The 60,948-nt window shown below is 36.2% G+C and overlaps 4 protein-coding genes across 4 annotated transcripts; 1 reads left to right on the top strand and 3 right to left on the bottom strand.

Moving 5' to 3' along the window:
- The first annotated feature begins 2,341 nt into the window (after positions 1-2,341).
- On the top strand, positions 2,342-5,284 carry LOC128239293 (uncharacterized). The gene is made up of 2 exons (XM_052955880.1): positions 2,342-2,993; positions 3,308-5,284. Exons 1-2 carry the CDS (start codon positions 2,451-2,453, stop codon positions 4,709-4,711), a joined length of 1,947 nt encoding a protein of 648 aa, XP_052811840.1. The 5' UTR covers positions 2,342-2,450; the 3' UTR covers positions 4,712-5,284.
- Positions 5,285-20,965: 15,681 nt separating this feature from the next.
- LOC128237968 (mucin-22-like) lies at positions 20,966-22,704 on the bottom strand. The gene is made up of 2 exons (XM_052953543.1): positions 22,660-22,704; positions 20,966-22,348 (listed from the first exon to the last, which is right to left on the bottom strand). The coding sequence occupies exons 1-2, from the start codon at positions 22,702-22,704 to the stop codon at positions 20,966-20,968; spliced, it is 1,428 nt and encodes a 475-aa protein (XP_052809503.1).
- LOC128236768 (uncharacterized) lies at positions 22,526-30,904 on the bottom strand. Its single transcript, XM_052951879.1, has 3 exons — positions 30,690-30,904; positions 25,857-26,118; positions 22,526-25,269 (listed from the first exon to the last, which is right to left on the bottom strand). The coding sequence occupies exons 1-3, from the start codon at positions 30,777-30,779 to the stop codon at positions 24,971-24,973; spliced, it is 651 nt and encodes a 216-aa protein (XP_052807839.1). The 5' UTR covers positions 30,780-30,904; the 3' UTR covers positions 22,526-24,970.
- Positions 30,905-38,102: 7,198 nt separating this feature from the next.
- Positions 38,103-43,349, bottom strand: LOC128237967 (uncharacterized). The gene has a single exon (XM_052953541.1). The coding sequence runs from the start codon at positions 43,347-43,349 to the stop codon at positions 38,103-38,105; it is 5,247 nt and encodes a 1,748-aa protein (XP_052809501.1).
- Positions 43,350-60,948: the final 17,599 nt, after the last annotated feature.

Here is a 60,948-nt window from a genome sequence, read left to right as displayed (position 1 = left end):
TGAATAAGAGTGCCACTTTAAAATAAACGATTGTAACCGTTGTGTAAAATGTCAATTACATATATAAGATTGCTGTCAAAATGGGCCAAAAAGGTAAGATTCTGACAAAACTTTTTTCCCGAAACCTTTCAGTATGGACTTTGTTCTGATAATAAAATCATGTAAAACAATTATTGCTCGATTGTTATCCAACATTTTGTATCAATTGTTATTTCATATGTGTTTGATATTGACGAATTCCTGAATGTGGAAAGAAAATTATAGATTTGAAAGTCTCCCTCGATCATGTCCAATTTCCAAGTTTACAAGCATCAATTATGAAGACGTATATTATAGCATTTTGAAACATTTGTATTGCATTCAAATTGTTGCTTAATAATCGCTGATCGATATTTTTAGAAAGTTTATTCATCAAAAAAGTAACGTAATGCATTGAAAATAAATAAAATTAATCAGAATTGTGCAGATTTATGTTTTTTTAAGTATTGCGTATTAAGCTGTAAGTATGGCTAATAAATGTCTAAGTATGGCTACTAAAGGCTTAAGTATGGCTACTAAAGGCTTAAGAATGACTAATAAAGGCTTAAGTATGGCTACTAAAGGCATAAGAATGACTAATAAAGGCTTAAGTATGGCTACTAAATATTAAAGAATGACTACTAAATGTTTAATTATGGCTATTAAAAGTTTAGGTATGGCTACTAAAGATTTAGGTATGGAATTAAAGGTTTAAGTATGGTTATTTCAGTTTAAGTATGGTTACTTAACGTTTAAGTATGGCTACTTGACGTTAGGTATGGTTACTTCAGGTTAAGTATGGCTACTAAACGTTTAGGTATGGCTACTTAACGTTAGGTATGGCTACTTCAGGTTAAGTATGGCTACTAAACGTTTAAGTATGGCTACTTAACGTTTAAGTATGGCTACTTTAGGCTAAGTATGGCTACTAAACGTTTAAGTATGGCTACTTAACGTTTGGTATGGCTACTTCAGGTTAAATGTGGCTACTAAACGTTTAAGTATGGCTACTTAACGTTAGGTATGGCTACTTCAGGTTAAGTATGGCTACTAAACATTTAAGTATGGCTACTAAACATTTAAGTATGGCTACTAAACGTTTAAGTATGGCTACTTCAGGTTAAGTATGGCTACTAAACATTTAAGTATGGCTACTTAACGTTTAAGTATGGCTACTTAACGTTTAGGTATGGCTACTTAACGTTAGGTATGGCTACTTCAGGTTAAGTATGGCTACTAAACATTTAAGTATGGCTACTAAACATTTAAGTATGGCTACTAAACGTTTAAGTATGGCTACTTCAGGTTAAGTATGGCTACTAAACATTTAAGTATGGCTACTTAACGTTTAAGTATGGCTACTAAACGTTTAGGTATGGCTACTTAACGTTAGGTATGGCTACTTCAGGTTAAGTATGGCTACTAAACGTTTAAGTATGGCTACTTAACGTTAGGTATGGCTACTTCAGGTTAAGTATGGCTACTAAACGTTTAAGTATGGCTACTTAACGTTAGGTATGGCTACTTCAGGTTAAGTATGGCTACTAAACATTTAAGTATGGCTACTTAACGTTTAAGTATGGCTACTTTAGGCTAAGTATGGCTACTAAACGTTTAAGTATGGCTACTTAACGTTAGGTATGGCTACTTCAGGTTAAGTATGGCTACTAAACATTTAAGTATGGCTACTTAACGTTTAAGTATGGCTACTTAAGGCTAAGTATGGCTACTAAACGTTTAAGTATGGCTACTTAAGGTTAAGGTATGGCAATTAAAGGGTTAATGGATCAATTTTTTTTTTATTTAAAACCGGCAATTTTAAGATTCATGAAATGTGCAACAGTTTGATGATATTTAATTACAAATAAGGATGTTCTTGAATGATAGGTACTCTAAAATACACCTATATTGCCGCAACAAGGATAAAAGCGAATTTAACTAAAAATGGAAAATTCAATTTTAACCGTTGGAATATTGTGCACTGAAAAATAGTCAGATTCATGTAAAATGTCACCGAGATACTGTGCTATAAAATATTATAAAATCGATAATGAATAAACGATATAAATAAGTTTTAACTCAACAAGACTTCTGAATGAAAATTTGAGTTGAATATTGGAACTACTCTCTTATTTCCATTTTTAATCTGTACCCCTAAACTTTAAAAATGTTTTGTAATGTGAAATGTAATACCGCTGAGATAAAAACTGCTAGTCGAGCGCAACGCGATTCTTTTGTCTTTGATATCAATCGTTTTCAATTTTGACAAATACTCAATCTATGCATTTGAATTCGAAAATATATGTGAAAAGATTTAACCAGCTTGAAAGTATACAGGAGCATATGGATTAGACCAACGACAATTTGTGTCTGCAGTAATAAAACAACGCTCATTAAACATAAAGTTTTGGAATGAAATCTTAACAATAAAAATGAGTGAGAAAATTAACGTACACCCTGTTCCTGGCGACATGAATCAGATTGAAATTAATAACACAGATAAGGAAGCAGTTACTGAACGGGACACAGATGCAGACGGTGTCCTAACTGTAAGCGATGGACAGGACCACAATGAGAAGAACGGAGGACATGAGAAACAAGGACCAAAGAAATGGCGCGGACCACCGAAGAACTCGAACCGCTACGGCATTAGGCATTCATTGGAGAAAATGGCAGTAAAGTACATTCCGCCGAAGATTGAAGGACCCAAGACACCACAAAATCCATGTGACCCGTGCTTACGAGAGAAACACTGCGTGGAAGCAACAAATTACTGTCCAGAGTGTAAGGAGAGGCTGTGTGCAATGTGCACCAGTCAACACAAGAAGTTCCAGATTCTCAAGACTCATAAGGTGTTAGGAGTTGAAGATGCACCAAGACCTGAGGTGCCGAAGAGCGAGAAGATCAAATGTTCGGAAACGTGCAAGAAACATGCCAACAAAATGCTCGATCTATATTGTCGAGCACATGATGAGGTAAACCTTTCAACAATTAAACTTGTTTGTGATGTATTCAAGCTTACATACTTACTATGGAAATATTAGCGAGGTACAAATTGTTGTATTGAAAAGACTAATTTTATAATTGCTTCTTTTTGCGCATCAAAATATAACTTGAACGATGATGAGCCGGCACATGCAAGAAAAATATAAGGACCATTGAACATTATTTTACCCATATGTGTATGATAAAAAATCAAGGCAGCAACACACAGACACATAACTCATATGCGGTTGGCGAATGCTTGGTTTATGTATCCATATATTGCTAATGACCTTCTGATTTTCAGGTCGGCTGTTCTGCATGTATGGCCGTGAACCACAAGGAATGTCCAGAACCGGAATACATCGTCAACGCAGCCCCTGTGATCTTGAAGTCTGGTCTTGCCAAAGACTTCAAAGAAGAAATCTGTCGTGTAAAACAGGAAGTAATTACGTTGAAAATGAGAAGGTCGGGGGATAAAAACAGAATAACTAAGGAGAAGACTCAAATTCTTGAAGGTATCGAAGGGCTAAGGAAGAAGATTATGGAAATTTTGTATTCACTTGAAGAATCGGCTAAAGAAAAACTTATGACTTATTATGAAAAGCTATCTAATGGAATAAGCAATGACATGCACGATTGTGAATCTGCTCTGGCATTTCTTGATCGCAGTATGGAGAAGATTAAAGCTGACTCCGATGCACAGTTATTCATAGATATTAAGAAAGACGGGAAAGCAAGCTTGAGACAAGGTGAACATGTTATTGCATCTGTAACAGAAAAACTAGGCCAAGAGGAGATCAAATTTACTGAAGATGAAAGCATTGCTGAATGGATCAGTAAGTTAATAGCCCTTGGTAAATTCGATCATGAAGTGAGTGTGTTCTCGGGAACATTCTTTGGAAAGTATGATTTGGATGAGAAAAGCGATACAGAGAAAGAAAACTACGCTTTTAACAGCCTGCTTAATCTACCAAATGGGTTTACCATTGTTAGTGATTGGAATAATAAACGATTGAAAATTATTGATACAAACTACAACCTGCGCAGCCACTGTGACACACCCGGTATGCCATATTCACTTTGCCTGATAAATCAGGAACTAATTGCAGTTTCAGTCAGAGACGAGAAAATCATACAGTTTGTTTCAATTTTAGAACAAACGAAAATGAAGCTGGATAGAAAATTCAAGATTGATGAGTACTGTCGGGGTATGGCTTACAAGGACAATAAGTTGTTTGTAACCTGTGGAGGCGGGGAAGGTGAGATAAATGGTCAACTCCGGGTCTACTCTCTACACGGGGCTCTCGTTCGAGTATTCGAAGAAGACGTTCAAAGTAAACCGTTCTTCGCCCAACCGAAAGACGTAATAGTAAATGACGAAGGCACGCGTTTTCACGTTCTGGATTTGAAACGGGGAGTAGTAACACTTTCAAACGACGGTCGATTAGTTTCAGTCTTCCGTGACCCCGGGTTGCAGACGCCGTTAGGAATTTGTATGGACGGGAAAGGCAATCTCTTTGCGAGCGGGAGTGACTCGAATAACGTTTTGCAATTCAACGTTGAAGGGAAGAAATTGTCTGAAGTCCTGAAAGAATCAGACGGACTGACGAAACCATTAGCAATATGTTGCCATGAAGGTGTGAATCCTCGACTTATCGTCACATTTGAGGGAACGTGTACCGTCAAGGTTTTCACACTCCAGGAATGACTGTGAACGGATGAAACTTAAAAAGAGTTTCGAATGTGAACGGATGAAACTTAAAAAGAGTTTCGAATGTTTTGTGTTTGTTCAGCCTTAAATTTTTGGCGATTATTTTACTACAACTTTGTTGACACTTGTGTTCTATTTCTTGAATGTGCCTGCCAGTTTATCAACAATGTGTACACACCAAGGGAGATAAGAACGTGTTACAATATTGTCATTCAATTTGAGAGTTTTCGTCTGGCGTTACTTGTATCCAATATGGCGTCACTCGTGTTAGCTCTTTATTTCACAAATATTATCAAGTATCTTATTGGTTATTCTATTTATAATGTACCTTTATTGAATGTGCTATTTACTCAGAAACAGTGTATTTTGATTATCAAACATTTACATCGATACTGTTAAAGCAGTGTAACTGTATGAATTTAATATACGCAAAAAATGCAGACATAGTATAATTGCGGGCATATAATTATACCATGTCACAACTCAGGAGACTTTGTTCGATTATTCATTATCGTTTCCAAGAACGAAATCTTGCTTCTTTGGTCAAGTAACTTGTTATTGGAACCTGTACAAGAAGATTCAATTAGCGCTGTTCGCACGTGGAGTGTAGATGATACTGTTCGCTGTTTTTCTCAGAAATAGTGTTGCATAATGCTGTTGAACTAATAATATGTTATAAATAAGTAAGAACTTGTCATTGCTTAATATATATATATATATATATATATATATATATATATATATATATATATATATATATATATATATATATATATATATATATATATATATATATATATATATATATATATATATATATATATATAGGCAATGGAATACTGACTGTCGATTAAACAGAATATGAAATATAACTATACGGTTTTAGAACGAAATTAGATTTCGCACCCCATCCCCCACATGCTTGAATCATTCTGTTCTATGGCATCTGACGTTGGAAGACGTAGAGCTGAGTGTGGGTGTTTTGTCAAAAAGGTACCTAAGTTGTATGACTTTTAAATATGACTAAAACCTTTGACCTTAAACCGCAATAGTGACCTTGAGCCGGCGCGCCTATAATGTGAGGTCTGCATGGCGTCATGATGTAGAGGACATTTGGCCCGAGTTTCATGAAAATCCTTCAAGGGGTTAAAGAGATAAGGAGCAAACAAGAAATATATCGGTAGGACAATTTCGGGAAAAAGGATCGAGGTGACAGGTTTGGACATGAAATTAGTTTTATAAACATAATTATTTAAAGTTAAAGAAGAAAGACAAAAGAAGCAGAAAAAATAACCTTCCGACAGTAAAATTAAAATCCGGGTTCACCGGGTCTGCAGTCAAGAAACAGGAGCAAGACACCACGATAGAGTTACTCTGAGATACTTTTATATAAGATATAAGGACAACTAAAAAATACTTAACATTGAAACGAACGTTTGTATCCATATGGTTTACCTAAATAAAAAGCTTAAATACCTTAAAATAAGTTATTTTGTCAGCAGTTTCTGCTACATGATAGTTGGGTAATGAGAAGTTGTAAGAGGCCTATTCAGCGAGTTATTCACTTCTTTATTTAATTACTAAATCCATTCAAATGAACGAAAACCGAATGAAAGTATACTGTTTTACTCTTACTGCTGAACATGGTAGCATGCGTTGTATTGTTATATATCCTAAAATATGCTTATTTCGATAAGTTTGAAATAGCATAACATATTTTATTGGGCATGACATGTAACCACATTCATAGCCATATGATATACAAAACACATGGTCTTGGAAATGTTTAAAATGCGTATATAATTTCATATATATGAAGCTACAAAATTAGCTTTAATCTCATGAGATCGTAAAAAAAGGAATTCATGTACTCCTTTTTCTAGAATCTAATGAAATGAATAAAAGTTAATATCTGCTGTGATGTTATATCAACCTGCAACTGTACATTCATTTTTGAGCATGCGCTATTTATTCGTTTTTTTTTTCATATGACCTCTCCTTTGTCCAGACAGCCATCGACGAAGAAAAATATATATCATATTCACTGGCGTTTTATCAAAAATCCTGATCTAAATATTTAGTGTCCTTCTATTAAAGAATTCAACGGTTTGATTCCTAGAATTCTCTTCATATTCTTATTGTTTTGCGAATAAAACGGGAACCATTTAATTTAAGTTTTTTCCGGTTATATTTGTAGTTTTTGTCATCAACATTTTGTTTGTTCGCTAATATAAACGGGAACCAATCTATTGAAATTTCCGGAATCAAAATTCAGACGAGAATGTGATCAATGTAAATTAAAATAGATTTGGCATACTTTCAGAAATTGAAAAACATGACAGAGAAACAGTGAACACAAAGAAAGCGACTGGCATCTTACAAAGTAAATTGTCAAAATGTGTCTTATAATAAACATTTGTTTATAAACCAAAACAAATATTATTATTGGCTCCTATTAAATTGTCATACAATAAAACACTAGTTGCGCCTTGGTCAATATGACTTTACAGCAATTACAACCAATTACATTCATTTTTACTACCAGCAATACATTTGCACAACCCCGACCTACAATTCTATCGGAAAAATTAGCGCGTATAACATGTTAGTGGGACACCAAGTTATTGACTTATGTTTATTGGCATAAGCGTCCATGGTTATATTGTAAGAGTGAAAACATATACCTAGGATTTAAAAGTGAAAAGTCTAGCTAGAAGATGCACATAAGCAACGTATTTATTTTAATGCATTTTTATGTTAACTAATTTGCCTTTTTATAATCAAACAGAAAAAAGTGTGATTTGTGTAAAGATAAATAAATGAGCGATATTTTGGCGTTTTATTAAGTGGGTCATTTGTGGCCACGTAGCTATTAATTCAAGCCCCCATTTATTTAGGCTGCTATTCTTCTCCGTCTACAAATCATATGTTTTTTATGCGATCATTAAAGATAATTGAATTAAACCTAATGAGACATTCAAATTAATGCGCTTCTTTTGTGCATCTTACCTTCATAAAAGCTATTATGGAAGATCTGACCAAATTGACCCGTGTTAGATCAGAGTTAAAAGCTTCGCCAGCATCCGTGGTGAACATTCTATGAACAAAAGTAAACGCTTGATATCAGTTCAGTAAAGCGTTTTTCCGGCATCCATGGTGAATATTACATGAACTCTAGAACAGTTTTATGAAACTGAGAATTATTTGGTTCCAGAGACTTTCGACGATGGATGTTATATGGTTTAGAACACTGTTGACAGTTGTGTTAAGCATTTTAAGCATTTACCCAGAACACAAAGCCGTGTATGTGCAGCCAAAAAGTAAGTGCATTATGACAATTGATTTAGTTTAAAGTTATTTATTTTACAACGATTTTTGAAACTAATTATTACAATATTATATCAACCCCCTCGTTGGCACGATGCTTCGTGGGATTTTGATATTGTGATGTTCGGGAACCAATTAGTCAAGAACTTTTTTGTTTAAGCATTTTTTAGATATGATTTGCGTATGAAGTTTTCAAAAGTATTCCGTCTATAACGTTAGGTTTGATCAATGGCCATATTGACTTTATTTAGTAAACATTCTTCTTCTTCTACTTAACTTTAAATTGACGATTTATCAAGAGAGGGTTCCTGAAATCTTAAGTTGACGATTTCTCAAGACTGGGTTCCTAAACTCTTAAGTTGGCAATTTCTCAAGAGAGGGTTCCTTAAATCTTAAGTTGACGATTTTCCTTAAATTTTAAGTTGACGATTTAACAAGAGAGGGTTCCTAAAATCTTAAGTTGACGATTTAACAAAAGAGGGTTCCTTAAATTTTAAGTTGACGATTTAACAAAAGAGGGTTCCTTAAATCTTAAGTTGACGATTTAACAAAAGAGGGTTCCTTAAATCTTAAGTTGATGATTTCCTTAAATTTTAAGTTGACGATTTAACAAGAGAGGGTTCTATAAATCTTGAGTTGACGATTTAACAAGAGACGTTCCTTAAATGTTAAGGTGACGATTTATTAAGAGAGGGTTCCTGCAATCTTAAAGCGACGACTTATCAAGAGAGGGCTCCTTAAATCTTAAGTGAACAATTTAACAATAAAGGGTTCCGTAAATCTTAAGTTGACGATTTAACAAGAGAGGGTTATTAAAATCTTAAGTTGACGATTTTCCTTAAATCTTAAGTTGACGATTTAACAAGAGAGTGTTCTATAAATCTTGAGTTGACGATTTTCCTTAAATCTTAAGTTGACGATTTAACAAAAGAGGGTTCCTTAAATCTTAAGTTGACGATTTAACAAGAGAGGGTTCCTGTAATCTTTAGTTGACGATTTAACAAGAGAGGGTTCCGTAAATCTTAAGTTGACGATTTAACAAGAGAGGATTATTAAAATCTTAAGTTGACGATTTTCCTTAAATGTTAAGTTGACGATTTAACGAGAGAGGGTTCTATAAATCTTGAGGTGACGATTTTCCTTAAATCTTAAGTTGACGATTTAACAAGAGAGGGTTCTATAAATCTTGAGTTGACGATTTTCCTTAAATCTTAAGTTGACGATTTAACAAAAGAGGGTTCCTTAAATCTTAAGTTGACGATTTAACAAGAGAGGGTTCCTGTAATCTTTAGTTGACGATTTAACAAGAGAGGGTTCGTTAAATCTTAAGTTGACGCTTTATCAAGAGAGGGTTCATTAAATCTAAGTTGACGATTTTTCAAGAGAGGGTTCCTGTAATCTTTAGTTGACGATTTATCAAGAAAGGGTTCCTTAAATCTTAAGTTGACAATTTAACAAGAGAGGTTTCCTTTTGTTGACGATTGAAAAAGAGAAGGTTCTTTAAATCATAAGTTGATGATTTCCTTAAACATTAGCTGGCGATTTAACAATAGAGGTTCCTTAAATCTTAAGTTGACGATTTATCAAGGGAGGTTTCCTTGAATCTTAAGTTGACGATTTAACAAGCGAGGGTTCCTTAAATCTTAAGCTGACATTTAACAAGAAAGGGTTCTTAAAATTGATGATTTGACAAAAGAAGTTGCCTGAAATTCGAAATATAACAATAAAATGATATTATTGACGATTTAATAAGAGAGGGTATGGTGTCTTGAAACTATTACGGTTTTATGAGCACTGACTTTTGAAGGTCATTGTTTAAAAGGAAAATACGTTTCGTATAATGGAGTTCTATTCTATTTATGCGCATGCAAAAATGACCATAGCATAACCTTTTATTCAAACATGATTACGAGGGCCGTTTATAGCCCAACCCAATTATATATCAGTATAATGGTGAGTGTTGCAATATTAAATCTTATACATATGCAATAAAACGTGATATACTTTAAAATAAAATAATAATATCTCCAGTCGGCCTGTTGTCATGCATGGGCGAGACCGCGTCCCTGGAGATAAAGAACGTCACTTCCGGCGGGCTGCTGTACATACGGACGGACACGTACTACATGGTCCAGGACACGACCGACGGTACCATGTACTTGAAGTGTGCCTTTGCTGACTGTAACATCAAATGGGTAAGAATTCATTAATATGTTCACTCATAATTAAACGGTCAGTGACACCCAGTGGGTAAGACAGCAGTTCAATTATATGTTCACTCATGCATAGACGGTCAGTGACACCCAGTGGGTAAGACAGCAGTTCAATTATATGTTCACTCATACATAGACGGTCAGTGACACCCAGTGGGTAAGACAGCAGTTCAATTATATGTTCACTCATACATAGACGGTCAGTGACACCCAGTGGGTAAGACAGCAGTTCAATTATATGTTCACTCATACATAGACGGTCAGTGACACCCAGTGGGTAAGACAGCAGTTCAATTATATGTTCACTCATGCATAGACGGTCAGTGACACCCAGTGGGTAAGACAGCAGTTCAATTATATGTTCACTCATACATAGACGGTCAGTGACACCCAGTGGGTAAGACAGCAGTTCAATTATATGTTCTCTAATAAAAAGACGGTCAGTGACACCCAGTGGGTAAGACAGCAGTTCAATTATATGTTCACTCATACCTAGACGGTCAGTGACACCCAGTGGGTAAGACAGCAGTTCAATTATATGTTCTCTAATAAAAAGACGGTCAGTGACACCCAGTGGGTAAGACAGCAGTTCAATTATATGTTCCCTCATACATAGACGGTCAGTGACACCCAGTGGGTAAGACAGCAGTTCAATTATATGTTCTCTAATAAAAAGACGGTCAGTGACACCCAGTGGGTAAGACAGCAGTTCAATTATATGTTCACTCATACATAGAAGGTCAGTGACACCCAGTGGGTAAGACAGCAGTTCAATTATATGTTCAGTCATACCTAGACGGTCAGTGACACCCAGTGGGTAAGACAGCAGTTCAATTATATGTTCATTCATACATAGAAGGCCAGTGACACCCAGTTGGTAAGACAGCAGTTCAATTATATGTTCTCTAATAAAAAGACGGTCAGTGACACCCAGTGGGTAAGACAGCAGTTCAATCATATGTTCACTCATACCCAGAAGGTCAGTGACACCCAGTGGGTAAGACAGCAGTTCATTTATATGTTCTCTCATACCTAGACGGTCAGTGACACCCAGTGGGTAAGACAGCAGTTCAATTATATGTTCACTCATACATAGACGGTCAGTGACACCCAGTGGGTAAGACAGCAGTTCAATTATATGTTCACTCATACCTAGACGGTCAGTGACACCAAATGGGTAAGACAGCAGTTCAATTATATGTTCTCGAGTAAAAAGACGGTCAGTGACACCCAGTGGCTAGTTCATTTATATGTTCTCTCATACCTAGACGGTCAGTGACACCCAGTGGCTAGTTCATTTATATGTTCTCTCATACCTAGACGGTCAGTGACACCCAGTGGCTAGTTCATTTATATGTTCTCTCATACCTAGACGGTCAGTGACACCCAGTGGCTAGTTCATTTATATGTTCTCTCATACCTAGACGGTCAGTGACAACTAGTGGCTAGTTCATTTATATGTTTTCTCATACTTAGACGTTCAGTGACACCTAGTGCCTAGTTCATTTATATGTTCTCTCATACCTAGACGGTCAGTGACACCCAGTGGCTAGTTCATTTATATGTTCTCTCATACATAGACGGTCAGTGACACCCAGTGGCTAGTTCATTTATATGTTCTCTCATACCTAGACGGTCAGTGACACCCAGTGGCTAGTTCATTTATATGTTCTCTCATACCTAGACGGTCAGTGGCACCCAGTGGCTAGTTCATTTATATGTTCTCTCATACCTAGACGGTCAGTGACACCCAGTGGCTAGTTCATTTATATGTTCTCTCATACCTAGACGGTCAGTGACAACTAGTGGCTAGTTCATTTATATGTTTTCTCATACTTAGACGGTCAGTGACAACTAGTGGCTAGTTCATTTATATGTTCTCTCATACCTAGACGGTCAGTGACACCCAGTGGCTAGTTCATTTATATGTTTTCTCATACCTAGACGGTCAGTGACACCTAGTGCCTAGTTCATTTATATGTTCTCTCATACCTAGACGGTCAGTGACACCTAGTGGCTAGTTCATTTATATGTTCTCTCATACCTAGACGGTCAGTTACACCCAGTGGCTAGTTCATTTATGTTCTCTCATACCTAGACGGTCAGTGACAACTAGTGGCTAGTTCATTCATATGTTCTCTCATACCTAGACGGTCAGTGACACCCAGTGGCTAGTTCTTTTATATGTTCTCTCATACCTAGACGGTCAATGACACCTAGTGGGTAAGACAGCAGTTCAATTATATGTTCTCTCATACATAGACGGTCAGTGACAATGGAGGTGTACGTTTATTTTACAACGATACCGTTAAAGGGAAATTCATCACATGGACACCAGTGGGGGTATTAGTCATGATAGGTAAAGGGCCATAGTGCAAACACGGGATGTAACCCTGGTTAGAGCTTCTCTGGTTTTATAACGTCGCTTCCGTTCGACGGCTACTTTTTGTTTATTATGAGGCGGGTTACGAGCCTGTGATCCCGTGATTGACAGTCAAGTGTCTTGCCACCGACCAGCGGCTGTGATGATCATCATCATAGGATGAAAGTCACAGTTGAGGCTCTCAGTCTCCCTTGGTTGTGATGCATTTCGCCCGAACCTAGGCCCCTTGGAGACGCGCACTGAGCCAGGTCGATCCTCAATTTAACCAGGGCTGACGTTTCTGTATTCTCTTGTTTTGGCTGTGTAACGTTTAAAATGTTATTTACCATTATGTTTGGTCAAAATTGTTCTATTTGACTGATTCAATGGTGAGGGTAGATGTAAAGTTTTCCTTATGCGTCTAGGTATGAGAGAACATACTGTGCAGCCAATGGGCGAGGTATGCAGTGGGATCAAAAGCCATTGTGCAGCCTATGGGCGAGGTATGCAGTGGGATCGAGCCACTGCGCAGCCTATGGGCGAGGTATGCAGTGGGATCGAGCCATTGTGCAGCCTATGGGCGAGGTATGCAGTGGGATCGAGCCACTGCGCAGCCTATGGGCGAGGTATGCAGTGGGATCGAGCCACTGCGCAGCCTATTGGCGAGGTATGCAGTGGGATCGAGCCACTGCGCAGCCTATGGGCGAGGTATGCAGTGGGATCGAGCCACTGCGCAGCCTATGGGCGAGGTATGCAGTGGGATCGAGCCACTGCGCAGCCTATGGGCGAGGTATGCAGTGGGATCGAGCCACTGCGCAGCCTATGGGCGAGGTATGCAGTGGGATCGAGCCACTGCGCAGCCTATGGGCGAGGTATGCAGTGGGATCGAGCCACTGCGCAGCCTATGGGCGAGGTATGCAGTGGGATCGAGCCACTGCGCAGCCTATGGGCGATGTATGCAGTGGGATCGAGCCACTGCGCAGCCTATGGGCGAGGTATGCAGTGGGATCGAGCCACTGCGCAGCCTATGGGCGAGGTATGCAGTGGGATCGAACCACTGTGCAGCCTATGGGCGAGGTATGCAGTGGGATCGAGCCACTGCGCAGCCTATGGGCGAGGTATGCAGTGGGATCGAGCCATTGCGCAGCCTATGGGCGAGGTATGCAGTGGGATCGAGCAACTGCCGAGCCACTGCGCAGCCGATGGGCGAGGTATGCAGTGGGATCGAGCCACTGCGCAGCCTATGGGCGAGGTATGCAGTGGGATCGAGCCACTGCGCAGCCTATGGGCGAGGTATGCAGTGGGATCGAGCCACTGCGCAGCCTATGGGCGAGGTATGCAGTGGGATCGAGCCACTGCGCAGCCTATGGGCGAGGTACGCAGTGAGATCGAGCCACTACGCAGCCTATGGGCGAGGTACGCAGTGAGATCGAGCCATTACGCAGCCTATGGGCGAGGTACGCAGTGGGATCGAGCCACTGCGCAGCCTATGGGCGAGGTACGCAGTGGGATCGAGCCACTGCGCAGCCTATGGGCGAGGTACGCAGTGGGATCGAGCCACTGCGCAGCTTATGGGCGAGGTATGCAGTGGGATCGAGCCACTGCGCAGCCTATGGGCGAGGTATGCAGTGGGATCGAGCCACTGCGCAGCCTATGGGCGAGGTATGCAGTGGGATCGAGCCACTGCGCAGCCTATGGGCGAGGTATGCAGTGGGATCGAGCCACTGCGCAGCCTATGGGCGAGGTATGCAGTGGGATCGAGCCACTGCGCAGCCTATGGGCGAGGTATGCAGTGGGATCGAGCCACTGCGCAGCCTATGGGCGAGGTATGCAGTGGGATCGAGCCACTGCGCAGCCTATGGGCGAGGTATGCAGTGGGATCGAGCCACTGTGCAGCCTATGGGCGAGGTATGCAGTGGGATCGAGCCACTGTGCAGCCTATGGGCGAGGTATGCAGTGGGATCGAACCACTGCGCAGCCTATGGGCGAGGTATGCAGTGGGATCGAGCCATTACGCAGCCTATGGGCGAGGTATGCAGTGGGATCGAGCCACTGTGCAGCCTATGGGCGAGGTATGCAGTGGGATCAAAAGCCATTGTGCAGCCTATGGGCGAGGTATGCAGTGGGATCGAGCCACTACGCAGCCTATGGGCGAGGTATGCAGTGGGATCGAGCCACTGTGCAGCCTATGGGCGAGGTATGCAGTGGGATCGAGCCACTGTGCAGCCTATGGGCGAGGTATGCAGTGGGATCGAGCCACTGTGCAGCCTATGGGCGAGGTATGCAGTGGGATCAAAAGCCATTGTGCAGCCTATGGGCGAGGTATGCAGTGGGATCGAGCCACTGTGCAGCCTATGGGCGAGGTATGCAGTGGAATCGAGCCACTGTGCAGCCTATGGGCGAGGTATGCAGTGGGATCGAGCCACTGTGCAACCTATGGGCGAGGTATGCAGTGGGATCAAGCCATTACGCAGCCTATGGGCGAGGTATGCAGTGGGATCAAGCCATTACGCAGCCTTTGGGCGAGGTATGCAGTGGGATCAAGCCATCATGCAGTCTATGAGCGGGGACATATATTTATAAGCTCAAATAACCGTACGATCTTAGAATAAAGGAGAGATTTACCAATATGATGATGACTTGATCTGGGCGCAAACAGATATACTTTCGATGTGAGGGTGAAAGAAACTGTTTTAGGGTGAGTAGTTATTACAGAGGCGTGTGCTATAACAAACCAATGATGACGTGGGATTCGGAAGTTATTCGGATTCCACCTTAAGCATTTAAATATATTTCGGTAAACGTTTCGTACTTCATTTGAAACCAACTATATTAAGAAAGATACCTATGCGAAATGTATGAAGTATCACAAAAAACCCAATTCAAAATCAGCCAAATAACACATATAGAGATTGAGGTTTCCATTTCTTGTTAAAAATGAAATGATCTACAGTATTTATCTTTTCCAGGATGAAAAGTTCTACATCATTGTACAGAAGCGAGTCTTATACCAGACAGACGCTGACCTGATCCAGTGGTTCGTCTGTAACACTGATTTTGGATCCATCTTTCCCTTGCAGATTGACTTTGGGTAAGGACATAATAGGTCATTTCACGTCAGATTTTAGTTGAAAATTCAAAACATTTTCTAACTGCAATAATCCTCGACAAATTTCACGCTTATTCATTGTGTACATCGGATCACTGAACGCTTTGATGTAAAATGAAGCACTGTCAGCAACGTATCAAATATTTATGAACAAAAGTGTCACTTATTACATTCATTTTTTTTTTAAATATTCAAAATCTGAGCCCGTCAAATAACCTCTCAATCAACATGTCACTATTGTCCAACGAGGCAATGACCATGTGTTAATCATTACAACTATTTTAACACTTATATTTGCCTTTCTTATTTGAAATTTGCCTTTATAACACCGCTAAGGCCTCTTGTAATAGATATGTTCTGTTGCAGAGCAATTGAGGAGGACAATCTAACCACGTTTTCATCCAAACCTAACGGCGTACAGATGACGTTCACTTCCGCGGACGGTGGTGGCCAAATAGCGACCGGAAGCTCCATAAAGCTTGGGACGGAGTTAAACATGGTTATTACCATTGTAGATAATGACGGAGGTAATTTTAAGCAACACTTATATACCCATTCCAAGACGCAGTTTGAGTTAGGGCCGATTGTTTTGAACCACAAGTTAACAACGTGATCAATGCCATCATCGTTAACTTGTAAACGTGAACTATTTGATGATGAGCTCATATATTTAAACTAAAACAAGTTCAGCTGAACAGTTGTCTCAAAATCGTGTTAGAAATACTACAGATCAAGCTATTTTATCCATTAAACTTCCAGAGCAATACGATTTGAAGGTTAACAACAAACTAGTTAACAATGTTGTTAACTTCGACAAAGTTCTAAACCATCGACCCAATGTTTACTTCTCAATAAAACATTCAAGATTAAGGCTCAAACATACGTAATAGTTATATTAAATACTTCACACCGACTGTGGTAATTGTATATATCTAAGAATTATTTTAAACAATATTTTTTCTTGTTTACTCATGATTTGTTATTCTTAATATTAGCAAGAAAATTAACCAACTTGTATTTTTGATGTTCTATAATATGCGTTATATTTACTTCTTTAAGAATTTTTAGAAATTATATAAGAAAAATCTGTATGCTAATTAGAAAAAAACATTTTTCATTAATCAAAATCCATGTACAGTATGTATTTTGGCTAATTGAAATAAGCGACTTAAGCCTGTTAAGCTTAAGAATTTTCGAGAAATTGGGGCCAGATGATTATATTGAAAATATCTTCCAGTTTCTCGCAAATCCATTCACACGTGTCCGAGTAGAAAAAAACGAAATATGAAAAATGAAACAATTCCATACAGAGGTGTATATTTATATCCACTCAGGTATGTTTGACATTCTCCCAAGGACCTGCTGGACGTCTTCAGTGCCCCTGATCTCCGACAAGTGTCCCATTGATGACGAATTGTTCGGCCCTTTCGTGAGGGCCGGCGCCGGAGTAATAAACAACACTTTTCGGATGTTCCGCCCCACCGTTATGTCCGGGGGACCCTATGACGTCGTGTTCACGTGCATACTTCAGGTGTGCATGTACTCGTGTGAAGAGGTAGGCGATCGATTATGTAATAAGGCACTACGTTTATGTTAGCGTTTATGATAGCGGAATGGCCCCAATTTTTCGAAACATCTTGAATCCCTTACAACAGGATCAAGTTAAGCCAACTATTATTGTATTGGAATGCATTGTGTGTTTTTCCTTTTTTGTTAAGTCTCTTGAGACTTATTAAGAAAATCAATTTGAAGATGATCATGATAAACTATGTTTTGGTTTATAAAGTCGAGTAAATTGGGCTAAATGATATACAGTTCAACCCCGTTGGCTCGAACTCCTAGGGACCGGCGAAAATTACCCGGAACCTCGGAAAATTCGAACCAAGCGGGAATTCTTACCTTCGGTATAATGAAATGAGTTCTTAACATCCAGTTCGAGCCAACGAAGAATTCGAGCCAAACGAGTTAGACCCAACAGGGTTCGACTGTATAATGCTTAAAACATTTAGGGAAATGGGGGGGGGCGTTGCCATCCATGAAATATGCTGTATCTCCGTATAAGCATTTTTTTATATATTGCTACCAATAATTGTCTCTTATCCTGTCACTGGATATTGATATGACGCGAATGACGCCCGGCCTGGTCACTTGTCAGGGGCGTAGCTAAGGCCTAAAACACTTGTAGGCTCGATGATTCTATGTGAGTTTGGGGACTTTCATATGCACATTACACACACTTAGTTATTTTTGCAGTGATAACAATATAATAAAGCCATACACCCTGCACGTAGTTAAAATAAACACCGAACTTACTTTGGTTAAAATAAAACATTTTTTAGTTGTTCAAAGTGTTTGAGTAGCTATTAGTTTTTATTGCATTTTTTGGTTATCTGAAATTGTCATTTTTCATAAAAAGTTGTAGGCCCAGGCCTACAAGGCCTATATGTAACTACGCCACTGCAGTTGTTGGAGATTGTTAGTCAAAGGCGATCATAGACATCCATTAGATATTACAACCATGTGCTATAATTGATTGGTGAACTATAATCCCTGTATTGGTCAACTTGTCCGTCTACGCGTCTTTCTGTAAAATTGTCTTTGCCTCTTAGTATCAGTAAACACTTTGTCTAAAACTCCTTCCAGCCGAAATGTGACGAAAACACAACGGACACCGACAGTGAGAGGCGAAGACGAGAAGCGGAGGAGGACCGACAGCTGTCCATGACTCTAGGGGCCATGCTAAGAGCTTTCGCAGAAGGTAAACAGTTCATTGGAACACCGATGAAATATAAGACGTGGCCATTCACAATTCTTCAAACTTTGTTTAGGGTCTTCAGGATACTATACTAAAGTTGTCTATTTCACGATCCTTCCCCCAAATTCGGAGCATAAACTTTGGAAAACATATCCATGATGATGCTTAAGAATACTTGATGTTTGGTCGGAGTCAACATGCTTGGTTATTTTAGGTCAGTATACATCTTTATCTAATTTGTTTATTGACACATTATGGCGTCAGAAATATGGTTTTGACGTCAATCAAAGGAAGACCTTTATGCATAATTAACTAAACAATAGTTCATATACTGAGCATCGACCTGTTTTATTAGCCCGTATGAATTAGGTATTGCTACAAGTTTTATTACTATGTTAAAGGGTCAATTTCATCCTGATTCCCATAAAATACTAAAACACGTATTAATCTACACACAGTGGAAACTCGCTATGTCTAAGTCGCTCTGACCTCGAAAATACTTCGAGTTAACGAACTTTGGAGATAACCGAAACACAAAAGATGTATTACTAAACCAAACACATTAAAAAGTTCGACATAACCAGAATATCGAGATAACAGAGTTCGACATAATAAGTTTCGATTGTAATACCATCAGTAATATAATGATAAATATTTAACTCAAAAGTTAAAACAAATAACTCAGTTAAGCGATAAGGCATGAATAATCTTTTTTTTTGAAATATATGTATTTTTTGTGAACAATCAAAAATAAGCTTTATTTGCATAACAACCTTCGTTTACAAGTCATGTACTACATGTCCTATCTTATATTATCTTATTAGATTACAAGATGGTGATGAAAAAATGAGCCGACTGAATATTAAAACTTTAAAACATATACTGCATAAATAAATAGTGTAGTTTTATTAGTCATTTTGCCCCGCCGAGTGCCAAGGTCTTGCATTTTCGCATTTTCACTCATTCGCCGCGAGCATTCGAATACTATGATGTTGCCTCATTGAGTTTATCGAATCAAATTTCCAATATTTTGTTTTAATAGCTTGTTTCTTCACTTCAGGGGAAAATTTGATCCCTGACCCAGAGTCCCCCTTAACGTTCGACGTGTGTTTCTCAATTGAAACGTTTGGTGTCGCTGTAGCGTTAACGTCTCTTGTTACGCTGACGTTAGTTTCAATATTGAGCTACGTAGCCTACAGACATCACATCTTTAGCGTGGCGATTTCGTATTTAAATTCTTACAAGAAAGATAAAGAGAAACAAGGCGAGGAAAGCGATTCGGACCTGCCTAAAGAATGTTCCCTAAGGAAAAACGGAAAATCGCAACAAAACGGTACTATCCCTCTGGCTGATGACAGCAAAACAGCGACAAAAGGCTCGAAGAAGGTAGACACCGATGAAAGGAAGTTTCAGACAGATTCAAACGTTTTGTATCCTAACCTTGGTCAAAACAGAACAGTGAGGAGAAAATCCATAGAACTGAGAGTTATATAAACAATAGACAGTCAGGGTGAATTACAATGCTGTTTGTGTTTTTGTGTTTTTGTTGTTTTGATTTCGTATGAATAGCAATTCAAACGCATAAGCTACAAAATGCTTTGCTAAATATATGGTACTTGATTAAAATGCACCAAAATTTATACAATGTATAGTAATATATGTGTACAACCATCACATGATAGGTCTTCACAGTGGACGTAGGTTTGCATAATGCACTAGTCAATTGTAACCACGCCCCACCCCCAAATCCGGGGGTATTCCGGGGAAAGCCGGGGAAATGGGCCGTGTTTTAACTTTCCAGGAGGCCCCGCTGTGCCGGGTGAATGCGGTGATTATGTCTTCGCGCAAAATATGGCGGGGAAGGGGCTTACCTAGGGTCCATGGGGTATTTGGCGTGAATTTTATTATCAGTTCGAGATTGGGATTTTACCCGGACTTGGCTGGGCCGAAAGTCAAAGTTCCCGCTATTCCTCGGACCTTGGGAGCAGTGTTTACAATTGACTGGTGCATAATGAATATATGAATGCATAATCTCCCGGGGTACTGTATTTATTCACCTCGTGGTTTAAGAGATAACGGAGCTGAAAATAAGTATAATAATACTACTAGTATTTAAATATTCATATCTCGATATTTTTTGCTCTTCAATATAAGTCAAAATATTTATTACTTTATGTAAAGCACCGACACACGGTACGACACGCAGCGGTTACTTCCCTTTGTATGACAAGGTAGGCGCTGCGTCGGGTTTAGACTTATCACCGCCGTCATGTTCAATCACTGTGATGCTGATCTAAGTCACGTGACGTCAATCAAAGAGTTGAAATATTCCTTTGTTTTGAAAAAGATTTCAATCTATTTTCTAAATCTAAATACAATATTTTTATGAAAATCAAAACCATGTAAAATCTGGCTAATTTTCGTGCGTGGAGGCATATATCAATGAATGTCACTTCGTTATGGATTTGGTACTGAGTACTCCATATTACCCAGTAGAAGTCTCGGTACTGAGTGCTCCATATTTCACAGTAGAAGTCTCGGTACTGAGTGCTCCATATTTCACAGTAGTAGTCTCGGTACTGAGTGCTCCATATTTCACAGTAGAAGTCTCGGTACTGAGTGCTCCATATTTCACAGTAGTAGTCTCGGTACTGAGTGCTCCATATTTCACAGTAGAAGTCTCGGTACTGAGTGCTCCATATTTCACAGTAGTAGTCTCGGTACTGAGTGCTCCACATTTCACAGTAGTAGTCTCGGTACTGAGTGCTCCATATTTACCAGTAGTAGTCTCGGTACTGAGTGCTCCATATTTACCAGTAGTAGTCTCGGTACTGAGTGCTCCATATTTACCAGTAGTAGTCTCGGTACTGAGTGCTCCATATTTACCAGTAGTAGTCTCGGTACTGAGTGCTCCATATTTACCAGTAGTAGTCTCGGTACTGAGTGCTCCATATTTACCAGTAGTAGTCTCGGTACTGAGTGCTCCATATTTCACAGTAGTAGTCTCGGTACTGAGTGCTCCATATTTCACAGTAGAAGTCTCGGTACTGAGTGCTCCATATTTCACAGTAGAAGTCTCGGTACTGCGTGCTCCATATTTACCAGTAGAAGTCTCGGTACTGCGTGCTCCATATTTCACAGTAGAAGTCTCGGTACTGCGTGCTCCATATTTACCAGTAGTAGTCTCGGTACTGAGTGCTCCATATTTCACAGTAGAAGTCTCGGTACTGAGTGCTCCATATTTCACAGTAGAAGTCTCGGTACTGCGTGCTCCATATTTACCAGTAGAAGTCTCGGTACTGAGTGCTCCATATTTCACAGTAGAAGTCTCGGTACTGAGTGCTCCATATTTCACAGTAGAAGTCTCGGTACTGAGTGCTCCATATTTACCAGTAGTAGTCTCGGTACTGAGTGCTCCATATTTACCAGTAGAGGTCTCGGTACTGAGTGCTCCATATTTCACAGTAGAAGTCTCGGTACTGAGTGCTCCATATTTACCAGTAGTAGTCTCGGTACTGAGTGCTCCATATTTCACAGTAGAAGTCTCGGTACTGAGCGCTCCATATTTCACAGTAGAAGTCTCGGTACTGAGCGCTCCATATTTACCAGTAGTAGTCTCGGTACTGAGCGCTCCATATTTACCAGTAGTAGTCTCGGTACTGAGCACTCCATATTTACCAGTAGTAGTCTCGGTACTGAGCACTCCATATTTACCAGTAGTAGTCTCGGTACTGAGCACTCCATATTTACCAGTAGTAGTCTCGGTACTGAGCACTCCATATTTACCAGTAGAAGTCTCGGTACTGAGCACTCCATATTTCCCAGTAGTAGTCTCGGTACTGAGTACTCCATATTTCGCAGTAGTAATCTATAGAGCCAAGTAGCATTTGTATTACGCGGCCGAGGAATGAACCCGCTATCCACTTTATATCTAGAATTTGTTGCTTTACCTCTGATATATGGGCATACGACAAAAGTAATATTTGCAATGATCATCGTGTTGGGAATGACGATGTATTCTTAATACTCTCTTAAAAAGGACCCGTTCTTTCATTTCGATTGATTTTTATTCGTTAAAACATAACATTTTCTAACAAAATAAATTTAACTAATAAATTTTCAATGAAACTGCAGTTCTTCAGAAACAGAAATACAGACAGCGTGAAAATCTTTTCCCACCGAGATTGGAATGTGAAGTATTTGCCTAAACCCCAAATATAACATTGTGACAAATGGAATAACAATTTGTTTCAATTCATTTTCAATCTCGTGGTAAATGACTTGGGCGTTTCTGCACTCCATAATAAGCAATCGGAACACCAACATTTCCGGAAATTGCCGGATATTGCCGACAAGTTCCGATTGACAACGGAGATTGTCAAAAGACAAATACAGTGAAACAGCTTTACAATAGTGCTTATTCAACACGGAAATATTTTCTCACGACGTCAATAGGATCTTTAATAATAAAGCACTTAACAAAAAACAATAATATAATTCAAACACAAAATAAACAAACAAATAAGGCTGTCTGTATTTCTGCTAGTGATGTCTGGTTTTAAGAGGACAAAGTTTAAACAAAACAAGCAGTCGATAACATATGACAAGAAGATGTTATCCTATGGCTCCTATCGTCATTCACGAAATGATAAGATTGAGTTAGCGATGAACAAACATGACAGAAGTACGAGGTAAATGTATAGATGATGAAAACAACTAGAATGCCGATACAAGGTCCTTAATAATATTACCAAACGTATTTTTACATTCCAACTATCTTAAAATTTCCGGTGGAAAACTATTCATCATCCCGAATAAGCTTACGAAAATACCGGAAATGTCCGAAGTGACTCTCAGCAAACTCCGTGTCTATCGTATATCTGTCAGGGAAATGGCCAAATCCTAAAAGTCTTTACTATCAATTTTCTCAGATATTCGCAAATATGACTATAAGTAAAACAACTAATTTCACATAAGGAGAGAAATAAATGGCAATTTCGTTAACAGAAACCATTCGCTATTGTAATAACCTTTATGAATGTGTCTGTCTAAAATGTTGCATTTCTTTGTCTGATTGTAAACTTGAACCTATTCCAAATGTCTGGACATTGTATGGCCAAAGTCGGCCAACTCTTGTACTGGCACCTTATTGTCAATCAAAGAGCTCTGATAACATCTTTCCTATCAAACTATCAAACTTGTTATCAACTGCTATATAGATTGATTGTATATAACAAGTGGCTTGTTGGAATACACACTTTTTGAATACATGGTTTGATTTTAGACGACAAGAGATGTTTAAAAGCTTTGAGATAAATCATTGTTTTGAAATGAATATATTTTAAATAAACATGTAAACAAAACATGAACATTTTTTTATCTTCCTTGCATACTTGAAACAAATAATCTGAGATTTTATGTAAACCGTACTGTCAAGTAAAGTGAATCGAATCCAACTTATGAGGAAGATCTACACAAATAAATTTCAAAAATGTAAATTCTACAATATAATTTCGTGAAATGACTCTTTATGCAAATTCAGATATTGATTGAAAAAAGCCTAAGTACATATTTGCCGGGTATACGGCGTTTGATGACAAGTATCACATAAGATTTACATTAACTAAGAGAATTCATTTAATTACAAATTCATTCAACAACAAGTGACATATAACAAATAAAATATATCCATAGCTTATCCAAGATTCATAGCTTATTAACAAAAATAAAAACAATTAATTGCGGTGGTTCTTAATAATATTCTTTTCATTATTTTATTTGGAAGAATAATAAGCGATATCTATACCGAATAAAATCACAACAAAAACAACATTGAAAGACATTCGTTAGTTTAACATCCAGAAAATGAAAATTCTGAGACAAGGAAATTAACCCGAAGTTCACCCGTCTGAGTTGAAATGCATGTCTGTGATTCTGTGAAATAAACCCCGTCTGTAAGAACCTTAAATACGATCTAAGAAGGGATTTATTTCAATCAAGCTCAAGTCATTAAACGCTCTCTTGTCAGTATAAGACATTTTAAGACGTTTTACGGCTAAGACCACTGCGCTTTTGTATTTTGGTTTCACCGATCTGTTCCAAAGGAATGTCGGTTATCGGAGGATGGAATAAAAAAGAATTAAAAAATGAGATTGGACGAAATCTTCTAGTAAAACCATGAATAATATTCCTAGAATGGTGTACAATTCATAAACGTTTTATTCATAATTTGAAAATGCCATTAACTTGAACTTTTATAGTCAGATACACATCTTGTTCACTTATGACGTGATGTGACATGCCGAATGCAAGAGAAAAGGATTAGAAAGAACGATTGGAATTTTTACTACCAGTTTTTTCTGTTTGAAAGCCTCGGAATCAATGAAACAAACAACGAAATATCAGTGGCCTAAGCAACGATAACAGTCAGAACCGGTACGGCTTAACTCGCAGGAGAATACTCCTGCTTGTCGGAAATGATGCAAAATGATCACAAATTCTCCTCTCCCTCCAAACAACTCTCAACAAATACAGAGTCATTTTCATCCTTGTCTATCCTCCCTTTCCACAGCTTGACATTCTTGTTCAAAATGGTTTCTACACTGGTAACGTCTTGCGTAGCGGAAACACGTGTCTTCATAGACTTTGAGCGCAGCCTGGGTGTCAAGGTTGACTGGAATACAGGAAATGCTGACGTCAGTCTTTCCTCATCGGAACTAACGTCATCACCATCTGATGACGTCATGCTGTCGCTCTGAGACTCTTCCGTTAAGCATTCTTCTGACAATTCTAAAAATAAAAGTATTTGAAATAAGTTCTCAAAAAGATATTTAAAAATTAATATAGTTGTTGGCGACGTCGGGGATACCTACCACCGGCTTAACTTAATTCTAACGAACATACGTGTGCATTGTTCTCGCGTGTTTTCTTTGCAAACACTGACGTAACACGTTCGTACATATTGGGCCGTTTGTCCAGAACGTTTTAAAAGTTAACGACGTGATTAACGACATCGGTGTTAAACTTTAAAGGCGAAATATTTTATGGAGGGCTCAAATATATATATAAACAAGTACGACTGAAATAGTTTTCTCAAATATTGTTAAAAAATAAAAGAGGCCAGAAGTGTATACATTAAACTTCCGAAGCAGTAAAAATTTGAAAGTTAACAACAATAAAGTTAACAACGTTGTTAACTTTAACAAAGTTCTGAACAATCGGCCAAATGTTTAGTAAAACGCATCTACGTGGAAGTGGGGTGCGCAAGGTATTACCTAACTCTTTAAGTAACATATATAGGTTAGTAATTATGCCAACATCTTTTGATGGTAATAAAAACAAGAATACATTGATGTTGTCCATACTGTGGCACTCACCATCGCTGGAGCATGACCATGTTCTAGTTCGCTCTTCCGGTATGACGTCACAATATCTGGGTACGCTCTGTTGCCTCACGAGAGGGCTCTGCCAAGATGGCGTCGTCTGGGTTATTGAGGCGCTGTTCAAAACGAGCGTCCGGTTGCGCATGCGCTTTTTGCGTGTCTTCTCGGTCTTCTGCTCTTTGCTGATGCTCTTGATGGCGTCATTCATTGTGATAAATTGTTGCATCAATGTGACGTCTTGGTGACGTAGAGATTTCTGAAAATGAAATTGTCACACTGTTTTATTTTCAGTCTATTAGTAGACTCGCCTTCGCCCATTAAGATCCATTAGAAGAAAACCACCAATAATAGATTACAAAAGTATAATACGAATGCTCTCAACTTTACCAGCAGGATAACCGTTAATCTATTTTAAGATGCATTATTTTGTTAATGCAATGTACTGAACAGGAAATGTTAAGGTTTTGTCTGAAACAAAAATAAGTACGCCAGAAATGCTCCAAAATATATATCTTTTCGATGCTTGGAGTAATAATCTATATAGCACTAGCGGTTCCAGGAGAGGGGATGGGGGGTGCGTACCAGGCGTACTAAAATACTTCTATAAAACATCATTTCGGACTAGAAAATGTTAAAATATTCTATGGAGACCACCCACAAACCCACCTGCCAACACTTAAAACCAGATAGATTTCGGTTCTGAGGAAGGGGTGCTAGTTAAAATATTACACCCTTAAGTTAGACCCCTTCTTACGTCAAATCTTAGATCCGCCCCAGTATTTGAGCAATCGGAGCCACCCGAGCATATTATGAAGCTTGCCGGAGACGGCCGAAGTGTCACGACTGTCTATAGAACATGCTGCCTGACGCCAGTTTTAAATGAAATTGCCGTGTAAATGACAGCAATTATGTTTTCTATTTCAGAATAATTGTTACCATAGTGACAAGTTATAAATCTCAGATACCAAGAAAATATCCTCTTTTCATTCTTTTCTGTTATTCATATATCGTATTTTCTAATAATTAGTAACATAATGGACATTACGTAAAAGCTGTATCGTATTTCTTATACAGCTATGAACATCGGAGAACTTTTTTTTTCTACGAGTATATTTCAGATCATAAATTTTATTGATGTGTTTTTCATTTTCTAATTTCTGAAGAAGTCTTAAATCTTAAATTACAAAACGGTCGTCTCATTCTGTTATACACAGTCACAGGTGGTTATTTTCATTCGATTTAAAACGTTTAAATACTCCGAAGCCATCAGTTTATTATAAATATAAAATGAATAAAATAATTACTCATTACAAATTGGCAGCGCAGCACAATTACAAGCATTTTTTGTATGACGTGATTTGATGGATGTCTATTTGAATGACCAAAATTCTAATCCGAAGATGATGTATTGTTTTAAGATGATAAAATGACGCTAATTTGTAACCTTTAATGAATTCTTAAACTCTTATGTCAATCAAAGTCGTACATGAAACGAATTTAAATCATAACTGATTGAGAATTATGATAGCCTGTTTTACATTTTGGCTAATTTGATATTGATAAATATTAGACCAAATATAGTTTGTTTCATATTTTGCCCAATTTGGTATTACAGAATGTCAGACCAGAATTTTGCTTCGCATGTATCAATTCTTCAGTGAATAAGCACTTTTGCAAAGTTCATTAGGTTATTAGAATGATTGAATTACGGATACAAGATATAGAATTAAAATAGTTCTTCAATAGAAATGGTGTATTTTAGAGTTTATTTCAATATCCCATGCTTTGTTCCGTATTTAAATATTTTAGTTAGGTTTCGTGTAATAATGATAATCAAATTCTATTTTATATGACCACAGTTTGTATTTGTATTTAAACACATTCTTAATGTGGATCTGTTTGTAACTAAAGCCTTGAAAACTATAATAGTCTAATCATATTGTAATAATGATAGGTAACATTAGGCGACTATAAAATAATTGCTAGATTTTCATCCCCGCCCGCCCCCTCTTGTTTCCACCGTACCTTTACTTGTATTGACTCAAATAAAAATGTTGAACTAGAGTCTGTATTTGCGTATCTGTCCGGTACTGTCCGGGGCCGGCGTTTATTCATACCTACGGTGTTGATGTAATCATTTACATGTAAAAATGAGAATTGTTACGATGGTGTTCGTGGCTCGCCTAGAAACACATGTATATGGTCCATAATGCAATAAGAAAGAACATGAGCATATATATTCAACGGTAAAACAGGCATCTTAAAAAATGAATAAATAAAATGTCACCCCGCCCCCGTTAACAAAAGAAATTTGATGAAAATCTAACAATTCATTTTTATTGGCCTTAATATATATACAGGTGTTACAATTTTGATAAAGTCCCAGTAAATCAGACATCGTTTAGTAATAATGAATACCATAAATGTAAGGGTTATGGTTGGGGTCAGTGTATGGTATTACAAAAATGTGAAAGATTCAGTTTATATACAGGTGAAAGGGACCATATTTCACTCTTAAACACCCCCTCCAAGATTATCCAAATTGTTACCATTTGAAATCTCTTTAAACAATAGCAAATCAAAGATCCATTTCGATCTTAAAACAAAAACTGTAATCTTTATAGCTAAAAAAGGAAATCTTTGTAAAACAATACCCGGCTATGGGGGAAATTCTTTTAAGCTTTCAACATGGGCTTTTAGTGAATGATCACTCATGAAATTTACCTTTTTTAAATCAGATTGAATGTTTATTCATTTGTGAATCTTAAAAGGAATGTGTGAATTTGAGTAATTAATGAGACATTTATGTTCAGTCAGTAGAACATAGGTTTAAGTTACAGAAAGAGGGTCATTTTGTCATCTAATCAATGAACGTATTGTACGATCGCTTTTCTAACAGTGGTTTGGGAAAGGTGAGTGATTTTAAAATATGAGTTTAGTTTTTTTACGAAGTACCATTAAAGCTGCACACTCACAGATAGACCAGTTTTGGCATCATTTGTTTGTCTTGGAATGAGCAACTGTCTCAGAACCAGTGGTACAAGACAGAATATCAGTATTTACGTCCGCCTATTTTATGGCTAACAGCGCTACTTACGATTTAAGAAAAATGAAATTTACGGCGATTTTTATTAAAACAACTGAGATCTTTTGTGATTTATCTTATATGACAGAATTGAGGGCATTGATACCAAAATCAGCTGATTCGGAGACAAAAAACTACAAAAATGGTCGAACTGTCAATCTGTGGTGATGCAGCTTTAATGTTTCTTCGAAAAAAAACAACTGAACTCATCTCTTATATACCCTGACACATATATCAGAAATAAAAATGCATACTCATTGACAAGACATGAAGTTTGATTAATAGCCAGTTCACCTGAAACTTTTATATTACAGTTTCAGGTAATTGGGTGTTTTATTTCAATTGCTATGTATTCTAGCTCGGAAGTATGAGGTTATATAAAATATGAATTTAGTTTTATTTCCAAGAGTACGAATGAGGCCCTTAGTCGCTCGACTATCCCCAAACCACTGTGGTTTTAATAAGTACATGTAATTATACTAACTAGCTCATTACTAAGAGCTTTATCTGCCTGTTTTTGCAAAGTTTATTTTATTGTTACTGTTAATCGATCATTTTGATTTGTGAAATTGTGAAATTTGCAAAACATTTAAAAACTTAAGTTCTCAATCATACGATAAGTTGTCGTCTACCAGTTGATTTGGTTTCTTCGATATCTTGATTGTTACTATCAATGTGATGCAATAACTTTAAATATGGCCAAACAACTACTCTATATCTGTGATATTATTGGGGGTCTAACTAGACTTGTACTCAGTGGAAAATCAAAACAAGCATTTGCAAAAAACTACACCCCGACTCGACAACAAAACCGCAATGTTTCTTGTTTCTTTCAAAAATTGGTGAAGATCTAACTCTCTTTTCAAACCAAAAAAAGTACTTATACTAATTAATGTGTTCAACAACCAGTTTAAAGATATGTAACCATGTTTAAAGATAAACCCTTATATTTTTTAATTGATAATATATTTTGAGAGGAAAAATGAATGATATACCAATTTTGTCAATTTTAGGGCGATTTTTAAATTTCGACGCTCTACTCAGACTTTTTCTATTATTAACTTTGGAAAAGCAAACAATTTTAGTTTAAAGCAGAAAGAATACGTGGAAAAACGGTACGCACTATTTCTATTTTTATTTTGGAAGATTTGAGAACTTTTCATCTTTGAAAAATGAATGTTGTGAAAAATATACCACAGTATCCTTAAAATGACCTTAAAAATCATGATGAAGACAAAAAAATAATAATAAAAAACTATAAAATAATTATTATGAGAATCATACTGCTTTTGTTACTCTTTTTTCAAGTTCCGCTTTTCAAAACAACATTTAGCATTTCTAAAGAAATTTCAGGAACTATTGAAATAAGAGATTCCGCAGAACAATCTCAAACAGAATTTGAACAGGCAATGCAAATTTCGTTCCAGTTGGATTAGTTTGTGCGCGTATTTCAATTATTGTTCAATTTAGCGCGTGATGCACAATTTCAACGATCAAAGAAAGGCTTACTTTTAAATGTCATTTTGAATCAAACTGGAAATTGGACAGAATGAAAACAACTCCTTTAGGTCGAATTGATTTCCCGACGGCTATTACTTTAAGCGGAAAATAAATAGACAATACGTCTTTACGGGACTCTGCAAATTATATTATAGTTTTAAAACCAAGATGAGATTAAATTTCATACGAAAGGCAATTTAGAAATAAATAAAATTATTCAGAAATAAAACGCAAATCCTCACCATTTCGTCTCGTAAAGTCTGCAAAGCTGAATTAATTCTGTTCGTGGCGGCGTTGTATTCCGCGGCGTCGTTAACCAGTAAAGAATTCATTTTGTTATAATCGCAAACCGCAATCACGTTAAAAGTAGGTAAAACTATAAAACACAATTTTCCACAAGAAATGCGAGTTTCTGTTTAAGTTTCGTAAGTCTTCAGAAGCAAGTAGCTCACTGGTGTCTTTCTAATCGTTGTCTGAGGAAACCCAACCCTCGACTTAGTATTTTAAACCGCGATCAGGTTTAAGGTCACCTGAACGGGTCAACACGCACAGTAGACTAATAATGGTATCTGTCAATTCATTGATTGATCATAGCTTTGTTATATCCAGTATGGTAATACATTCAATTCGTGAGAACAAGATGGTTTAATGTCTGCAAAGCAAAGATTTAAATTAGTTTACTCTAAATATAGGCCTGAAAATTATATTGTAATTTATGATGAGTGAAAATGATAAATCATTGTGTGTGACCTTTCTAAAGTACAGTAGCATATGTCTTAATATAAAGTAAATAACTCAGTCATCGTAAAACAAACTGTATAGAAAAAGGTCCATTATTATACACTGTGTCATCTCATTATAAAAGGTTAATCGCTTCTGGATCCTGTTTAATTCATATAAGCATAAAAATCAATCGAAATAAATTATCCTATTAGGGGTCAATATATATATATATATATATATATATTGCTAGAGTTTCATCCCAGCCCCCTCCCCCCCCTATTTATTAGCAGCCCATTAAATTGTATTGACTCAAAGAAAAATGTTGAACTAGGATCTGTTTTTGCGTATCGGTCCGTTACTTTTCGGGATTGACGTTACTTAAAATGTACGGTGTCGATGTACAACATTCACGTGTTGAAAAGGAGAATTGTTACGATCGAATTCGAGCTTCATCTAGAAACACATGTATATAAAGAAGGAACATGCAGACACATATATAACGGTGAAAGAGTAAAGTAAGAAAAATATAGTCAGCCCCCGCCCCCATTAAAATGGATAAAAATCTAGCAATTAATTTATAACGGCCTTAAAGCACTTATTAAAGACGCACAATCTACTGTACCTAAATCATTTGTATTGTATTGTTTTGATAATTAAAGTCAGAGGTGTTCAACACGATAATACATTTAAATTAATATTATATAATTAATGATTAAAAATAAAATAATTTGACACCAACCTATACTGTGCGCCTTGATGTAATCAATCTTAATTTAATTAATTTAAATATAATTTGATTTATGTTTACGTGATATGAATCGATTTTGTTAACTGTACTTCTAATTTTTCATGTAAATAAAAATAGAAGTGTGACATTAAAATGGTTTTAATATTGACTTCAAACTCTCTGTCATGGTTACAATTTTTCAAAAATTAAATTTTTAATCAATTAGACTTATTTACAATCCAAATATGCTTTCAACATGAACACACGCCGTTTTGGCGATAACCTTCTTGGATAGAGGCCTAAATATTAAATACATGTTGTGGTTGGTTACCGTAGAATTGCTGACTTTCAGACATAAAGGACACCAAGGGCACACAATGTATCTCAGTTGACCTTGGTACGAGAGCCTAGGCTAAGTGTTGTAGAGATAGTGAAGAAAATAAAAATAGTGCACAAAAATGCGCGAATGCAACAGTAATTTTCATTGTTAAGACGGTTCCATATATCTGATCACCAGATATAATTTAACAAATAGAGTGTGTTCAGCTTTCCATTTCCGTTCATCTGAGTTATCAGGAATTAACAAAACAGACCGAATTTGATCTTGGTGTTCGCACAGATTTATGTGCCAAAGACAATTGAGGAATTACCCCTTTTAATGTAGTTTCATATCATGTAGAGCAGTTCTGACGGTGAATACAAACAAATATTTTCGAAGAGAGTTTGTTGTCCATCTACATGATTTGGTACAGTTTTTCTTCTTCCAGGTCGGTGTTCCCTATGCACATGCGCGAAGTTACTGTGTTTGTCAGCTATGGGTGCCGTTGTCTGGGGTCGTGATTACGAAAATGAAAAATGAAAAAAAAGGTCTTAGTTTAAACATATTTATTTTACAACGATTGTGAAACAAGTTATTACAACATTATATTAATCACTCTCGTTGGCACGATTTTACGCGAGAGTGTGATCTTGTGTTGTGTGGGAAACCGGAGAACCCGGAGAAAACCCACTTGTCCGGCTTGGTGACCACAAACCAAACTCACATGCGCCAAGACGGGAATTGAACCCGGGTCGCCTAGGTGAGAAGCGAGTGCGCTAGCCACTGCGCTAACCGGACAACCAAAAAATGTCTGAGTGTGAATTGTGGACTCAGTCTCAGCAACTGAGTGGAATTCCACACTCAGCTGAGCTTGACGAATATTGCATGATTTCTTAGAATCTCTGACTCAGTCTAAACTTTGAGTGTGAGTCCGAGTCCGCAATATTTATATTTGCATGAACGTAAGCGGTTATTGTTTCCTTTGAAAGCGTTACCGTTCTTGAACGCTACTCTGAATTTTTATTATGCATATTACCGCGGAAGTAATGCACCAGTCAGTTGTAACCACGGCTCCCCCAGGTCCGGGGACTAGAGGGGACTTTCGGTTCACCTAAGCCAGGGTAAAATCCCCGCCCAATTGCCCCCGCTCACCAGGTAGCCTAGGTAAGGCACATTCCCCGCCCGAAGACAAAACCGCCGCATTCACCCGGCACTGCGGAGCCACCTGGATGGTAAAAACACGGCTCATTTCCCCGGCTATCCCCGGTATACCCCCGGACCTGGGGGGCGTGGTTACAATTGACTGATGCATAAAATGTAAGTGCTTGAGGGATTGTCGGCTGTTTCGAAAAAAAGTGTCAAAGACAAACAAAGAACGTCATGGGAAGAACAAGAACGTGCTGTTGGTCGGTGAAGACAACAAGGTGGTTGAAGTCTTGAATGCTTAAGTTTCTACATCCTTATATCAAATTATGAGATAAAATAAATATTTATTCAAACCCAATTGAACTTATAGCAGTTGAAGCTTACGTCATGAACCTAAATTTAAAATATGTGTAATCTCACCTGTGGAATCGTTTTGACATCTATTCAGTACATATCTGAAATATTCATGTGACAATCTTTAAATAAAAAAAAGCATTTACGTTAGATCTTCTACTTCTTATTATTTCCGTTCAATTATACAAGCAAGCAAGCAAGCACAATTTAGTACCAAAATGTCCGTTTTTTGTTGCTGATGCGAAACGAGATCAGAAAAACGTAATTTGAAAGAGCATCACATTATTTTGAATGACAAAATTAACGATGTCATCCAAGTAACTGTACTATGCAGACGCACCGAGGTAGTTATAATAATCCAAATATCTGACTATTTGTTGAATTTCACAAGTATCCCAGAAGTTCATTTTTCGTGGTTTACCCTTTTTGAAAACCAACAACTGATTGTATTTGCTATTATGAAATATTCACAAAGCCGCGACAACTAACCATCACACGACTCTCATTTACTGATTTATTTAAGCTATAACGCCTGGACGATTTAAATTTCGCGCCAAAATACCAAGTGACTACATAGAGGGCGGAGCAAATAAGTCAATACCAAATAAGTAAGACTTCATTTTGACGTTCTATAGAAAATGGTTCAAAATCTCTCGACCATCGGCTTCGCTGCGCTCGCTCCATTTTTCTGTAGATCGCCAAAATTAACTCTGACATATACTTGAGTACTTTTTTCAATAATGAATCGGAATATGCTAATAAATTTAATGTCAAGGTACAATGTTACATGCGCCTTGCCTTTGTTGTGTTTGCAACTGGCCGTATCGTTAAATGTTTGGTTACTAAAACTGAATCTATAGAAAGTGTCCAAGTGATATTTTCTTGCTAATATGGTAGAAATGTTTATATACTGTAACAGGAAAAGAACATTACAGAATTAACCAATTCAATTTTTGAAGGAGGACACCTTACTCCATTTGGCATAGAAACTATATATTTTGGTTTCTGTTGGGGGGAGCTTCCCGCGCCTCCCTTAGTGCACCTCCTTCTACATCACTCTGTAACGTAACGATATGTCATACATTTGGCCCGTGAGAAATTCCTTCTTTATCAATCTCAAAGAACCATTTCTCCAGCCATATTCTCCTTATTGGTTTATAATTTGCTCCTTGAATACAAACCGTCCCTAAAAAGTCTTATTACCATGGTAATAGGAAAACACAACGCTTTTACTATTCGGAAGCCCTCTTTCGCCGTTTACCAGATATTCCGGAGGAAATATATATCTGAAGGTTTTGACCCCAACAAAAATGGAAACTATAATATTTGTCGAGTGAACGTTATTTTAGGTGTGTTGAGTGTTCTCTTACAAACATTTTACTATGTTTGATAATGTAATGGGTAATAGTCACGTGCAATACGCATCGAACTGTTTGATAATACTTATTAAATGGAAACTACATAGACAAATTGAGCGGGATGCATAAGATCCAGTGCCAATCAGAAATGATGTAGACCTTTGTTTTTAATATAATTATTTACTTAATAAGAAGGTCTCAAAGACTGTTTTTAACCAAAAAATCCCTGCTATTTGGAATGCATGTACTGATACTGTTTACTTGCACAAGACCCTTAAAGCCAGACAGACAATTAATCAAACGGACTGATTCTTTTGTAAGCAGTGCGACGTCAAATTACGGCTTCCCCATTGAGTAAGAGGTTTTTCTTCATGGCTGTTAGTATTGATTTGTGGGGTGGGGGTTACTTTAATGAAAACACCGGTCTATTCTTGGGCGTCAACCCCGTTGAAAGCTTTAGGCGTGCTAGATTGCGGGATAAAGTGCACAGAGAGAATGGATCTTTTGACAGTTTCAATACAGTATACAATGATTATCGTCGTACCATAGTTTCATTATTTTGCTACATTATTATGTGAGTTGAACTTTTGCCAACATTAAAATGAACACACAGTTGAAGTAATGAAAACAATAATTGATGTATTGCCACTTGTGACAATAATTGATGTATTGCCACTTGTGACAATAATTGATGTATTGCCACTTGTGACGCTTATACATATGTCAGATAATTGAAGTTACGACTAAATTCCGGTTTTTAAACGGCTCTCCAGTTCTTGAACAAGCGCCCGCATATAACACTGTCACACGGGCCGTCATTTTAACGTCTCACCAGGGAGACGATTAGAATGGTTTGGTAAGGTCTGCAACCATGGGTTGATAGTTAAGTGTCTATCCACTTGACACAGATCCATCACATGCTTTAGTTTCAACGCGCACGTTTGCGTAGCCCGAGTTGTTATAGCAGGCAGTGTAAAACCTTCATGTCTTATTCTTCTTGTTCTTATATATTTCATGGGACAGGGATACTAAAAATGGCAAACCATTAACAAAATTTGTTAAAAAAATAACTATCTTTCATTAAAGTAAAGTAATAAATACAATGTTAAAACTATTACAATGGAATATACAGGATAAAAAATTTAACACGAGTTTGTTTAATAATCTATACTTATTTATTTTAGCTCGTTTTTGACGAAAGCTGATGTGTTATAGAATCACTTTCGAGTCCGTGTCCTTGGTATCCGTTTTGCGAGGCTATTAGAAAGTACCCTTGATGGGAATCAAACCCTAAACCTCTTGTGTATTGGTAAACGGCAATGTTGTGTCGATATCTATTGATGTTATTTGCCGGTTGTATACTATACACAATAACGTTCTGTTTCACTTTTTATTGTTTTTCTCTATTACAACATGTGCTTTAACTATAACGATATATTCGACAGTCTCACCGGAGGATAAGGTTATACACCACTAAATATAACGTAACAAGTTCCATCAATCGAGTTAGAACTAAACTGTATACCTTCTGAACATACCCCTCCACATTGGTAAGTCATACTTATCAATTACCTTAACATCATGTTCTTAAAACGATATAACCTATATGTTTTATAACAATTCAGAAACAATGTATTGTTAAATACTGTTATTCTCTATAAAATGTGCTTAACCAATAGCATATGTTGAACTTAATTAACATCTTACCATTTTTACTGACTTTTACGTATATGTCCTTGACTTGTTCTTGAAAAACAATGAATACGATATTTGAAACTAAACTATTTCTCTTTTTTATCATACATCCCATGAATGTTTAACAGCTAAACGATATCCTATGCAAAAATGTATCAACATGTCTTATATGTATCTGATTATTGAATATCAATAATAACTACTCATTGAATACAAATACATATATAGCATACATTCCTTTTCATTGTTACGATAATCAATGAATTGCATTCTGCAAAATGCTTCTAACTTGTGTCCTCATACACAAATAGCTATACTATCTTCATTTTACATAATGATAAATTTCTTTAAACAATCATCAACCATTCAAATGCAGTATAACACACGACAATCCGATTCAATACAAAAGATATATGATACATGATTTAACCATTTTATCCACAATTCTTTTATCTATCATTAAACTATCATTGAATCAATTTATCATGTGCAACCTTCAACAGTCACTTCTCTGACTTTACCATTTTCAAACTCAAAAATGTATGTATTGAAAGCATACCTTAACTAGCACAAGAAATAATAACTATCTACATGTACTGACAACATGCTATTTAAAGTCATAGATTAATTTAACGAGACAGTATGTTGCCCCATTGGTGTATATAAGCAACAATAGCACTATAGACTGATTCATTAGTCAAAATATGTCAACATACATATCAAATATATTGAACCCACACTATCATAATACATATAAAGCTTATTTTTCTTTTGTAAAACAAACTATATATACCTATACTTTAGTGACATAATAAATCATAATAAACACAAAATAACATCATCTCATTCTATTTCTTATATAACGGTCCTTGACAATATGAACAATTCTAAGTTCTTTATTTAAACCGTTCTCCAAGTAATGCTATTTTAAGTATTGATGTTATTTCCAAAGAAAATGTTATTTCCCTTAAAAAATAGTATCTTTTGTACTTCAGTAATTCCACTCTATAATGCAAAATACATCTACACTTAGTACACATTCAATTAATGAATTATGCATTTAAGTAACATTAGAATATCAATCTTATGAATCTATATATATACAGAACTGATGTAGACAAGTACAGTCCACGATCCGACTCTGGACTTCTCATCTTGAAAGTGTTCATCTTGTAATCTTCAAACTGAACTCGGTATAATTCAATTACATGTTTGTCTCAGAACTGACATTAAATAACGCGATTATTTATGTATTAATCACTTATATGACTGACTGTATGCTAGGAGGATTATTATGCCTCAACACACAGTAGTCCACACTGCTCACTTCGCTTTAAGCGCACTTCTCGAGTATGCTGACTCGCGTGATTGGTCGCCGAACAACTGTCTTTCCGACTCGAACATCAACCACACGGACTCGTTGATCACGACCTGGATGGACATCAACCACACGCCCGAGTTGCCATTGACCTCTATGGATATCTGGATCGATGACCATTACCACGTCTCCTGGCTGGAAATCTCTAGAGCCATGGTACCACTTGTTTCGAGAAACAAGAGTGGGCAGATACTCTTGGAACCACCGTTTCCAAAAGTGTCTGAGGAGTTCTTGTATATATCGCCAACGTTTCTTCAAATTGTTGGCTGATGCTTTGTCTACATTAGGAGCAAATGTTCCGCCACATTGTCCATGTAAGAAGTGGTTTGGGGTTAACACAGTACTATCTTCTGGGTTAGCTGACTGATACGTCAATGGTCTGCTATTTATCATTCCTTCAGCACCAACAACAGCAGTCACCAATTCTTCATCTGAAATGTTTGTGTTTTTAAGAACTTTGTACAAAGCCCTCTTTGCACATTTTACCATTGATTCGTGCACACCTCCGAAGTGAGGTGAATTTGGTGGCAGAAACTTCCAGTCTATTCGTTTCTCGTTAGCATTTCGAATAATCATATTTCTGTCTAACCGCTTGTAAAGCTCTCGCAGTTCATTAACACAACCGACAAAATTTGTTCCATTATCAGAAAGTATACGGTCTGGAACACCCCTTCTGCTGACAAACCGTGATAAGGTGTTGATAAAAGAGTTAGTGTCTAAGCTATATGAAACTTCCAAATGAACTGCCCTTGTTACCATGCAGGTAAAAACACACAAATATCTTTTCAACCTAACCTTTCCCCGACCTTGCTTGGTAATGAATGGCCCTGCATAGTCAACTGCTGTATTTGTAAACGGCTTCACAGATTGTCTCAGACGTTCTACTGGTAAAGGAGCCATTTTCTGCGTGCTCGCTTTTGCTTTTCGACGTTTGCATTCGGTGCAACTTGATTCATATTCTCGGATTGCTTCGCGTGATGACAAAATCCAATATCTATCTGACAATGAAGCTAAAGTCCGATTTGTTCCACCATGGTCAGTTTGCTCATGACCCTGTTTCACTATTAGCTTTGTAACACAATGTTTTCTTGGTAAGATAATTGGATATCTCACACTATATGGAAGATATTCAGCATATTTCAACCTACTGTCACTTCGCATTATGCCTTCAATGTCTAGTTTTGGATTCAAAGGAGCAAGCTTACTATTCGTTGATACTGATTTGCCCTTCGAAAGGAGTGAATAGTCATTTTCAAATGCTTCTATCTGTGCTTGTTGAATAATTATTCCTTCTGCATCTTGAATTTCACTCAAGCTAAGTTCTTTCGACAACTTTCTTTCTGTCTCTTTCTTTTGACAATTGTCAATGAATCTAGCTACCCATGCATGAATCCTCACTAACCGATTCCAGTTAGAATATCTATTTGGATCGAGTCTGTTGTCCTCTATCTTGTTCGTAGCTATGAATGTATTGCCTCGATCCGGAGCAGACTTTCTTTTCATTTCAACCTTTACACCATCTGTCATGTCTATTTTGTTCTCAGGCCACGATTCTTCACAACATTTAAGAAAGTTAGGTCCGTGCCACCATAGTTCACTTTCTGACAGAGTATGTAATTGACTACCACGAGATGCTATATCTGCTGGGTTGTTCGCTGAACTGACATGTCGCCATTGTTTTGGAGTGGTTGCATCCTGAATTGTGCCTACTCGATTAGCGACAAATGTCTTGTATTGTCTGCTTGCACCACGTATCCAATATAATACATTCATGCTGTCTGACCAGAACACCGTACTTTCTAATTCTATACCTAACGCTGCACAGACTGTTTGTGTTAATTTGAGACCAAGTGTAGCTGCTAAAAGTTCCAATCTAGGAATGCTCAATGTCTTAAGTGGTGCAACTCTACTTTTCGCAGCAATCAACCTGACACTGCTTTCAGCACAATCTTTAATGTTATCAGCAGGACTTACAGCATATACAACTGCTCCAAATGCTTGACTAGATGCATCAACAAATGTGTGTATTGCACTTGCAGGTGTGATGTTGATACAACGATTTATCTTGACGTCACTCAGTTGTTCAAGTTCTGAGAACCACATCTTTACTTCAGCTGTGAGGTGTTCTGGTAGCTCATCATCCCAGTCTACACCTGCAACCCATATGTCCTGCATAATCATCTTGGCTCTTACTGTGAAGGGTGTAAGAAACCCGAGGGGATCGAATAAACTTGCAATTTTCTTCAGGACTATCCTTTTTGTCAATTTCATGCTCTCTATATCCACTGCTGTATTGCGAAAGAAGAACATATCTTCTTGTGAGTCCCAATTGAGTCCTAATGTCTTGACAGATGGCATTTCTGTGTCTGTAACTTCCATTTTGTAAGCTCGTTCTCCTTGCGGTATTTCAGCTAGTACGACTGAGGAGTTTGTCATCCATTTTCTCGGTTTCATTCCTGCTAATCGCCATAGACTTGACAATTCATGGTACAATCCAATTGCAGCTATTTCATCTTCCACTGAGTCCATGGTATCGTCCATATATGTTGATCTCAACACGCATTCGGCTGCATTTGGATATTGCTCCATGAACCTTCTTGCATTTTCTTGCGAAACAAACTGCGCCAAAAATGGGGATGCACTGACCCCAAACACTACACGATTGAACTCATATGTCTCTATTGGTTTGCTACATTCTGTACGCCACAGAAACCTATGCATTGCTCTATCTGGATTTGCTAAACCCACTTGCAAATACATCTCTTGAATGTCACACATGATTGCTACAGCCTTCATTCTAAATCTCAATAGAATGTCAAACAGTTCATTCTGTTGCTTTGGACACTGACAGATGACGTTATTTAACGACAAGTCTTTGTACTTGGCTGAAGCGTCAAATACAATGCGCATTTTTGTTGTCTCTCGATCAGATTTAATAACCGGAAAATGAGGCATGTACCACTCTTGATCATTTGTACTACTGACTTCAGAAATGTAACCCTTCTCTTTGTAACTCTCAATAGTTTCTGCATATGCCTTTTTCAAGTTTATGTCTTTGTTTAGCTTTCTTTCTGTATGCTCAAACCTTTTCATGGCATGTTCATAGTTAATGACCAGATCCTTTTTGTTGTCTTTCCATGGTATTGACACTGTATACCTCTTATTTTCTTCATTATACTCTAAAGTATCTTCTACTATTTTTAGGGATTTCACTTCTTCCGAATTCATTTTTGGTCTATTTTCAATAGCCTCTGTTTCCCAAAATCGTTTTAAGGTCTCATCGATTTGATGCAGTTCGCTTGTGCACTGAACTGTATTAAATGTATACAAACATGTATCCTTATAATTCTGGTTTTTCACTGGACCAATGCATGTCCATCCTAGAGGTGTTAGTCTTGCGATAGGTGAATTAGGTTCACCTACTATTTCTTCCAAACTTCTATGCAATTCTGCATGGTCAAGCCCTATTAACAAGTCTATTTTGGGTTTCTTTCCCAATTTTGGGAATTTAATTCCTTTTAAATGAGCCCATCTATGTACATTTTGACTCCAGTCTGTAGGTTTCAGTTTCCCGGTTACTTCTATAGTGGTAACGGCTGTAATGTCTAGTTCTAAATCCCTGTCTACATTGTTCAACTTGAATGTAACATTCATAGTGTCTAATTCTTCACACCTTCCATTCAGCACATTCACCTGCAAAACAGTTTTGTCTCCAGTTAAACCAAGTTCAGCAGCAACATCACTGTTGACATATGTTTTTGTACTTCCGTCATCTAAAAGTGCATTAATCTTAATTTCTTTTCCATTTGCACACACTAAAACTGGAACTGTTCGTAACGAAATACTATTGTTCTGTGAGCTTGTGAAAGTCTCACCAGATGTGTCTCTAACCTCATTTGGTTCGTGTCTAATTTCATCTCTCTTTGGACAAAATGCTCTTGCATCCGGATTGAGGTTATGTAGTAATCTATGGTGTAATCTGTTACACCCACCTACTCCACATTGTCTTGTTCTTTTGCACTGTCTACCAGAATGATTATTACCAAGACACCGAAAACACAACCTGAAGCATTTTGCCTTCTCCCATCTTTCTTCTATTGACAGTTTCTTGTATTGACTACAGTCCCAAATATTATGATCTTGATGACACATACTGCATGACCTCAGGGCTTTCTTAGGTGAAGTAAAAAATGATTTATGCTCTCGGTAATCACTTTCACATTTTCCATCCAGCCCGTATTTTGTTTCCGTTGCAATGTTTTGAAATTCTGCTTCTTTCACTGTCCATTCACTTAATGTTTCCACTGACTCTTGTTTCTCGTTTTCATATACCCAACGTTCATAGCGTGAAATCATGGATTCTGGTAGCTTCTTTAACAGTTGCTGATAAAGAATACCACTATGCAGGTCTTCAATTTTATTCTCTAACATGTTTACCAGGGTGATATCTAGTAGATCAACAAACTTTTCTGTTGATTTCGCATTCTCACGTTTTATTTGTGGAAATGTTGCAATATCGTCCATGAATTTTGTCATTAGTCGTCTTTCCCCACCATATTTCCTCTCAATGCGTTCTTTTGCTTTGTCATAAGCTACAGCTGAATGTCCAAGGCCCTCTACCGTTTTCAATGCTTCACCTGTCAAATACTGGCGCATTTGCAAAAACTTATACTCTGCAGACGCATCTGTTTTGTCAATACATGCCTCAAAGGCTGCCTTCCAGAATGGGAAATCTTTCTTGTTACCAGAGAACATAGGGATGGACACACGTTTCAACTGACACCTCAAGTCTTTATCAACTTGTTTTTGCTTACTGATGCTTGGTTCTATTTTTGTTGATTTCTTGCTACTTGTTTCGCTCATTAAATAATGATACTCATCTAACACCTTATCATATTCCTTTGACAAGAGGTCAATTTCATTGACAGTTGACTTCATTCCTTTAGTTTTTCCCTGCGTTTTGTACTCAATTGTCAATTCTTCTATCGAAGTAATAGCCTCATCCATGTTTACTTCTAACTTATCAATCAGCTCTCTTAATAGTTCTTTCTCATGTGTCTCATCGTTCAATTCCTCTAGAAGTTTGTTTTTGCTTCGAGTAAACGCCGCTTTTTTACGGGATTTTTTCATTTTCAAGCTTGTCAACTTACTTTCGTTGTCATGTGTAACGTCTTCAACCTTTTCTTCATCCGTTTCTGCCATATTGATAAGTTGGTATGACGAACTGGCCAAATAATATTCACAAACGTGTCTATCCGGCTACTGGTCTATCCGAACTTGATGCATCGATTAAACACTTCCGTCTATTACAGTACGATTGGACGTTTTCAACCACGCTCTGCTACCATTTTGTTGTGTCGATATCTATTGATGTTATTTGCCGGTTGTATACTATACACAATAACGTTCTGTTTCACTTTTTATTGTTTTTCTTTATTACAACATGTGCTTTAACTATAACGATATATTCGACAGTCTCACCGGAGGATAAGGTTATACACCACTAAATATAACGTAACAAGTTCCATCAATCGAGTTAGAACTAAACTGTATACCTTCTGAACAGGCAATAAGATTCCAGACAAAAGATTTAACTTTAACTTTAAGATGAAATTGCATACCATCTCCTTTGAAAAGGAACGGATATACATACTATTACTTGTATTATAAGTAACGTCTCCGTACAACCTCAGAACATACAAGCACTATAATTCCAAGTCTGAGCTATTTATTTTGGAGTACATACAGTTCAATCTTTTAACCGTTATGCAAATGCAATCGCTTACAAATGAATTCTTGGAGAGATCCATGAGTTGGCAGAGCCTCCAAATTAGGAAATACGTCTTATGTAAATTCGTGTACTGTAGCAGAGCAATTTGTTGTTTTGCCAAGCGATTTAATCCTGTGGGAGTGTTTTTATAGTTGTATTGACTAGCCTATAAATCGTATGCTTTCGACCCTTATATGTCTTGAAATTATCATTTGTCGTTTTTATCCGTATTATTCCGAGAAACAAACACTCTGGTGATGCTGGGTTAGGGTGCAACAGACTCTTACAGCTTCACTCTCACAGGGTTGACCGTTTTGACAACTTGTGTATTTTTTTGTCTTGGAATAAACCATTTTTTGCGTGAATGTCTGAACACCGGTAAAAAAAGAAAATACAGTACGTAGAATACAAGACACGGCCATGTGACGCTATGTTTGTGAAACAAGATGAAAAATGGGAAATTCACTGAAGTGTTTTAACATAAGGCCAGCATAGCTCTGGATATAGTGAACTCCTCATAGAGCATGTACCGGAGGAAATTGGGATTGTTTGTTATGTTTTAAATCTCGGATCATATGTCTAGGCAAGAACGCTGGTTTTTTTTCGTGATGGTAGCAATGCCGCAAATGCCATTTATGTAGAGCAGAAACTATTCCACTAAAAACGTATACAAAAACATAAACATAGTACCCTTCTGATTATATTCTAATACAGACAATGTATGTTGAGAGGAAATTCAAATAGATAAAGAAAACACGCACTACCTACGGAAACAGCGTTTGTATTGAGACGTTTTCCATTTGTATAATTTGAACACATCTCTTGTGTCTGGAAATGTGTTATTAACTATACTTTTGGGGGAAACATTAGGCTTTTTTGTAGACATATAATGTATTTCTGAGCCGAAAGAATACCAACAAATTATATAGATATTTGGAATATTTCCATCACATCAGATCAATATTAGCAAAAATGTTGTCTTTAATATATATATATATATATTACTGTGTTACATGAATATAATTATGTCTTGTTATATGATGTCTTTAAAGCTTGCGTCCGAAAGAATGAATCTAGATAAAATGCCTATGAACGATGGAACTTAGTCTTCCGTCCAGTGATAGCAGTACTTAAACGTGTATATACTAAAATTGAAAAAAAAGGTTTTCGCTGACTTGAGTAAAAACTCTTATGGTGTTGAAACTCAATGCATAGCAAGATAGTTTGAAAACGTACACTAGGATAGCATTTGGGATATGATAAATCAAGGCTATGATTGTTGTAACTAAACCAAACAAATAAAATAAAAACTTCTGCCAAAAAGCTGATGAATAGTAATGAAAGTTGTAGTTTAGGACGTTTAAAGCTTATGCAAAACAATTTCTTACTAATTATTTTGAGACTTGAAGGTAAATGCTGAAGTCGCTTTCACCAGACTAGAAAAACTGATTTTTTCTCGATGTTTGGTGTGCCCTGAATGGTTCTCATGATAGCAATATTTTATGAAGATATCGTTTGTGGTTGCATTGCATTGGGGTCAAGGACATTGTTAAAGTTTAAATTAAGTTCAATGTTGCAGACAAGTTGATAGTAATGTTGGCTCAATATCTTAAAAATGATGTTCAGTGCTTAAAGATCACAGCTTGTTTTCAGATAAAGAATTCTACAGTTATACAGAAATTAATGCGAACTCTCTTGGCCCTCGGCCTCGTTGCGCTCGCTCATATTTCAGTAGATCGCCAAAACGAACTCTTACACATTCTTTATGACGTATTCAATAATACATCCGAAAATGATTGTAAAAGAACGTCCAGGTATAATGTTACATGAGTATTGCCTTATTATTTTCTAACATAAGACACTGAAGTAAAGTAACTGATAAATGGGCTGCTTCCTATCTTTATCACAGGCTTTCCAGCAAAGTGTTTGTGTTTCAAAATACTCGCTAAATATGATGAATTTAATTGACTCCCCCCTCTAGAAATTGCCCTAGTGGTTTCTGTTTGATGGATCGCAGTCCTAAATTGCACCGTGCTCCGTCAAAGTGCACCTGATACAACGTCAACTCATGGAACCCCAACCGGTGACATACTGTTACAGTATGTCAAACATTCGGCCCGTGACATTCCTTCTTTATCAATCCCAATGCACAAATTTGATCGTTGAATAATAAGAATAATAATAAAATCCTTAACGTGAGTACCATTACCACAGTAATAGGAAACAATTGCAACAAGCGTTGATTATTCGGAAGCCCTCTACCGCCTCTTTCTAGAAATCCGAGAGAAAATAGACATCTGAAGATTTTGACCCCGACAAAAAATGGAAACTATAATGTTTGTCGAGTGTACGTATTTTAAAGTGTGTTGAGTAATATCTTGCAAAATGTTTTAGTATGCTTGATAATGTAATGGGTATGGTTTCGTGCAATACGCATCAAACTATTAAATAATAATATTTTAATGTAACAAATATAGACAAGCTGAACGGCTACTACTGGCATTAACATATTTGGACCCCAGCCAAGTTGAAAATTAAAAAAGTCATTAAGGCCTCACCAAATTGATAACTTGTTCATCGGATTTTTTCCAAAAAATAATGGGGCGAGCGAGCGAAATAATAATATAAATATTTGTTTTGCATTTAGCAAAATAAAGGAGCGAGCGAAGAGCGAACAAATATATATAATCATTTAACTCACTTTTGCTCACATTTTATTCACTTATTAACTAAACAATGATATTGTAAACAGTACAAGGATAACATCCAGTGAAAGGATGATAACACTAAAAGATAATTCTATACAAATATTAGTTTTGAGATCAAACACATGCTATTTGAGATCAAGCAAATGTTTTTCTTTAAACTATTTAATAAATGAGAGAACTCAAAACCACAGTTATCCAGTTTTTTAAACCTTTTTGATTTTTTTTTTTCAAAATACCTTATGCATGGCTAAGTTAAAGTCTGGACACAAGCGCCAATGGTCACAGCCACCTGCCAGCCCAATGGCATAACCAATTCTATTAACTAGGTTTTCCACTTTTCCTTTGGAAAACTTGGTTAAAAATAATTCTCTAATAAAATACATTGTCATATCCCATGCCATGGAAATGACTAGACAAGGTGACTTGAAAATTAACTCACAAAATGAATATAGGCATTTGCAATCAAATATAAACTACAGCTATCACACTTGCAATGACTACACGATTGGCCTTGGTAGCCATCACACTTCTGGAAGAGAATTTGCAAAAAACCTATACTGTATTGTAAACCATTTCAGCACCAAATATGTCACAGAAAATTCCAGCCAGCGCCGGATTGATGTTTGGTTTTCTCAGAATTTAATGCCTACCTTTTTTAAACTTGCAGATTTTCCTTATTTTTTTAGATATCTTGTTCAAATTTAGACAAGTTATAGAAAACATAAACTTATATACAAAAGACACTTTTACTTCTGTACTGCAAATACTGATTGTGTCAATTTTCATATATAGCAAAAAAATATTTCAAGAAAATACAAAAATATGAAATGTTTCTTTCATAGACAAAAACCAATCAGCTTAAATATTTAACACTTGAATGATTTTCATATATAGTTTAAATATACACATGAACATCTAAAATATAAACAAACATTTATTCGCAACATAAGTGTGATTAATACCTTTTTCCAATCACACAGTCACATTGTTTAGTTTAAACGCATACATTTGAGAAGTCCGAGTTGTTTTCTCAGGCAGTATAAAAGCTTCATTTCTAATTCTGCTTGTCCTTATGTATTTCGTGGAACAGGAAAACTTGACTGAAAAAAAAAAATATGTTTAGAAAGTAAGAAATATATTTCATCAAAATAAAGATGTAAATGAATTACAATTGAAAATACAGGATAAGATTTTTTACCCGAGTTTGTTTAATAGCTTATAAATTCAACATAGAGTCCGTGTTCTTGGAGTTCTTTTTGGGAAGTCATGAGAAAGTTTTTCTTGTGTGGATCGAACCAACAACGTCTTGTTTATTTGTATACGGCACAATGGTTAAAGACAAAGGATTCAACTGTTACAAAAGTGGAATTGCATACCAGTTTCTATGAAATGAAAACATAAAATAACTTGTAAAATAATAACTGTCTCCACACAACCTTAGAACCTAAAAGTACTTTAATTCATTTTCCGTGCTGTACAGCGTGCTTTAGTAAATAATTATATGAATAACTACAGAGACAAACACAGTAGTCCAAAGTTTAAACATACAATCCGTTTAATCGCACACTGTCAGCGACAAGGACAACATAAAACAAACAATCATCGACCAGAAACATGGATCTACAGCACAAGACTATAAAACAATATACACAATAAGGGGTGTTTATCAAGGATTAATAGGTACCGCCTTAGGATGGTCAGAAATATAAATTTTGTGGTACATAAAGTACAATTTATCATAATGTTGATTGAGCCATCGCTTACATAGTTATTCTTGGAGAGATGAGTTGACAGGGTCTCCGATTTTAGAAATACGTCTATGTAAATATGTGTACTTTGGCAGAAGAATTGGTTGTTTTACCAAACGATTTACTACTGTTGGAGTAATATCATAATTGTATTGCTTAGTCTTTGAATCGAATGCGTTCGACTCTTATGTGTTTTGAAATTATCATTTGTCGTTTTAATCTACATGTATTTAAAACCGAGCTATAAACACTCTTGAAAATAGGGCAAGTGTGATGCTTGGTTTGGGTTTTCACACTTTGAATTGAGAACCAGGAACATACAGTTTATATCATTGCATACAAGACATGCCAATGTGACATTATGTTTGTGAAACAAGATAAAATACGGGAACTACATAACACCAGCATAGCTCCGGATATAGTTTACCCCTAACAGAGCGTGAACCGAAGGGATTACTGTCTCGGATTAACTGCCTAGGGTTTAGAGGTACATTGAACGTGAATGCAAGGATATGCTGGCTATTTTTGAACATGCAGCAATGCCGCTAATGACACATTCACGTTAAACACAAAAACATCCACTTATATGTATACAAAACATCAACATAATATTCTTTTGGTGACATTCTAATTTGAAAAGAAGAATTACAAACATTGACTGCTGATAGGAAATTCAAATAATTAATAGACGAAGCTCTACAGTCGAAAAAAGTGATTGTATTGAAACGTTTTACATTTGTATAATTTGAGCTCATAATAATCTTGTTTAACGTCAGTATTTGTACAGCTTTTATGATTCATCTTGGATTTGTACGCCTCTGGGCTTCCCCCTGATGTTCCCATGTCTTATATCAACGTTATATGCCATCTGGACATGACAAATGTGTGAATACATTATCCTCGAATACAACATAACGTGGTATAATGCTCTTGAGAGTGTTTTAAGAGTATATTTCTATGCAGACAACTGATAACTGAATGGAGAAAGCTTGAAAAGGCGTTACATCATTTGGGGAAAACATTCGGCTGTTTTGTAGACATATAATGTGTTTCTGAGCCGAAAGAATACCAACAATTGATATAGATATTTGGAATATTGCCATCATATCAAATATATCTTTGCCTAAATGCTCTCTTTGCAACATTTCATGGGTTGCATGGATATATCTGCTCGACATAAATTATGTTGGCGTCCGATCGTAGGAATCTAGATAAAATGCCAATGAACGATGGAACTTTATTTTCCGTCCAGTGCAAGTGATACTTAAATATAAATACATTAAGCTAGGCGTGGCTTTAGGTACGGTTAGTTTGACTTGTGAATAAGTAAAGAAATACGACTATAAAACTGTTTCGCAAAAGCCGCTATTTAAGCATACGCTTGAAAATTAAGTAAGCATATACATTCATACTGTATTTTTCTTTGTATAAAATACAATTGATACTATTTCATTGAAACCACGCATAACATTTGATATATAACGAGAGTACACCTATGTTTATGTTGGAGGTCTATTGATAATTTTTACATTAACACAATTGCACAGATGACATATTCATATAGAAACAAGGCTCATTAGGAGTTTAAGAAAAAATATAACGCATTGAAATGTCCATCGTTAGTTTGTTAGAGTATTCTATTTTAATGTCGTAGCTTGGGATATTTTTGGCGTTGATAGGGTCAAGGTCAAGTTTGCTCTTACTAAAAAAGAAAACAAAAGGTTTTCGCAATTACGTAAAATACTTATGGTGTTAAAACTCAATATAAAGCAAGATAGTTTGAAGACGTACACTGAGATTGCAATTGAGATGTGTGGCATCAAGGCTATGGTTGCGGATACTAAAGAAAACAAATGAAATAAAATAATTCTGAGGAGGCTCATGTGAAAACGGACGCAGTGTTTAGATTTAAATTGTTCAGACAATTTTGTAGACAATTTTTCAGACAATTTGAAACCAATGTTACTGCAATATCTGAAGAATGTTCTTCAGTGATTTAAGGTCACTGCTTGTTTTCAGGTATACAAAACTTATATGTTCCAACGTTCCTGATTGCACAAATTAAACACCTGGTAGCAAGTGTCTTCATATGTATATATCACAAATAATTTCAAGGGAAAGACATTTCAAAGTTTAAGATGAGAACATGATAACACTGCATAGTGAACATTTACAAGTACAATAAGTCTTGCTTTTGTTGTATTTGCGATTGGCCGTTATGTTTAATGTATGGTTACTAAACTTGTCCCTGTAGCATCCATTGTCTAATTACTATGCTATTTACTAAATAGGACACTGAAGTAAAGCAATTGATGCACGGGCTGCTTCCCATCATTATCTCAGGATTTGAAGCAAATTGTTTCTTATTTAAAATACTCACTAAGCATGATGTATTTAATTACCCCCCCCCCCCCGGGGCCTTGTAAAAATTAGCCAAGTAAAATTTGTATGCTAATATGGTAGTAATATTTATATATTACAACAGAAGAAATAATTACAGAATAAACCAATTCAGTCTTTGAAGGAGGACACCTTATCCCAATTTGATATAGAAACTATATTTCGGTTTCTCTTGGAGGGGGCACAGTCCTAAATGGCCCCCGCATCCTCCCAAATTGCAACACATACAACGTCAAAAATTGAACCACCACTGCTGTCACTCTGGTACATTACACAACATGTCAAAAGTTTGGCCCGTGAGAATTTCCTTCTTTATCACCCCAAAAGCACCTTTTTCAATTTCTCCAGCCATATTTTCCTTATTGGTTCATAATTTACTCGTTGAATACGAACCGTTCCTAAACGTAAGTCTCATTACCACGGTAATAGGAAAACCTAATGCGTTTATTATTTGTAAGCCCTCTATCGCCGTTAACCAGACATACCATAGGAAATAGATATCTGAGGTTTGACTCCAACCGAAAATTGGAAACTATAACCTTTGTCGAGTGTACAAAGTTTAAGGTTTGTAAAGAGTTCCCGTGCAAAACATTTTTGTTTGTAGATAATATAATGGGGACAGCTTCGTGAAATATGCATCGAAGTAGTGAATAATAATTAAATTGAAACTTCATAGACATGCTGAGCGGCTACTTCTTGGACGCATAGGTGCAAGTGCCAATCAGAAATGGTGTTTTTATTTGTTATTGATATAATTTCTAACCTTATAAGTAGATCTCAAAGACTGTTTTCATCAGAAAACTCACACTTATATATGCAAGTAATAGAACAACAATAATTGGCAAACACATGTATTTAACTTAAAAAGCTTGTGTGCACAAACATTTTCGTGAAACCGTATTAAGATATATATGTTTAGGAATCGAACTGTACCATTTATGTTATAATAGAAGTAGTCCATCTGATCCAACGATAGTGAATGTGTTCGAGGGTTCCCGTTTGCGTTTTATCCAAATATTTCTGTCCCTTTCCATGACTGATACAACCACGTATTCAATGATGCTGTACTTGCACAAGGCCCTAAAACCAGACACACAATCAATCAAACGGACACTTCTAATGGAAGGCTGACACATATATATATGTGCAGCAACCCAAACAAACAACCTACTAGCGTTAACATATTTTGACCAAAGACAAGCGGAAATTCAGAAAATCATTAGACAATACTTCTTTGGGAATTGTAGATGTCAAAATAAAACGTTATTTCTGTCCAGTGTTTTGTTTATTCAATCATAGGCTTGACCCTAGTGCATTTAAAACGATATTGCTTTCATTGTTGGCTACTGGGCTTGGTATTGGTGCTATGAAAGGAATCTGCCCATAAACCACCATTGAAATTGTAATGGCAGGCTTCTTAAAACATGCAATGCATTTTTCGAGAAAGGCTGACTCAATTTATTCCTTGCATATTTTTTGTAAGCAGTGCGAAATCAAATTATGGCTTCCCAATTTAGTAAAAGTTTGGCCGTTTTAACACAAATGTATTTTAGTCGTAAATTAAGATTTTCTTAGTGCCATAGTTTCATTTGTTTGCTACATTATTGTGTGAGTTGACCTTTGAACACAAAGGTGAGGTAATGAAAACAATAATCGATGTATTGCTATTTTTGACGCTTATACATATTACAGATAATTGAAGTTACGACTATATTCCGGTATCTAAACGCTCTTCCGTCCTTTTACAAGCGCCCAAGTATAACACTGTCACACGGGCCCTGGAGACGAATAAAATGGTTTGGTGAGGTCTGCAACCGTGGGTTCATAGTCAAGTGTCTGTCCACTTGACACAGATCCGTCACATGTTTTAGTTTCAATGCGCGCAATTGCGTAGTACGAGCTGTTATAGCAGGCTGTATTAAAGCTTCATGTCTAACTAATCTTGTTCATTGGGCAGGGATATTTCACTGAAAATGACACAACATTTAACAATATGTTTAGAAAGAAGTAACTATCTTTCATCAAAGTAAAGGAATAAATGAATAAATACATTGTGTAAACAAGTACGATAGAATATACAGGATACGATTTTTAACCCGAGTATGTTTTATAGTTTACACTTAATATTTTTCTTTTTAGGAATCGAGCTTTTATACTATTTTACTATTTTTGTTAAGATACAAGTAGTTCATCGTATCCAACGATGATGTTTGTGGTCGAGGGTTCCCGTATAAGCATTATCAAAATATTTATTTACCTTTCTACGATTTATACTGCCACGTATAAGGAAACTGTTCACTGGCACATCACCTTTAACGCCAAACAGACAGTCAAACCTGTTGGAAGACTGACAGAAGATTTGTGCCAAGCCAAGTAGCAGCCAAAACAAACAATCTACTGGGATTAACACATTTTTGGCCCAGCCGAGTCGCCATTCAGAAAGTCATTAGGCATTACTTCTTGGTTTTTTTTTTATATAATGTGGCAATGATATGCAAATTATTTTAAATATTTCATATATTTGATCGTAGGCTTGACCCTAGTGCCTTTAAAACGATATTGGTTACATTGTTGGCTGCTTGGCTTAACATTGTAGGCACCTTTGTTAATGAACGGTTTTAAGATTTTACTTAAGTATAAAAATCTTAACGGTGCTCTAACGGAACTTGCCCATATAACCTCATTGGATGCATTCTCTTTTTAATTGAAACGGATGTTCATACTTGTGTAATAATTAACGTCTTCGCGCATTCTCAGAACAGAGAACCAATTTCATTCCTAGTGTAAGCTGTACAGCGTCCTAAATAAATACTATTTCTTGAGTACATACAGTACATACAGTACATACAGTACAATAGCCGTACTAATGCAATCTCTTTCATAGATATTTAGGACTTGTTTCTGTAGTTTTTCATATAAATATTTATGGAAATTTGTGTACTTTGGCATAGCAAGTTTTTATTTTGCCAAACGATTTACTCCTGTGGGATTGTTATCATATTTGCATTGCCTAGCCTATGAATCGCATGCTGCCGACCCTTATGTGTCTTGAATTTATCTTTTGTCGTTTTTATCCATATAATTCCGAGCAACAAACACTCCTTAATTGACAGGCAAAGTGTAATGCTGGGTAATGGTTTTCACACTTTTAATTGTGCAACAGTCTCTTAAAGGCTTAGTTTAACCCTTCTATAAGTGACCCCAATCGTGTATTGTACACAACCTTTGCGTATTGATCTTAATCTAATTGCCGTATTGTCTTATCAGATCTCCGATCGTAGTATCCAGCTGTGCAGTTTTTGAGGTTTTATAACAGAAATGGACCCTAAATGGCATTCAGCCGATTGGCTGATAAGCAGGAAATTGGCCCCCTTCTGTGACATCATTTCAACTATAAGTGCCGGAGATTGTCATGCTAAACATTCCTTAAACTTGGGCATTAATAACGAACACACAGTTTATAAAATAGCAAACAAGGACTAACAATATGACGTTATGTTTGAGAAACAACATAAAGTACTGGAAATCCATCAACGTTTCATCATGACACCATTATCCCTATATATAGTGAGAACTCCTCATAGAGCATGTACGGGAGGAATTAGTAGTTATTTGTTATATTGTCAAATCTCAGATCATATGCCTAGGCAAGAACGCTAGTTGTTTTTGAACTGGTAGCAATGCCGCAAATTACTGTCACGTTAAGCAGAAACAGTTCACCTAAAATATATAAAACAACAAAATAATAACCTTTTGTTTATATTCAAATCGAAGGGAGGATCACAAACAACGAATGTTGAGACGAAATTCAAATAAATAAAAAACAACAACACGCACTACACACCGAAATAGCGTATGTATTGAGACGATTTTGTATTATTTTCACTCATCTCTTGTCTTGTATTTGTGCAGCCTTGATCACTAATCTTGAATGTGAATGCTACAGTTCTTGAAGGATTTCTCCTCGATGTTTCCAATGTCTTATATAAACGTTAAATGCCACATGGTTATAACAAATGTATGAATACATTATCCTATATAACGCACTTCGGAGGGCCTTAAGAGTTCATTTTTATGCAGACAATTGATGACTAAATAGTGAAAGTCTAGAAATGTGTTATTATTCTTTAGGGAAAACATTAGGCTTATCTTAAAATGTCGAATTACAACGAACAGTACTCTCGTAAAACAAACATAAAAATAATGGACATAACCGAGGAACGGGACGAGACGGAGGCGAGGCTGACTGAGAAGGTCGATGGTATCCTGAAGGCCCAGTGGACTGAGTTAAAGAAGGAGGAGATTCAGGCTATTCATAGGATTCCAACCAGGGGGGTGGGGTGAGGACTGTGCTTATCTAAACAATAAACAATAGTGTAAAGTCACGGATCATGATGAAACGAAAACAGATGAAGTTGGCAGGACACAGAATAACATACGATGTGACACGATTGAATGCAGCAGACTTTTTGATCATGAACAAATAGAAAGTGCTTGGTTTTTTAATGGTTCAGTGTTTGGACAAACCCATAGAGGGGAACGTGTAAAAATTGATATTTATGAGGACATAGCACAGGTAATTACAGACTACCGCTCAAACCGTGTAAAGAGGTGAAATTTTGTTTTAGATTAGTAGATGTTGTTTTTCAGAATAGTTTGCAAATGATTGTTTCTGAAGTAACTGTAATAATATTAATAATGTAGATATCTTGTTCATTAATTATGATGTAAACATGAATACTATATTATTCATTTTGATTTTGTTTTTGACACCAGTCAGGTTTACTGTACACCATCTATTAACATGTTATAATGTGAACATATTGTAGTTAACGCATTACATAAAACATATCCTTTTATGACTAAAAATGTTTATTTAATTTAAAACCGTTTAAATATCAAGCCGGTGTACTCATAAGATGAAACAATTTTGTTTAGTCTTAAAGGGGTTTAAGAATTTGCTGAATGTCTGATCTAAAGAACTATAAATACTATAACATACTGAATATTTTTCTACACTAAGACTATATTGTGAACCAATACGATATAGGTCATGAGTGTTAAGATTGTAGTAAATATAAGGTGTCCAAATAATCCTTTAAATTATGGACAGTTGGGGTGAACCCAATGTTGAAAGTTTTCACTAAGATTTACATCCTTTATGTCTTTCTTGTTTCTTTTCTTTTTTATCTTTTTTCGGCTTGTATTTTCTTTTTCTCTGATATAATTGTTTATTATGTTACATAGTACACATATAAAATCCTGCCTTGTGTGAAGTGATAAGCGTCTCTGTTGGGTTTTCAAAATAGTTACATTGGTATCTTGCTCAAACCCTGCAGGACAAAATATTTTACTACTTATTAAATGTTGTTAACATAATTGTTCTGTTTTATGACATAACAGATTCTGCCATCTGAATGACAATCGGATTAAATGTATTTGTAAATACTTAATATGTCGTTGAATTTGTTTACATGATTTAACATTTTATCGATATGATAATTGTGTGTGCATGTTTGTGTATATATACTTAATGTATATTGTTTGGTAAAACATGATGCTTTGAGAATGTTTTATTTTATAGATACATTTTTTTCTTCTTATTAAAAAAGCTAGAAATGCTCTAAAACTCTTTATAGATTTTTTTGTTTCTGTTTTTTTTTACTTAACATAGGGTAATTATTATTGACTAAAACTGCTAGTACATGGTACCATTGTTTGTTGCATATGAGTATAGTATCCTATGCAATAGATGAAAGCTAGTCGGTGTAAATTATGTATTTCCACGCTGGCTGTATTTCTTGTTCTCTGTTTTACTCTTACATGCAATGTATGTTTACTGTATGCAATGGGAAAACTGTAATAGTTTACATTATGTTTAAATGTAGTTACAAATACTATGGATATGTTTATAGTTATTTAGATATCACATGTAATACTTATGTCTAATTTGTATGTATGTTCTTACAACTGTAGGGGGTTAAATAATACAAAAAAGCGCCTTGACATATTTAATTTACTTAGAGAAAAAAAGTTTGATATCGTCTGTATTCAAGAAACTCATTCCACTTATGAATTTGAGAAATCAATGTATTCAGAATGGAATGGTGAATGTTTTTACAGCCATGGAAAAACAAATGCTAAGGGAGTTGCTATATTATTTCGAAATAATTTAGACATTAAAATTAACAGTGTAGTTAAAGAAAATAATGGAAATTTTCTGTTGATAGAAATTTTGTATAATGATATGTCTTTCTTGTAAGCTAATATATACGCACCAAATACAGATTGTCCGGATTTTTTTTAATATGATTTTCAATGAAATAGAAACTGAGTAATATTGATAGGTATATTATTTGTGGGGACTATAACTTAGTGCTTAACCAAGAGTTAGACTATAAAAAACTATAGAACGATTCACCATAATGTTAAAGCCAGGAAAAGATTATTAAATATAATTTATGAAAGAAACATACTAGATCCATATAGAGAATTACACGGAGAGAATAAAACTTACACTTGGAGAAGACTACACCCTTTTCAGCAGGGAAGAGTTATGTTTTTCTGCAGCCAAGCATGGTAAAGGCCTTTGGAAATTGAATAACTTACTTTTATTAGATATTGAATATTTAGAATGTATTAAAAAAAAAGATTGATGATGTAATTTTACAATATTGTATTCCTGTATATGATAGTGATGCTGTGATAGAAATGGATAGGTCAGAAATACAGTTTGTAATTAACGATGAAATATTTTTTAGAAACTTTGTTAATGGAAATTAGAGGTAAAACTATATCATTTGCTAGCTACAAGTCTAAAAAAAGAAATCAACAAGAACAAATATTGCTAAATGATATTTTAAAATTACAAAGTAATATGACGGAAGATAATAAAGAACATTTATTAATTCTAGAGTCTAAGTTAAATGAACTAAGAAGCAATAAGCTTAAGGGCTTTGTTATTAGATCTAGAGCAGACTGGATAGATAATGGCGAGAAGGCTACCTCATATTTTTGCAATTTAGAAAAGAAAACTATTGCTGATAAACACATACCATTTATTGAAAAAGATGATGGTTCTTTTATTTATACACAATATGAAATTCTGAAAGAGTCTTACAAATTTTATGAAAATCTTTACAGTGAAAGGGAATCTGTTGATCTTGATCTTCAAGAAGAATTAGATAAATGTGTTTATAATGTATTAAAGAAACATCAGATAGACTTCTTAGAGGGCCTTCTGACATATGATGAAGTATCAAATACTTTAAAAGTTATGAAAAATGATAAAAGTCCGGGAAGCGATGGATTTACAGTAAATTTTTATAAAATGCTTTGGGAAAATATTGGCAATTTTGTTGTTAGAGCAATAAACCATGCCTTTAAGTGTAATTCGTTTTCTAGAAATATAAAGTTAGGTACGATTGTGTGTATTCCAAAGGAAAATAAACCTAAACAATTCTTGAAAAATTGGAGACCTATTACTTTGCTTAACGTCGTTTATAAGATAGCTTCAGGTAGCAGAGCAAATAGATTGAAAACTGTATTAGGTGTTTTAGTTTCCAAAGACCAAACAGGATTTGTTAAAGGTCGTAATATAAGTGAAAACAATAGGTTATTGTTTGATGTAATGAAATTGTGTGATGATAAGAACATTCCTGGACTCATTTTGCTGATCGACTTTGAAAAGGCATTTGATTCTATATCCTTTAATTTTATTGAGAAAACTTTAGCATTTTTTAAGTTTGGTGAAACTTTTACAAGCTGGATTAAAATGTTTCTATATAATACTAAAGTTGCTGTTCAATTAAATGGATACTTGTCAGTTTTTTTAGATAGGTAGAGGTTGTCGACAGGGAGATCCAATATCCCCATATTTATTTCTTTTATGTGCAGAAATCCTTTCTATAAAGATAAGACATTGTGAAGACATAAAAGGTATATGTATTGATGGAGAGGAATACAAGATTTCTTTATTTGCGGACGATACAACTTTATTGTTAGATGGTACAGAGAAAACGGTGAAATCTGTCATAGAGGAGTTATATAGATTTTCACAATTTTCAGGTCGAAAAGTAAATGATGATCAGAAAAAGTTGGTTTGGATTGGAACACAAAAAAATTCTGCCAGATCTATTAAAACAAAATTTAAGTTGTCATGGGGGATACTAGATTTAAACTACTGGGTGTACATTTTGATGTAGAGCTTAACAAAATGTGTAACCTTAATTTTGATGAGAAACTGTTGAAAGTGAAGAATAGCATTGAATATATTCGAAAAGAAGAAAATTAACACCTATAGGGAGACTAACTATCGTAAAGACAATTTTATTACTACTGTTTACACACTTATTTATCAGCTTACCTAATCCACCAAATGCTTTTATGAAACAACTCAATGATTTATTCTCTGAGTTTGTATGGGGTGGAAAACCTAAGATAAAAAGTACCGTATTTGTGAAAGATTTTACAGAAAGTGGTATAAAATGATAGATGTAGCGAGTTATATGTATAGTTTAAAAGCAAAATGGCTTAAAAATTATATAGTACATAATGAAAGTAAATGTTTTAAAGTGATGGAGAGTTTATTTGATGTTGATAAGATGTTTAAATTTGGTAAAATGTATTGTGTAAATATTTGCCAAAAATTGTCAAATGTATTTTGGAAAGATGTTGTAAAAGCATATATGTTATATATAGATAAAATATGTATAGACACTGTAAAACAATTTTTGCATTTGCCTTTATTCTATAACCATAACTTTGAAAATGGAAACTATGTATTTATGCATGCATTATTTATTAAGGGGTTACACTACGTAAAAGACTTATTCGATCTAAATGGTAAAATGTATGATCTAAGTGCTTTAGAATTGCTTGTGGCAAAAAATTGAACTTTTTACATTATAATGGACTTATATCTGCAATAGATTCATATATGAAGAAAATGAACATTATGTTAAGAGACATTGACCTTGCTCTTTGCAAAAATCCATGTATAATTTTTTTTTATATCCTATATTGGTAAAACAGGACCTCAATAGATTTCTTTACAACACGTTTATTAAAAACACTGAAAAACCAACTAGCCAACAAAAGTGGGTGTTGTTATATGGAAATATCAATATTAAATGGAAAGTTGCATATAGCTATGTATTTTATTACCCGAATATTGCTAAAGATATTGAAATGAAACCTGATATGATCATCTTAACTTTGTTTATAGCCAAAATATTGCTCCAGATATTGAAGTGAAACCTGAAACACTTGCGAGAGACAAGTACAGGAATCCTTATAGCTTTGGCATTATAATTGCTGAGTTATGCCCTTTTTGCGTAATATAAAAGGACGTGCATTGGCCCTCTTTTCTAGACATATGATGGTCAACTGTAAAATATTGACAATGCTCTTATAGTAACACAGTTTGGGACACCAACCAGGTACCTAGGGCTGAGGTGAAAACTCAATTTCATTCACATTTGCAAAGCTACAGTTTATCAGTCATCTCAAAATATTTAAATACCGACTTTCCCGGATTATTGCTTATCATTATGATTTTATAGGATTGTAGTCAAGTGAATTTTGTGGAAAGACAACGTGATGTCTTTCATATTAAAAAATATTTACTCCTTATATTTTTTACCTTCTCATTCTAGTAAATATATAGTATCTACTGTAACTAACATGTTTATCAAATGAAAGAGGCGGTATGGGAAATGAGAATATCTTTTCTCCCCTGGGAGAATTTTAACATGACTTGTACCTGCTAACAAGTAACACCACAAATGATACCGGCAGTTTGGGATGATATGGACGACACTTCATTCCATGTTAGAATCTAAACATGACTAATACCCGCCAAGAAGTGTTCACCACACATGGTACAGGCAGCATGGAATGGGGACGGTCTTTGCTTCCATGGTAGAATCTGAACATGAATTGAACCCGGCCCTAAATTCTATTCCACCACACATCGTAGATGCCGTACAGGAAATGGGGATGACAGAGTATGAAGATCACTTGTACAACAATTAAGTGCTTGTTAAACAAACATTAGTTTAGAAACATTATCAATTAAAAACATTAAAAATATGGAGGTGGTAAACAATTGGTCCACTGAATGCAATAAACGTTCATGTTTCATCAAGTATGAATGTCCGGTTAACGCAGCGGTT

This window comes from Mya arenaria, chromosome 6, assembly GCF_026914265.1.
Source record: "Mya arenaria isolate MELC-2E11 chromosome 6, ASM2691426v1".
In the NCBI taxonomy this organism is placed as follows: domain Eukaryota; kingdom Metazoa; phylum Mollusca; class Bivalvia; order Myida; family Myidae; genus Mya; species Mya arenaria.
The sequence above is the reverse complement of the archived record's forward strand: the minus strand, read 5'-3'. Positions and strand labels throughout refer to the sequence as shown.

Coding starts and splice junctions, on each gene's coding strand:
- LOC128237967 (XM_052953541.1), bottom strand. CDS start 43,349: ATGGCAGAAACGGATGAAGAAAAGGTTGAAGACGTTACACATGACAAC.
- LOC128239293 (XM_052955880.1), top strand. CDS start 2,451: ATGAGTGAGAAAATTAACGTACACCCTGTTCCTGGCGACATGAATCAG. Junction 2,994..3,307: donor ATTGTCGAGCACATGATGAG/GTAAACCTTTCA, acceptor TCTGATTTTCAG/GTCGGCTGTTCTGCATGTAT.
- LOC128236768 (XM_052951879.1), bottom strand. CDS start 30,779: ATGAATTCTTTACTGGTTAACGACGCCGCGGAATACAACGCCGCCACG. Junction 26,119..30,689: donor AGACTTTACGAGACGAAATG/GTGAGGATTTGC, acceptor TTTCATTTTCAG/AAATCTCTACGTCACCAAGA. Junction 25,270..25,856: donor ATGGTCATGCTCCAGCGATG/GTGAGTGCCACA, acceptor TTTTATTTTTAG/AATTGTCAGAAGAATGCTTA.
- LOC128237968 (XM_052953543.1), bottom strand. CDS start 22,704: ATGTTATATTTGGGGTTTAGGCAAATACTTCACATTCCAATCTCG. Junction 22,349..22,659: donor TACTTCACATTCCAATCTCG/GTGGGAAAAGAT, acceptor TTGGCTCTATAG/ATTACTACTGCGAAATATGG.